Source organism: Semicossyphus pulcher, unplaced genomic scaffold, assembly GCF_022749685.1.
Source record: "Semicossyphus pulcher isolate SPU_LCO1_2020_fin unplaced genomic scaffold, fSemPul1.0.p SCAF_5, whole genome shotgun sequence".
In the NCBI taxonomy this organism is placed as follows: Eukaryota; Metazoa; Chordata; class Actinopteri; order Labriformes; family Labridae; genus Semicossyphus; species Semicossyphus pulcher.
The window spans coordinates 3,170,498-3,242,586 of record NW_027211726.1 but is presented as its reverse complement, the minus strand read 5'-3'; the positions used below and the strand labels follow the sequence as shown (position 1 = coordinate 3,242,586).

At 42.2% G+C, this 72,089-nt stretch overlaps 1 gene segment (V, D, J or C); it reads left to right on the top strand.

Annotated features, from left to right (window-relative positions):
* Positions 1 to 33,207: 33,207 nt before the first annotated feature.
* On the top strand, positions 33,208 to 60,003 carry LOC138608637 (Ig kappa-b4 chain C region-like). The segment is given in 2 exon segments: positions 33,208 to 33,217; positions 59,678 to 60,003. Coding segments are annotated over 2 exon segments (336 nt in total).
* Positions 60,004 to 72,089: the final 12,086 nt, after the last annotated feature.

The window sequence follows — 72,089 nt, the reverse complement described above, 5'->3', positions numbered from 1 at the left end:
TCACTGTGACCTGGCCTCTGGACTCTGAGGATACAGAGACAAACACATAAAGCAGCGTCATGGTTTTGTCGGCTTCATTTCAGAGGGACGGATGTTCATAGAGGAGAGGAGTTTGATTCTCTGGACTTTACCTGTGAAGCAGCAGCAGAGGAGAGTCCAGATGAGGACGGAGGTCAAAGTCATGTTTTTGATGAGGAGGATTTCTGTGGCTTCTGTTGTCATGAAGGACAGCTGTCAGTCATCCAGTGTTCAACTGTCAGGACTATAAACTCTCCCAGAGCACTGGAGCATGGTGCTGCTGATGCAAAGTGGCTCTCTATGGAAATGCTCTGACCGACTCCAGCAGGGACTTTTATTACCCTGATGACTGTGTTACTCTTGTGCTTTTAGATTTGACTGCTGCATTTAACACAGTTGACCATGCAATCTTGATATCTCGTTTGGATCGGTGGGTGGGCATCAGGGGCGTAGCTCTGCAATGGTTCAGGTCCTACTTGGCAGATCGAACTTCTGTGTCAGCCTTGGTGACTCTGTGTCCTCCTCTGCTCCTCTCTCATGTGGGGTCCCTCAGGGCTCACTTCTAGGCCCTCTTCTCTTCTCCCTCTATTTGCTCCCACTTGGTTCCATTCTTCAGAAGCATGGCATTTCATTCCACTGTTATGCGCATGACGCATACTCTGTCAGAACGCTACTCAGGTGTCTTGACAACATAAAGGCCTGGATGGCTCTTAACTTCTTAAATTTTAATAAAAAAATAAGACACAAGTGATGGTTTTTGGTGGCACCTCTGGGACCTCCCTTGGACACATGTGATTCAAGGAATAACTAGTTCATGTTGTGAAGTCAGACTTGGAATGAGTTTGAATTTATTTACATAAAGAAGATGACTCTCAACATGCTTCAAGAAAATATCACAATCTTATTTCTTAACTCTTTGAATTACTTCAATTGAATATTAATTGAATCATCATGTCCAACAAATGTTGATAGATTCAGATTAATTAGAGAAATAATTTCACAAAACTTTAGAAAACATTATTAAGTGAAAGACAGATTGAGACAAATCCAGCTTGGAGAAAGATGATTAACATTTGAACAAAGAAGTGAACTTTCTTGATCATGGAGAATAGATGTAAGACAGTAGATGCTGCTTGTTTCATTGTTCTTTCATCACAGCAGAACATCATTGAGGTGAACCTGGCTTCATCCTGAAGCAAAGTTTTCAGAAGAGAGTCTCACCCTGAACAAGGAGCCCCAGGGTGGTCACAAGTAGAATCAGTGACATCATCATTGTGCTGCCGGCGTGTCAGTGTCTCTGAAAGACCTGGACAGCCACTGATCAACAGCGGCCTCTTAACGTCTGGGAGCAGAGAGGCAGGACACATATGCAAACACACAGAGTCAGTGAACTGTAGCTGACATCAACATATCATGCTGTTTCCCCCTCAGAGCTGACAGAATGATCCTTCACATTTACATAATTACATGGGTAGCATTTTAAATAAATTAATCCATTAATTAGTGGACAGTTTGCTAACATGGTTAAATTTTCACATTAACTGTTGGACATGGCACTAGACAGGGTTGTCAGGCCTCCCTCCTTCTGTTTGCCCTCACCATAGACCCCTTGGCAGGCCCATAAGAAGTGATCCATTAGTAACAGGTATAGAGGAGGGTCTCATGCAGCATAAAATCTGTCCATACGCAGATGATGTTCTGCTATTTTCAGACAAACCTGGAGGTTCTGATAAAAGAGCAGTTAAAAGTAATTAAATACCAATTAAATGGAAAGAATTAAGTGAACGTAGATCAGAAGTGATTGAACTTATGTGAAGGCAGCAGTGAATAAAAGTGTTTCAGACCTGTTTTAAAAGAGCTAACAGATGGAGGAAGCCTCAGGTGCTCTGGTAGCTTGTTCCACAGTCGTGGAGAGTAGAAACTAAAGCTGCCTCACCCTGCTTGGTTCTGATTCTGGGGACAATGAGTAAACCTGTCCCAGAGGAGCTGAGGGGTCTGGAGGCCTCGTAGTGAACTAGCAGGTCTGATAGGTATTTGGGCCCAGACCATTTAGTGCTTTATATATGTGAGGAGTAGGATATTAAATTCTGACACACAGGAAGCCAGTGTAGGGATCTGAGGGCTGGTGTAATGTGTTCTACTTTCCTGGTGTTGGTGAGGACTCTGGCAGCAGCATTCTGGATGAGCTGCAGCTGTCTGATCGATTTCTTTAGTCAGACCTGTAAAGACACCGTTACAGTAATGTAGCCTGCTGAAAATAAAAGCATGAACAAGTTTCTCTGTGTCTTGTTTAGACGGAAATGGATCCTTGTGGGACGCCACATATTTATAGGCTCAGATTCATAATAGTATACTATATATATGACATAAAATAGTCCCTGTCATCTAAGTTATGTTGTGTGTAATGTTGTGGTCAACTGGGTCGAAATTATGATTATACCATATTAATTACTCCAAGGCAATGCCCTGGACCTCTATTTTCTCTTGGTCTCCATTAACTGTCCCAGTTTGCCTTTATTTTTGTAGTGTGTATGTGTGTGTGTGTGTGTGTGTGTGTGTGTGTGTGTGTGTGTGTGTGTGTGTGTTGGTATATGTGTATTAAAAGGACATTTGGTCAGAATACACACCACACTAGAAGGGCATTTAGAATTAGCAGGACAGGGTCGGTGTCCTGCTAATTTGGAAAAAATTCTAAAAGTGTAGAAGTGTTTCTATTGGTCCATAGACCCTAAATATTAAAAAAACTGGACATGACCTGTTAGTACACATAGACCTGACTTTGTGTATAATCTGTGTATCATCACAGTGCCCCCTACAGCCAGGTGGTGGTATAGCAGGACCTCATGAATATTCACAATTGTGTATGATTCTGAGCTTCTGATTGGCTGCCTGCCGGAAGGTCCTGATAATTTTTACAATGTCCTTATAATTCACCTTTCCGTCAATAGGTGTGTAACATAGATTTTAACACAGATCTCAGTTTTCCAAAAAGTGTCCCAGCTATATATCAGACTGATTTGCATGGTCAGATGTTTGACTGTCATTGATAAAGTGATTACATAATGCCTTGTAGTTGGAGTTGTATGACCAGGGATCATTATTTTGAGAGAAAGAAAGCTATGTGTTTCTAGTCATCAGTACACATGTATTTTTATCACCATGGGATGTCCTGTCTTGGGGCTGAAATTGACACTGTTTAGATTCATTAAAAATCTGTCGGTCAGTGGTAAAGACAGGTTCCTCAGCTGCTCCACACACTGAAAGACAGCTGACAATAAGTCAGTGTTCAAAATATAACATATTTGGTGTACCACCCCTAGTTTCTTGTCACAGAGATTTATGTATGAACTTAAAATGTCTATAGACGTGTTGATTTTTTTTTTCTAGTGTGTTCTTTTACAAAATTTGTAAACAAAATCACATGTGCACTAAGGTCATTCATTCATTGTCAGACATTCCGAGGCAGGAAAAGAAGGAAATACTAAAGGAAAGTAGGCTGAACAGTCATGGAGATCTTCCATACTTCAGTTGTTTTCATCATACTGATATTGATTTGGTGGTGTCAGCAAGAACAATTGCAGAAACTTTGACATTATTGACATTAATTTTAAAAAGATGCAGTGATTTCTGTAATTAGTTAGATTGAGGTCGGTCTATGTTCATACCTTAAATGAACCGTACCAAATGTAACAAAACTGTGTATTGTGAAAAAATGGAAAGTAAATATCTTGAGACATTGTACTGTCAGAAGGCACATGGGAACTCTAAACCACTCCAGAACTATTAAAAACCAAAAGATTGGACACTTTGGGAAACAAAGTCAAAGCATCAGATTCCATGCTAGATTACAGCTGAATGCTAACAGTTGCGCAGTTCTGAGAAATGCTTCATTGCAATCATATCCCTTTTGCAGGCATTGTCATGTCTCCTGGAACCTCATTGTCTTTTTGAGGACTTTGTAATAGTAATCCATTATGATAACTCCAAAACTGAAGGTCTTTTGTGTTATTATTAATTATTATTGTGATTATTTCCCTGACTTTTACCTTCCACACGATGAATGTTCAACAACAGACAATTTACCTAGCCATATTTATTATATTACTGGTATGATAATGTCACTGCTACTTTTTTCAATTAACTATGTCCGGTATGGTTACAGCTGCTGCACTGTTAGGCTTTCATTTAAGTGAATGCTTATGTGTGGCATATGCATGCAATTGATTGCCCCCAAAAAAGAAAACTGCCTGTAAGGGACTGGAAAGCCTTTTGAGGCTCCCTAGCTTTTGAAGCTAACCTACTCCCTGGACTATGTTAGCAGTTTATATTCAAAGATGTAACGAAAAAGAAGTTGAGCTTGTACAACCTTGCAATGTATGAGACTGAAGGGTGACATGGCTCTTCACAAATGATCTCAGTGCAGGTTCCAGTCCCTCCACTCTTTTAGGCACAAAGTACATGGTGCTATAGACTGATACAGGCAAATTATAGCACAGGAACACTGGTTTACTGCCATATTTCTTCTACAATGTCTGTATAACCTTCACGACAACGTGTATAATCCAGAAGAGACTACACTCTTGTAAAGATGACAAAGAGCTGCAGGACAAACAAGGTGACTGAGCTTGCACAAAGTCACTTCCTGGACATCACATGGTCCAAAACTGAACCCAGACGTCGAGAGACAAACAGTTTGTTTACAGATAATCAAATGAACGTGCGAAACAAAACATAATCCGAAAGAGATTCCGTTCAAACATGAACTATCAAACCAAACATTTTCAAAGTTTGAAAGCTTTAGACCAGAGGCTCTATTTACGCTTAGACTCTGTCTACTTATGCTCCGCATGAATGGTTGTATCCTGTTGTCCCATGTTGAGTATCGGTCTTTAAAAGTCAGTCAGTGTGGGCCTGTAGTTTCACTGCAGATCAACAAAACACATACATAATATTTTCTCTTTAAGTAATTATATGGCAGTATTTTGCATTCCTAATGCTTCTGGTCTGTTATTGATTTACTGTTATTTAAGTAATAAAGTATAGCCTACTTTCAATCATGGATATACTATACATATAGCCTAGAATACAATAGGTTCATATTGCATTTAGCTAATGTTGGCAGTGAGTCAGGTTGACCATTATCAGTTGACAAATTGATCAATGTCCAGTGTGGTCTAAATGCCAAAAAAACAGTAAAATCTCCCTTAATTGCATTTGAAGAAATTAAATGAAGGCTGAAAACAGTGTTTTAAAGAATATTTGGCCTCCTTACAATGAATGAGTATTGGTAAGACAATTTGAAATGCTTTGGTTTTTGAACGAGACCTTATTCAAAGCGATCTAAATGCGAGGAAAATAGTTAAATTTCCCGTAACTGTGTCAACAAAAGTAAAAAAAATGCTTAAATGGGTTTCAGACAATGTTAAAGCTTTGCTGCTTGATATCAACCTGCTTTTATAACAGAAGGAGAGCTAAAACAGATGGGTCAGTCTCCCGGTAATGTAAGTTACGTTTCCCTTACCCTTAACTGCAGAATCAGAAGCTGCATATCGGATGCTAATTTTATCGTCATATCATTCAGCAGTATAATATTCTATATCATTCTTATGCTGGTGAAACACAGTTATATATATCTGTCACTGCCAGTCATCTTAGCCCAGCTAATGACCTCATTCAGTGCGCTGCTGATATTAAATATTGGATTGCAACAAACCTTTTACAGCTGATTTAGAGCAAAACAGAGATTCTTTTAGTGGGTCCAACGGCTCTGAGGCAACAGATTCTCCCTTTTTTAACTCCTTTGTCAGTAAAGCCATGTGAGCACTTAGGTTTTACTTTAGATGTGGATCTATACCTTCATAAACATATAGCTAACATTCTAAGACTGTCTTTCATCATCTTAGAAATATCTCTGAAGTAAGATGCTTTTTGTCACAGTCTGACTCTGAAAAGCTGGTTCATACATTTATTTCAAGTAAATTAGATTACTGCTATGCACTTTTTATTGGACTGACAAAGCAGTTGTTTAAAAAAACTCAAGCTTATTCAAAATGCTGCAGCCAGAGTTTAACCAAAACCAAGAGGTATCAGCACATCAGTTTTATTTTATCTTCTCTTCACTGGCTTTCAGTTAAACAAAGAATTGAATTGGTGTTTAAATACTCACATGCACACTCAATACACACAAGACAAATCCCTTAGATAATCATAGAGGTCTTCTCATCATTCTGAGAATTAATGCTAAATCAGTTTATGGTGCTTTAAGTCACTATGGCCTGTGACTCTCTATGGAATTTTCTGCCACAAGAAAGGAGTTCTGTCACAACCATTTCTTCTTTGTAAAGCAACCTAAAACATGTCTTTTTGCACAATCTTTCGAGAGAGAGAGAGAGAGGAGCTTGGTGTGTCAGATCCCCCGGCAGTCTAAACCTATAGCAGCATAACTATGGGCTGGTCCCAGCCTGAGCCAGCTCTAACTATAAGCTTTATCAAAGAGGAAAGTTTGAACTCTTAAAAGAAGAGAGGGTGTCTGCCTCCCGGACCCTGACTGGTAGATTGTTCCAGAGGAGGGGGGCCTGGTAATTGAAGGCTCTACCTCCAACACTACTCTTAGAGACTTTAGGTACCACAAGCAGGCCTGCATCCTGGGAGCGCAATGTTCTAGAGGGGTAATATGGCACTATGAGCTCTTTAAGATATGATGGTGCCTGACCATTAAGAGCTTTGTAAGTAAGAAGAAGGATTTTAAATTCTATTCTAGATTTTACAGGAAGCCAGTGCAGAGAGGCTAATACAGGAGAGATGTGATCTCTCTTCCTAGTTCTTGTCAGCACACTCGCTGCAGCATTTTGTACCAGCTGCAGAGTTTTTAGTGACTTATTAGGGCAGCCTGATAGTAACGAGTTACAATAATCCAACCTGGACGTAACGAATGCATGGACTAGTTTTTCTGCATCGTGTTGAGACAGGATGTGTCTGATGTTTGTTGCAAAGATGAAAGAAGGCTGTCCTTGATATTTGTTTTATGTTTGAGATGAAGGACGTATCCTGATCAAATAGAACTCCCAGATTCCTAACAGTAGTGCTGGATGCCAGGCTGATGCCATCTAGGGCAGCTATATCATTAGAGAAAGAATCTCTAAGGTGTTTTGGGCCGAGCACAATAACTTCAGTTTTGTCTGAATTAAGTAGCAGAAAGTTTCTAGTCATCCAGATCTTTATGTCCTTAAGGCATGCTTCTAGTTTAGATAGCTGATTGGTTTCGTCTGGCTTCATAGATAAGTATAACTGAGTATCATCTGCATAACAATGAAAATTAATAGAGTGTTTCCTCATGATATTACCCAGAGGAAGCATATATAAGGTAAAAAGAATCGGTCCGAGCACAGAACCTTGTGGAACTCCATGACTAACTTTGGTTTGCATAGAGGACACATCATGAACATTAACAAACTGAGATTGATCTGATCAATAAGATTTAAACCAACTTAATGCAGATCCTGTAATGAACATTAAATGTTCTAGTCTCTGTAACAGGATGTGATGGTCTATCGTGTCGAAAGCGGCACTAAGATCTAACAGGACGAGTACAGAGAGAAGTCCTCTGTCTGAAGCAGGAAGTAGATCATTTGAAACTCGCACAAGTGCTGTCTCAGTGCTATGGTGGACTCTAAATCCTGACTCAAAGTCCTCAAATAAACTGTTGTTATGAAGACAGTCACATAATTGATTAGCGACTGCTTTCTCAAGGATCTTTGAGATAAAAGGAAGGTTAGATATAGGTCTATAGTTAGCTAAGGTGCCTGAATCTAGGGAAGGCTTTTTAAGAAGTGGCTTAATTACAGCTAATTTAAAAGACTGGGGTACATAGCCCGTCGATAAAGACATATTGATCATATCTAGTAAAGAAGTGCTAATTGAGGGAAAGACTTCCTTAAGCAGCTTGGTTGGAATCGGGTCTAAAAGACAGGTCGATGGTTTAGACGAAGATATCAGAGAATTTAGCTCAGGAAGGTCAATTGGAGAAAAACAGTGTAAACATCAGGTGTGTGAGCAGCTTCCAAAGATACATCTGCACCAGGTAACGGCCGGAGGTTACAGAGTCTCTAATCTTTAGGATTTTGTCATTAAAGAAGCTCATGAAATCGTCACTGCTGAGGCCTATAGGAATACTTGGCTCAGTGGAGCTGTGACTCTCTGTCAGCCTGGCTACAGTGCTGAAAAGGTACCTGGGATTGTTTTTATGTTCTTCTATGAGGGAGGAGTAGTAGACACCTCGAGCATGCCGTAGGGCCTTCCTGTATTTATTAAGACTATTTTGCCAGAGTAAACGAGACTCTTCTGTTTTGGTGGATCGCCACATCCTTTCAAATTTACGCGACATTTGCTTCAAGTTACGAGTTTCTGAGTCATACCATGGAGCTAGCCTCTGTCGTTTAATAATCTTCTTTTTTAAGGGGGCAATCGAGTCTAGAGTACTTCTCAGCAAACCTGCAGTACTATCAACAAACTGATCAAGCTGAGAGGGACTAACATTAGCACAAGAGCTTTCTGTAGTAAACAGATGTGGTAAAGAATTAAAAGCAGCTGGAATTGTTTCCTTAAATTTAGCTACAGTCCTATCAGACAAACATCTTGTGAGTACATTTTTGTTAACTGGAGAGTAGTCGGTTAATAGGACATCGAATGTTACTAAATAGTGATCTGATAAAAGAGGATTTTGTGGGAAGACAATTAAGTTTTCGGTTTCAAGGCCATAAGCTAGAACAAGGTGGAGGGTGTGGTTAAAGCGGTGAGTAGGCTGGTTTACACTTTGAGTGAAACCAATAGAGTCCAAAAGGGACATAAATGCCATGCTAAGATTATCATTATCAACATCTACATGAATATTGAAGTCCCCTACAATAATTATTTGATCTGAACTCAGGACTAAATCTGATAAAAACTCTGAGAATTCAGTTAGAAAATCAGAGTATGCGCCAGGAGGGCGGTATACTATCACAAATAAAACAGGCTGTAAAGTTTCCAAGCTGGGTGTGAAAAACTCAGAACAAGGCTTTCAAAAGAGCTGAAACTAAGTTTTGGTCGAGGGTTGATTAGAAGACTAGAACTGAAGATAGCTGCCACTCCACCACCTCGACCAGTGTCTCGAGGAATATGAGTATTAAGATGACCGGGAGGAGTGGATTCATTTAAGCTGACATATTCTTCCTGACACAGCCAAGTCTCAGTTAAAGAGAGTAAATCAATATGATCATCTGATAACAGATCGTTCACTAATAGAGCTTTAGATGACAGGGATCTGATATTTAACAGACCACATTTAATTCTCATATTTTTTGGCATAACTTTGGTTGTTGTTTTAATTTTTATTAAATTTTTTTGATTTACTCCTTTTTTATTTGAGTTTGAATTAACTGTAATAAAAGGCCTGGGTTGGGGGGCAGACACAGTCTCTATAACATTAACATTGTGGCTGGGAAACTGCTCACAGGGAAGCTCAGAGGAGTGTGTAGGACTACAGCTCTGCCTCCTGGTCTCAACTCTGGTTTGTCAGGTTTTACGACTAACAAACTTAGCCATATTACGAGACAAAAGAGCTGCACCATCCAAAGTGGGATGAATGCCGTCTCTTCCGATAAGACCAGGCTTTCCCCAGAATGTCTGCCAGTTATCTATGAAGCCCACATCGTTTGCTGGGCACCACCTCAACAGCCAGCGGTTGAATGATGACATGCGGCTATACATGTCATCACTCGTCAGATTGGGCAGGGGTCCAAAGAAAACTACGGAGTCCGACATCGTCTTTGCAAATGCACACACCGACTCAACATTAATTTTAGTGACTTCCGATTGACGTAACCGGGAGTCATTAACGCCGACATGAATTACAATCTTATCAAATTTACGATTATCCTTTGTCAGCAGTTTTAAATTTGACTCGATGTCGCCCGCTCTGGCCCCAGGAATACATTTCACTATGGCCGGTGGCTTCGCTAACTTCACGTTTCTGACTATGGAGCTGCCAATAACCAGAGCTGGTTTCTCAGCGGGTGTGTCGCTGAGTGGGGAAAACTTGTTCGAAACGTGAAGTGGTTGGTGGTGAACCGTGTGCTTCGTCTTGCGGCTATGCTTCCCTCTGAGAGTAACCCAGCCACTGCATCCCGGCTGCTCGGGAGTTGCCGGGGGAGAAGCTACGCTAGGTCGGCCCGCACCGGCTACTGGCCCTGGGGGCTTGCTGCTGATTACAGCAGCTAGCGATGCTTGGTTTTCCAAGGTGCGGAGCCGCGTCTCTAATTCCGTGATCCTCGCCTCCATAGCTCCAAAAATACTACATTTCATACAAGTACCCTTATCCGTAAAGGAGGTCGAGGTAGAGCTAAACATCTGACACACCGAACAGGGCAGATCAGGAGAGCAGGAGGGAGAAGGAGAAGACATTTCAATTGATTAAGCTAGCTGCTAAGCTAACGGCTAAGCGAGTATAAAGTTAAGGGTTTAGCAGATATGACGCTAATGCAACAACGACAGTGCTTGATGAAAACTAGTGTCTGTTTAAGTACACAGCAGCTGAATAACCACAGTGATGATAATTACAGCAGATTAATCGATTTAGCTCGAGCTCTAGCAGCAGCTACATCACAGACTTAAGTGATGATGATGTGCACCGGTGCTGTTAAAACAGAACTTTTTAGAGCTGACTGTACTCCACTCTACACAGCCCACCTGTGGTGTACCTACACTAAAGCTAAGATGAAAAAGCTTCAGGTAGCATACAATGATGCATTTCAAATCCTACTTCAGGTATCAAGGTGGACGAGTGCAAGTGATATGTTTGTATCTAATAATGTTCCAACCTTCCATGCTGTGCTCAGGAATTTAAGGTTAAGATTTATGAGTCGATTGAGTGACTGTAAAAATGTAATCATGATAGCACTATCTTAAGCCACAGTAAGTGACACAAGGTGTTTCTCTTGTTTCTGGAATCGTTGGAAAAGTTGGAAAATGTAATGATTTTAGGAGTGGTGTCCAGAAGGCCGTCGGTACCTGTCATGGTGGGAACCTGAGAACATGTTGGTGGACACCAGCAGTGAAGGAAGTCATCAGGCTGAAGAAGGAGGCCTTTTGGGCTTGGTTGCCCCAGGAGTCTACAGAGGCAGCAGACAGGTACCAGGTGGCCAGAAGGGCTGTGGCTTCAGTGGTGGGAGAACTTCAGGGAGGCTGAGGAGAAAGCCTTGAGAAAGTTCTGGCAAACCGTCAGACGACTCAGGAGGGGGATGCAGGGATTGGCTCAGGCTGTCTTCTGCAGGGATGGAGTACTGCTGAACCAGACTGGGGATATCGTCAGACGATGGAAAGAACACTTTGAGGAACGCTTGATTCCAACCATAGACTGTATAAAAAGATGGACGACATGACAGCTCCCTAAAAGCGCCCCCTGCTGACTGGCTGCAGTGTAGGTCATAAAGCCCGCCTCCTCCATGTTAACAGGTGGGACATGGGTCAAACTATAAAATCAAAATACAAGCCCGATAAATTTTTATCAAACATGGTTTCTGTCATTAAAGTTATCATGCTGATTTACGTCCAAGTGTTCATTTTTCTGACAAGTTTATTTTTAATTAGTTATTTGATGCTGTCAAAATGATGATTGACAGCTCTGTTGACAAATTGGGCTCCTGCAGCCGATCAGTTCCGGGCGAGCAGAGTGGAGGACGAAAACGTGGAAACGTAACTAAAACAATCACTACAGTCATTGAAGTTTCCATACCTGTGAACGATAACCTCAGACCAACACAGAGAAGCTGTTCTGCTGGAAACACGTCGGTGTACGGGATCCTTGCTGTTTTTTCGGTAAGTTAAGTGTGTGTTTGGGTTAGCGGAAGTGGCTACGGCCGCTTCACATGACTCCATATGGCTCCATATGACGTCACCATCGCAAGGTGGCAGCGCCTATCACAGGGGTTATTTTGGCATCAATTTCGTACAATGGGAGCAGATGGAGACGCGTTGTCCATCTGTATATACAGTCATTGATCCCAACCAAAACGTCTCTGATGAGGAGGCAGAGTCTGAAGATCCTTGGGAAGCCTGATCTATATCCTTGGCAGAGGTCGCTGAGGTGGTCAAGAAGCTCCTCAGTGGCAGGGCAACAGGTGTAGGTGAGATTCACCGTGAGATGCTAAAGGCTCTTGACATTGCTGACACGCCCCTTCAATGTCCAGTTGAGGTCTGGGACAGTGCCTGTGGAATGGCAGACCGGGGTGATGGTTCCCATTTTCAATAAGGGGGACTGGAGGGTGAGCCCCAACTATCAGGACATCTCACTTCTCAGCCTCACAAATAAAGTTTATTCCAGGGTGCTGGAAAAGAGGCTTCGGCTGATGGTCGATCCTCAGGTACAGGAGGAACAATGCAGATTTCTTCCTGGACATGGAACAGTGGACCAACTCTTTACCCCTGCAGGGCTGCTTGTGGGGGTATGGGAGTTTGCTCATCCAGTCTACATGTGTTTTGTGCACTTGGAGAAGGCCTATGATCGTGTCCCTCGGGGAGGAGGTTATAATGGAGACAGATTGATAAAAGAAGCTGTGATGATTATGGTCATTTAATGTCAACCAAATTATTCTTTTCATATTTAAGATTTTTGTAATTCATGTTCATTGGAGGTTACAGCAACAATGATGTGAAGTTGAATCTGCGATACTATATGTTTGTAGTGTGTGTGTGTGTGTGTGTGTGTGTGTGTGTGTCCCCTTTTATTACCCTGATTATGCTGTTTAATAATGGATCAATCAATGAATCTGATTATTGATTAAACATCTTTTAACACCAATCCAATCTGATTTTAGGTTCATGCTTCTGGACAAATTGATGGAGAAAAAATGTCTTTGGTTCTAACAAATTAAACACTACAGAAACAAAATAGTTCCAACATTAAAACATGATCAATAAAAACATGCTGTCTTAAACTTTGTAGCATTGTATTATTGTCAGTTTTGATTGAATGTGTAAAAATGTTGCACACAGAGACTCATTTTGGTGAGTTTGTTTGTGTCAAAGTCAGAGAGCCGTGTCTCTCTACAGTGAGAGGTTTTTGTACGGCGGCTCAATGAGTTTGTATCACTGTGGTACACGTTCGGTGGAGGAACCAGACTGGAGTTTGGAAGTAAGTCAAATATTTACACTTGAAATGATTTCAGGAGCTTCTTTTCTTTATTGTTTCTTTCTATTCAAACTGTAGGACAAAAGTTTCCTTTCACTTTTTAATTGAATGTTTTTACAGGGATATAGACACAATTCAGCCCAGCAATAGAAATACAAAAAATCATTGTAATGGAAAATATAAAGCTGGGTTAATTATAGTTTCTCACTTTCATTGTAAAATTGCATCTTGGTAGTTTGAAAGTTTAGTTCAGTGTGTCAAAGTCAGAGAGCCGTGTCTCTCTACAGTGAGAGGTTTTTGTACGGCGGCTCAATGAGTTTGTATCACTGTGGTGGACTTTTGGTGGAGGAACCAGACTGCATGTTGGAAGTAAGTTTCTGCACAAATACTAAATCTAATGTGTAAAGTAATGTTTCAATTCAGTTTGTTCATGTTTGATGCAGAAAATATTTCTTTTTTAAATGTGACACTTTAACTATGAATGTTTTTCTTTGTCCTCCTTTACCATGGAGGTTCACTCAGGACAGTTCACTAAACAGTTCTTTACAAATTAGTGTCAGACTGAAAGTTCAACTTGAAGCTTGAAGTGCAGAAAATATAAAACCTGTTTTTCAAATGTTTTGTCAATATTACATTTCATTTTACAAATCAATGATAACCGTTTGGACATGAATTAAGTGTCATTGATTGAAGTCAAATGAACGATGTAAATATAAATCATTCCATTTAAAAATGAACACTATCTCAGATATTTTCAAAAACTGTTTGACATTTTGAAAATCTATTGACCTGTTTGATTAGGATGGTCATTTGATTGTTACTTCATATTTTCACTTTGCTTTGAAACTCCTGAAAGCACAAAATCAACTCTCACACAGTAAAGGTGTCCAAGTGTCTGCTGTTTGATTGACAGCTGTGTGCTCCCTGTCCTCTAACCTGATTGGTGTCTCCTAGGTGATGTCCGTCCCACCCTGACGGTGCTGCCCCCCTCCATTGAGGAGCTGAAGCAGGGGAAGGCCACGCTCATGTGCCTGGCCAACAAGGGCTTCCCCTCAGACTGGAGTCTGGCCTGGAAGGTGGACGGCGGCAGCAGCAGCAGCGGGGAGGACAGCAGCAGCCCCGCGGTGCTGGAGAAGGACGGCCGCTACAGCTGGAGCAGCACCCTGAGGCTCACTGCAGACCAGTGGAAGAAGGTGGGCTCTGTGACCTGTGAGGCCTCCCAGGGCTCCCAGTGTCCTCTCTCAGAGACTCTGAGGAGAGACCAGTGTTCCCAGTACTGATCTGACTCACTGGGACTCTGCTCCTGGTTTTCCTCTGCTCCTGCTCTCAGTCCGACCCCCTGTCTCTTAAACTCTTTTTCTCTCTGTTTCAACATGAACGTGTTTCTGCTTGTGTTAATGGTTTCACCATTTCAAACAATAAAGATTTGATCATGTATATTCTAACAGTGAATTGTCCTGAGACTTTCTTTCTTTGATACAGACTGTATCATTAAAGATAAGATTAGATAAGATACACTTTATTGATCAGCTCAAAGTAAAGGACAGGGTAAAACAAGTGATGGATAAAAGAGGCAAGACAAAAAGACAATAAAATACAATAATATAAAAATAATCCTAAATATATACACTATGTACACCTTTCACTTATTGTGGATGGTTACGTTTTTGTGCAAAAAAACTGCACCAAAAACACACGGTGTGTATCATGGTGATATGGTTGATGATGAGTAAAGTGAAATATTGCAGAATAAATAACAATTGCACATGAGAGGTATTAGCACAGACATAATTGCACGGTATGGATGAGGTAATAAAAATGCATCAGTACATGTACCAAAGTATACTTTAATAATATGTTACAGTAGATATGCACACATTGAAAAACAGTGCAAAGCAGCTGCCATGTAGTGACTGGTGGATGAGTGACAGAGTATTGTGATCAGACAGTGATGCTGATGTTATAAAGTCTGACTGCAGATGGGCTGAAGGATCTGCGGTAGCGCTCCTTCTCGCAGGGTGGGTGTCTCAGTCTGCTGCTGAAGGAGCTGCTTAAGGTCCCCACAGTCTCATGCAGGGGTTGGGAGGGGTTGTCCATGATAGATGTCAGCTTGGCTAACATCCTCCTCTCACCCACCTCCTCTATGGAGTCCAGAGGACAGTCCAGGACAGAACCGGCCCTCCTGACCAGTCTGTTTAGTCTCTTCCTGTCCCTCTCTGTGCTCCCTCCTCCCCAGCAGACCACTGCATAGAAAAGTGCAGACGTCACCACAGTGCCGTAAAATGTCCGTAACAGAGCCCCGCATACTCCAGAGGACCTCAGTCTCCTCAGCAGGTGCAAGACGTCTGTGTTGTGTGACCAGTCCAGTTTGTTACTGAGGTGAACTCCCAGGTACTTGTAGGTCTCCACCCTCTCAATATCCAATCCCTGGATGTTCACCGGTGCAGTCCGGGGTGTCCTCCTGCAGAAGTCAATCACCACCTCCTTCGTCTTGCTGGCGTTGACCTGAAGATGGTTGAGCTCACACCACTCGACAAACTCCGTGATGACCTCCCTGTACTCCTGTTCGTTCCCCTCAGATACACACCCGATGATGGCTGTATCATCGCAGAGCTTCTGGAGGTGACAGCTCCCAGAGTCGTAACTGTAGTCCGAAGTGTACAGGGTGAAGACAAAGGGGAAGAGCACTGTACCCTGTGGAGCCCCTGTGCTGCAGACCACCATGTCCGAGTCAGTGAACTGTAGCTGACATCAACATATCATGCTGTTTCCCCCTCAGAGCTCAAAAACTTGAATAATCTTATAGAACACTGATCTGGTGATTTGTGGACATGTTAGTCACATGTTTTGGTATTTTTTCTGTGTTGGTTCTTTTTAATTTTTTTCATAAAATGTATAACTGAGATGAATTTTCAATAAACAGGTGTTTGTGAGTTATTTGTGTCCTGTAATAAAAAAGGGAACAACTCTTCATATAAAAACTGTGACTCCAGTCTGAGACCTTTATCGCCTTCATTTTTAGTCATATAAAAATCACAGCAAAGAAAAAGCATTTTAAGAAATCAAACGCTTCATGTTTTCTGAAGAGACTCTGATCAACTCATAATAACAACATTAACTGTGTGCCACAGTAGGTACGAGGGAGACGCTTCACAGAATAAGATGGTAGTAACTTTGTGTTGAGCATGGACCTAGAAATGAATGAGACTCTTTGTTCTTTCACTCATCACCTGAGTCAAAGTACCTGATCCATTAATTACACTTTCATTGGAATAATGGATCATCTTGGAACGTGTCCAGTCTCCTTGTGGAATAATAGAGTTTCAGTTTGATGTACTTTGTGCACAACAATTAGCCCTTTAGCTCCACTGTTTTATCTTGTTTGATGGTTTTACTGCAGAAACAGACGACTGACAGATGTTACCAACTGGCTGAAGTGATAACAGAGTTCTCACAGCTTCATCTTTGGACATTTAACTTCAGTGAGGAGCCAAATATATGTGAGCTAACATATAAAAACATATCATTTAAAGGGTGTAAAGCTTTGTTTGGACCTTATAAGTTCTCAGATGATCATCTGTCTTTGTGTTTTCTTTGAATTATGAGGTTGAAATGGTACTGGGTCAGTGTGCAGGAGGGGTCAAAGGTCATGAGTCTTCTCTTTAATTGTCCCATTTTGCCTTTATGTATGGTGTGTGTGTGTGTGTGTGTGTGTGCGTGCGTGCGTGCGTGCGTGTGTGTGCTGTGTGTGTGTGTGTGTGTGTGTGTGTGTGTGTGTGTGTGTGTGTGTGTGTGTGTGTGTGTGTGTGTGTGTGCGTGTGTGTGTGTCCTCAGTGAAGTGTATCAGTCTCTGCAGTAGCTTCCAGCTGCAGCAGTCAGTTCAGTTTCTGTTCAGTCTGACTGAGGGAGGTTTTTGTACGATGCTTTTTCACTGTGTGAACACATTCTGACTGTTGATGACGTGAAAACTCTGACAGTAGTAAACTGCTGCATCTTCAGCCTGGACTCCACTGATGGTCAGAGTGAAGTCAGAGTTTGATCCACTGCCTGTAAAACGACCTGGAATCCCTGATTGTCGACTGCTAGTATAGTAAATGAGCAGTTTAGGAGTTCCTCCATCTTTCTGTTGGTACCAGTTTAAATAGTGGCTGCTGCCCGATCTATAAACATTCTGACTGGTCCTACATGTGATCCTGACGGAGCCTCCCAGAGCAGAGCTCACTGCTGCAGGCTGAGTCACTGTGACCTGGCCTCTGGACTCTGAGGATACAGAGACAAACACATAAAGCAGCGTCATGGTTTTGTCGGCTTCATTTCAGAGGGACGGATGTTCATAGAGGAGAGGATTTTGATTCTCTGGACTTTACCTGTGAAGCAGCAGCAGAGGAGAGTCCAGATGAGGACGGAGGTCAAAGTCATGTTTTTGATGAGGAGGATTTCTGTGGCTTCTGTTGTCATGAAGGACAGCTGTCAGTCATCCAGTGTTCAACTGTCAGGACTATAAACTCTCCCAGAGCACTGGAGCATGGTGCTGCTGATGCAAAGTGGCTCTCTATGGAAATGCTCTGACCGACTCCAACAGGGACTCTGCTTCTGTCTTCACCCTGCTGTTGCTCTCAGTCTGCACTGTGTTGAGCTGTCTCTCTCTGTTTTGCATGTTTGTCTGTTACCATTAAAATTGGTCATATTTGGTATATAATTTACTCATAATGATAAAAGCATAGCAACAGAAAACCAACGAGTCACATCACTGAAGTCTGCTTTTGATGCTTCAGATGTTGTCAGTTCTTAACTTGTGAGAAGAAATAATGAATTCTTTGAATAAATTTAAACAGGTCAGAAAATTGATTAGAAATATAAAGCAGGATATCATCAGCATGGACTCAGACTTCTTTGAAGGCTTCAACCAAGTCCAGTTACCTTCACAGACAATAACTAGTTAATATTGTGAAGTCAGACTTGGAATGGGTTTGAATTTATTTACATAAAGAAGAAGACTCTCAACATGCTTCAAGAAAATATCACAATCTTATTTCTTAACTTTTTACTGAAGTCACAATAATTGCATCTAAATTTAGTCTTTAGGTTCAACCAATGTTGATAGAAAATAATCTCCCAAAACTTTAGAAAACGTGTAAGTCAAATAAAAATTATAAATGTTTATCTGAGATTCATTGGAAATTCCACATCATCTGTCCCATTTCAGCCAAGGCGTTCCTCAAGGGTCAATATTATGTCCGTAACTGTTCTCAATTCATATGCTTCCCCTGGGTCGAATCACCAGTAACCATAATGTACAATACCTCAGTTATGCAGATGACACCCAGCTATATGTACCTTTGCATTCCACTAATCACAACAGTCTAAATCAACTTACCACCTGCCTTTCTGACATCAATTGCTGGACATCCCAAAACTTCCTTAAACTAAATGACGACAAAGCAGAAATGATCGTGTTGGCCACACCCAATTCTTCAAGCATCATAATTGGCAATCTCTGACCAATGTCACAAAACGTTACGCCAACTGCAAGGAATTTAGGTGTTGTTGTTGATTCTGAAGTGTTTTGGTGTTCAGGTAGAGAAGGTCGTTAAGGCATGTTTTTTCATCTCTGAAATTAAATTCTTTTTATCCTTTAATGACATACACAGGGTTGTTCAGGCTTTTGTTTTGTCCCATTTGGACTTCTGTAATGCTCTTTATACTGGATTATCTCAGACCTCCGTTCACCGCCTTCAATTGGTACAAAATCCTGCAGCTAGATTGATCACTGGTTCAAGAAAACATGATCATAAAACTCTGATCCTGGCCTCCCTGCATTGGCTTCCTGTCCATTTCCATATTGATCTTAAAATGTTACTACTGACTTTGAAAGCTGCACATGACCAGGCCTCTAAGTATATCATTGACTTACTAAATATCAAGAAGGGCTACAGGGCTAGACCACTGCCACACCTGGGCCAGTCTAACCACTTGTCACTGCTTTTAATCCCGGCATATGCCCCCCTCAGGAAAACTGTTCTCACCACCATAAAGACAGTTAAAACTTGGCCTGATGGTGCCTCCCAGCAGCTGCAGGACTGTTTCAGTAGGACCAACTGGGACATTTTTGAACATCCAGATCTCGAGGTGTTCACTGACAGTGTGTTATGTTACATCAAGCAATGCATAGACACTGTTACTGTGGACGGACACATCCGGAAGCCCTGGATGAATCGGGAGGTTTGGCAGCTGCTGAAGAAGAGGAACACCGCCTTTAGGTCTGGGCATAGAGCTCTCTACAGCACGGCCCGAGCCAACCTGAAGAGAGGCATCAGAAAGGCCAAGTTGGAATATAAGAGGAGCATCGAGGACCACCTGGATAGTAACAACGGCAGGCAGGTGTGGCAGGGGGTCCAGCACCTCACCAACTACAGGACCAACCTCAGTGCTGCAGATGGTGACGCCTCACTGGCAGAGGAGTTGAACATCTTCTTTGCCCGTTTTGAAGCAGAGTCACCAGATGCAACCATACACCACCCGACAGCCCACAGCAGCACCACTCTCACAGTGGAGGTGAGTGAGGTGAGGCGCACCCTGCGGACCGTCAATCCAAGGAAGGCAGCTGGACCCGACGGCGTGTCAGGACAAGTACTGAAGAACTGCGCGGATCAGCTGACTGGAGTCTTCACCAGGATCTTCAACCAGTCACTGTCCCAGTCCATGGATCCACCCTGCCTGAAATCCTCTACCATAGTCCCACTGCCAAAGAAACCCCACATCACCAGTCTCAATGACTACCGGCCAGTTGCACTCACTCCAGTGGTGGCGAAGTGCTTTGAGAAACTGGTACGGGGTCACATCACCTCATTCCTTCCACCAACCTGGGACCCACACCAGTTTGCCTACAGGGCGAACAGATCCACGGAGGACACCGTAGCCACAGCCCTTCATGCTGCACTATCCCACCTGGAGCAACAGAGGAGCTACATGCGGCTGCTTTTCGTGGATTACAGCTCGGCGTTTAATACGATTCTACGGCACAGACTGGTGGACAAACTGGTGGACCTGGGTCTCCCGCATGCTACCTGGATGTGGATCACGAGCTTCCTGTCTGACTGCAGTCAGAGGGTGAGAGTGGTCCCTCATACATCCACGGCCCACTGAACCTCAGCACCGGCTTGCCACAGGTCTGTGTGCTGAGCCCCCTGCTCTATACCCTCTACACGCATGACTGCACCCCCACTCACCACAGTAACACGGTGGTCAAATTTGCCGACAACACCACGGTGGTGGGACTCATCTCTGGGGGGGATGAGACCGCCTACCGGAAAGAAGTGGAGCGACTGACTGTGTGGGGTGGGGAGAACAACCTGCTGCTCAATACCTCCAAAACCAAGGAGGTCATAATTGACTTCAAGAAAAAAAGTACGGACATGTTACCACTTCACATCGGATGGGACTGTGTGGAGAGGGTGAAGGACTTCCGCTTCCTGGGAGTCCACATCTAGGAGAACCTGACCTGGAGCATGAACACCTCTGAGCTGCTGAAAAAGGCCCAGCAGAGACTGCACGTCCTGAGGGTGCTGAGGAAGAATAACATCTTTCAGAGACTACTGGTGTCCTTCTATTGGTGCTGCATCGAGAGCAGACTGACCTACTGTATATGTGTGTGGTACAGCAGCTGCACAGTAGCTTAGAGGAAAGAACTTCAGAGGGTGATCCAAACAGCTCAAAAGATCGTTGGCTGCCCTCTCCAATCACTGGAAGAACTGCACAACTCCCGCTGCCTCAAAAAGGCACACAACATTATGAAGGACAATTCACACCCTGGACACACTCTGTTTGAACTGCGGCCGTCAAGCAGACGATACAGAGCATTGAAAACAAGGACAACTCCGTTTGCCAAATCTGTCTCTGCTTTCAAATCTCTTCTTAAAATATTCTGTTTTTTAAATGGCTTTTATCTCTTTGTGGATTTCCCCATGACAGCTTTATCTATTTAAATATGTCACTTCATAATATAAAGGAGAGAGAATAGGTTTTAATTCCTGGTGACATTATGGACTTGAAGAATAGATCAGGGGTTTTGGGATCTATAACTGCATATCATCAGCATACAAGAGAATCTTCCCTTTGTGTTACTCTGAGAAGAAATGCTGAAACTTTTCTGTCTCATAAAAGTTTAAATATGAAAGTTTTGAGATGTTTCTATTTCATCATGTCTTAATTATGTGTGCAAAAATGTTTGTGTGACTTCTGACCAGGCATTGACTCTTGAGCAGAAGGGGACATGTTTGATTCACTTCTGTTTTGTCCTGTTGAGATTCGATTTTAAACTTAGGCCCATTTACCTCAAGCTGAGGTGAAGCTCATCATACACACACTTGTTGTAACTTTCTTCAGCCTCACCATAATACTAACAAGTGGTCCAGAGGGCTGTTGTATGACTCATGATTTCAGTTCATTAAACAACCTCATCACACCTGTCTAGATTTCTTGTTCCCACTGGCTCCCCTTGAATTGAGAATCACATCTAAGTTACATGAGGCGACTCAGAAGTGAAGGTAACAGTACCTTTGACATGAGGACCTTTAACCTTTAGGAGTCACTCCAGTGAGACACTGAGGACACTGAGGAACTTTTCAAAGGCAGGTACCAGTTAAGAGTTGTTTATTTTAATACTTTTAGAATATTATATTGTGTCTATATTGTGTATGTGTTGTTTTTATGGTGTATAAAAGAGCATCTTTTTTTACATTGGTCAATTTCTGTGTGTGTGTGTGTGTGTGTGTGTGCTGTGTGTGTGTGTGTGTGCCTGTGCGTGTGCGTGTGCGTGTGTGTGTGTGTGTGTGTCCTCAGTGAAGTGTATCAGTCTCTGCAGTAGCTTCCAGCTGCAGCAGTCAGTTCAGTTTCTGTTCAGTCTGACTGAGGGAGGTTTTTGTACGATGCTTTTTCACTGTGTGAACACATCCTTACTGTTGATCCAGTGATAACTCTGACAGTAGTAAACTGCTGCATCTTCAGCCTGGACTCCACTGATGGTCAGAGTGAAGTCAGAGTTTGATCCACTGCCTGTAAAACGACCTGGAATCCCTGATGCTCGAGTGCTAGCATCATAAATGAGCAGTTTAGGAGTTCCTCCATCTTTCTGTTGGTACCAGGATAAGGCATGGTTTGAATTATAAGTATAAACATTCTGACTGGTCCGACATGTGATGGTGACGGAGCCTCCCACAGCAGAGCTCACTGCTGCAGGCTGAGTCACTGTGACCTGGCCTCTGGACTCTGAGGATACAGAGACAAACACATAAAGCAGCGTCATGGTTTTGTCGGCTTCATTTCAGAGGGACGGATGTTCATAGAGGAGAGGAGTTTGATTCTCTGGACTTTACCTGTGAAGCAGCAGCAGAGGAGAGTCCAGATGAGGACGGAGGTCAAAGTCATGTTTTTGATGAGGAGGATTTCTGTGGCTTCTGTTGTCGTGAAGGACAGCTGTCAGTCATCCAGTGTTCAACTGTCAGGACTATAAAGTCTCCCAGAGCACTGGAGCATGGTGCTGCTGATGCAAAGTGGCTCTCTATGGAAATGCTCTGACTGAGAATGGATTAAAACATGTCAGTGTACAAATGTATGCATGATGGTTAAGAAACACAAGAAATATAAACATTTATTTTCTGTACTGATTTTCAGCCACCAAAAATAACTTGTCTTACCCACATTCACCCTAAACAGATTAAACTTATGTGTCTGTAGAGACACCAAAGAGGGGCTGTGATAAAACATCGCTAATGAACACCAGGCGAGAAAATGTTAGACATTAGTAAAATTACACACCAAAACAATGTTCATACACTTTCATAAGATTTAATATGAATAATTGTGAGTACATCCATTTGGATTAGATGCTTATACTGTATACCAAAGGTCTTGACCATAGAAACCTTGTGCTAATATATCTGTTGCCATATGTTTGACTTCCATTATTATTATCAAAGCCATTTGATTGATCTGATTGTGTTTTCACTTACAATCAAAAAAACTAAAGAAATGAACCTTCATGTGCAATACAGACATAAACAATACACTACTAACCTTACACAATCTACAGTGCAAAAGGTCATCAGAGTTCATTATCTAAGTTCGTATATCGTATAACGTCTATAAAGTCTGCAGATATATATTTCACTCTTTGCCACTGTGTTACATTTCTTAATTCATGATCTGCCAGGCAGAGACGATGATGTCTCCACACTGATCAGCTACAATCAGTATAAACTATGGAGTCCCCCAAGGCTCCGTCCTGGGTCCTCTGTTGTTCACATTGTTTATCAAAACCATGCAGGTTTTAAGAGCCATAAAAAGAAAAACAAGTTATGAAATGTATGTTAATGAAGAATAATACTAGAATTTCATCTTTTTTCACAATTATGTAATATTATTACAGTTTTTGAGTTTAAAATTTCTGGCTTCACATTCCTCCTTCTTTGCTCTTCATAAGGACTGTTTTCCTTCATGCAACAAAAGTCTGATGTAATTTCATTGGACCAAGTACTCTATCAGGAGGATCCGTCATGGCAAGGCAGTGGAAATAATGGAAGGGACACCATCCGTAAGAGCCAGAGGGCTTCAGGCTTCAACTGAGAAACCACAGACGTTCCCAGAATCCAGTGTGTATGAGAACAACATGAGACTTCCTAAACGCTGGGTAGCACACAGGTGATGGTCACAAAGCACAGCACAAAGACACCCTCTGTTTTCTTTGTGGGCAGACTGTTGGATCTGCCTTGTTCATCCCCATTCTTAAGGTCCTTAAGGAGAACAGCAGTATCATTTATAACCACTTTGTTACCACTTACTGACTTTGTTCCCACCTGTCTTGATCATTGCTCGTGTTGTATTAACTCTCAGATGTACGTCGCTTCGGACAAAAGCGAAATGAAATTGTAACATTCTACTCAGAATAGAAGAAGAAAACCTAGTCCCTCCCCCACACTTTCTGGATGTATGTCTCTGTTTACAGAGATATTCCATAAAGTGATCAAAATATAAGTTTGTTCTCTACTTGCTTTGCTCATTCAGCAGTGGTTTGTGGATTAAATTCAGTGGATCTGAATCTGTTGGATGTTTTTGTGCTTTGAACATGTCTGAGCTGCTTCAGTGAAGTGTATCAGTCTCTGCAGTAGCTTCCAGCTGCAGCAGTCAGTTCAGTTTCTGTTCAGTCTGACTGAGGGAGGTTTTTGTACGACGCTTTTTCACTGTGTGAACACAGGTCCACTGTGTCCACTCTGACAGTAGTAAACTGCTGCATCTTCAGCCTGGACTCCACTTATGGTCAGAGTGAAGTCAGAGTTTGATCCACTGCCTGTAAAACGACCTGGAATCCCTGATTGTCGAGTGCTGGCACTATGAATGAGCCGTTTAGGAGTTCCTCCATCTTTCTGTTGGAACCAGGCTAAGGCATGGTTAGTAGGGTTGCTGCCCCAACTATAAACATTCTGACTGGTCCTACATGTGATGGTGACGGAGCCTCCCACAGCAGAGCTCACTGCTGCAGGCTGAGTCACTGTGACCTGGCCTCTGGACTCTGAGGATACAGAGACAAACACATAAAGCAGCGTCATGGTTTTGTCGGCTTCATTTCAGAGGGACGGATGTTCATAGAGGAGAGGAGTTTGATTCTCTGGACTTTACCTGTAAAGCAGCAGCAGAGGAGAGTCCAGATGAGGACGGAGGTCAGAGTCATGTTTTTGATGAGGAGGATTTCTGTGGCTTCTGTTGTCATGAAGGACAGCTGTCAGTCATCCAGTGTTCAACTGTCAGGACTATAAACTCTCTCAGAGCACTGGAGCATGGTGCTGCTGATGCAAAGTGGCTCTCTATGGAAATGCTCTGACCGACTCCAACAGGGACTCTGCTTCTGGTTTCACCCTGCTGCTGCTCTCAGTCTGCACTGTTGTCACGGCCTCTCTAGTTGGTACACTCTTCTGTTGTGTTGCTCTCTGTCTCCAGGGCTGCAGACCTAGTGGCAGGCTAATAAGGAGAATGGGACACACCTGGGCCCGGTGTGCCTCATGTATTTAAGCCAGAGCAGCAGCCAGTCTTGTGCAGACCTCCTGTCACCACACAGCTTTGTGGTGCTGTCTCTATCTGTTTTGCATGTTTGTCTGTTGCTATTAAAATTGGTAATATTTATGTGTAATTTAGCCATAATGATAAAATCATAGCAATGTAACATGTTGCTTTAACATGACTACAGGCTACAAAGTGAAGGTTAAAGGACCTTTGAGGACATGGATATGAAAAATCAGGATGAACTCTAAAGACACGTTCACAGTGACTCTTCTTTTGTCCTTTAATCCTTCTCTGTTATTCATATTGAAGAACACAACTTATAATAAGAAAATGTTTATTACACACAGAGATGATTAAAAATGCTAATCTAAGCCAAGAATTACGCGTATCTTTGATTGTCAGGGGTCAAAGGTCTTCACCAAGACTTTAGATTTTTGAAATTGTCTAGTTTGCCTTGTCTTGATATTTGATGAATGAAAAAGAATAATTGGTGGTGAGTTGGATCAGATAGCGGAGGAGGGGCTGCCACACAGACTTAGTAAACCTAAACATGTAGTGAGGATGAACAGGGAACATTTGACGGAGGACCCTCTGCACGAGGTCTTCAACTGTCTCCTCCAGAAGAATATCTGGTGCATCATGGGGGATGTTGAGGACATGAAATGTTCGTGGGTTATGTTCAAAGCTTCCATGTGGAAGCGGCTGTTGCAGGAGATGTGGCCACAAGGCCTGTCGGGGCCTGTCGTGGCGGAAACCTAAGAACCCACTGGTGGACAGCAGATGTGAAGGAAGACATCAGGCTTAAGGAGGAGGCCTTTCAGGCTTGGTTAGCCCAGGGGTCTACAGAAGCAGCAGACATGTACCGGGTGGCCAGAAGGGCTGTGGCTTCAGTGGTTGCAGAAGCAAAAACCCGGCTGTGGGAGACGTTCGGAGCGGCTATAGAGAAGGACTTACGGTTGGCCTCAAGGAAGTACTGGCAAACTATCAGATGACTCAGGAGGGGGAAAAAGGGATTGGCTCAGGCTGTCTTCAGCAGACGTGGAGTACTGCTGAACCAGACTGGGGATATCGTCAGGCGGTGGAAAGAACACTTTGAGGAACTCTTGATCCCATCCAAAATGTCCTGATGAGGAGGCAGAGTCTGAAGATCATTGGGAAGCCTGATCTAGATCCTTGTCTGAGGTTGCTAAGTTAGCCAAGAAGCTCATCAGTGGCAGGGCACCAGGTGTAGGTGAGATTAACCGTGAGATGCTAAAGGCTCTTGACATGGCTGACACGCCTCTTCAATGTCCAGTTGAGGTCTGGGACAGTGCCTGTGGAAAGGCAGACCAGGGAGGTGGTTCCCATTTTCAATAAGGGGGACTGGAGGGTGAGCCCCAACTATCAGGACATCTCACTTCTCAGCCTCACAAATAAAGTTTATTCAAGGATGCTGGAAAGGAGACCTCCACCCATCGTCGATCCTCAGGTACAGGAGGAACAATGCAGATTTCTTCCTGGACATGGAACAGTGGACCAACTCTTTACCCCTCGCAGGGCTGCTTGGGGGTTTATGGGAGTTTGCTCAACCAGTCTACATGTGTTTTGTAGACTTGGAGAAGGCTTATGATCGTGTCCCTCGGGGAGGATGCTTCAGATGTTGTAAGTCCTTAACTTGTAAGAAGAAATAATGAATTCTTTGAATAAATTTAAACAGGTCAGAAAATGGATTAGAAATATAAAGCAGGATATCATCAGCATCAAGTGATACAAAATGACTGAGATCTGACATTTAAGTGTGATGAATATTTGAATGAAAGCAAATCGAGTCACAGAAAGATGCTCTATTTATTGTGTTCAGTACGACATCGAGTTTAAAAAAAAAAAGAATGTCATCATGATTGTTAAAACCAAAGAGGATTAGAAGCAAAATGTTCCTTCATTCTTTATTTCTGATCAAGCGCTTTATTTCTGATCAAGCGCTTATGAAGTAATATACTGAGGTCACATAATCAGGAATGACTTAAGTGATGATGATGTGCACCGGAGCTGTTAAAACAGAACTTTTTAGAGCTTACTGTACTCCACTCGACACAGCCCACCTGTGGTGTACCTACAGTAAAGCTAAGATGAAAAAGATTCAGGTAGCATACAATGATGCATTTCAAATCCTACTTCAGGTATCAAGGTGGACGAGTGCAAGTGTTATGTTTGTATCTAATAATGTTCCAACCTTCCATGCTGTGCTCAGGAATTTAAGGTTAAGATTTATGAGTCGATTGAGTGACTGTAAAAATGTAATCATGATAGCACTATCTTAAGCCACAGTAAGTGACACAAGGTGTTTCTCTTGTTTCTGGAATCGTTGGAAAAGTTGGAAAATGTAATGATTTTAGGAGTGGTGTCCAGAAGGCCGTTGGTACCTGTCATGGTGGGAACCTGAGAACATGTTGGTGGACACCAGCAGTGAAGGAAGTCATCAGGCTGAAGAAGGAGGCCTTTTGGGCTTGGTTGCCCCAGGAGTCTACAGAGGCAGCAGACAGGTACCAGGTGGCCAGAAGGGCTGTGGCTTCAGTGGTTGCTGAAGCAAAAACCCGGGTGTGGGAGAACTTCAGGGAGGCTGAGGAGAAAGCCTTGAGAAAGTTCTGGCAAACCGTCAGACGACTCAGGAGGGGGATGCAGGGATTGGCTCAGGCTGTCTCCTGCAGGGATGGAGTACTGCTGAACCAGAGTGGGGATATCGTCAGACGATGGAAAGAACACTTTGAGGAACGCTTGATTCCAACCATAGACTGTATAAAAAGATGGACGACATGACAGCTCCCTAAAAGCGCCCCCTGCTGACTGGCTGCAGTGTAGGTCATAAAGCCCGCCTCCTCCATGTTAACAGGTGGGACATGGGTCAAACTATAAAATCAAAATACACGCCCGATAAATTTTTATCAAACATGTTTCTGTCATTAAAGTTATCATGCTGATTTACGTCCAAGTGTTCATTTTTCTGACAAGGTTATTTTTAATTAGTTATTTGATGCTGTCAAAATGATGATTGACACCTCTGTTGACAAATTGGGCTCCTGCAGCCGATCAGTTCCGGGCGAGCAGAGTGGAGGACGAAAACGTGGAAACGTAACTAAAACAATCACTACAGTCATTGAAGTTTCCATACCTGTGAACGATATCCTCAGACCAACACAGAGAAGCTGTTCTGCTGTAAACACGTCGGTGTACGGGATCCTTGCTGTTTTTTCGGTAAGTGAAGTGTGTGTTTGGGTTAGCGGAAGTGGCTACGGCCGCTTCACTCGCCGATCTCTACTGCGCAGTCTCTGGCTCCATATGACGTCACCATCGCAAGGTGGCAGCGCCTATCACAGGGGTTATTTTGCCATCAATTTCGTACAATGGGAGCAGATGGAGACGCGTTGTCCATCTGTATATACAGTCATTGATCCCAACCAAAACGTCTCTGATGAGGAGGCAGAGTCTGAAGATCCTTGGGAAGCCTGATCTATATCCTTGGCAGAGGTCGCTGAGGTGGTCAAGAAGCTCCTCAGTGGCAGGGCAACAGGTGTAGGTGAGATTCACCGTGAGATGCTAAAGGCTCTTGACATTGCTGACACGCCCCTTCAATGTCCAGTTGAGGTCTGGGACAGTGCCTGTGGAATGGCAGACCGGGGTGATGGTTCCCATTTTCAATAAGGGGGACTGGAGGGTGAGCCCCAACTATCAGGACATCTCACTTCTCAGCCTCACAAATAAAGTTTATTCCAGGGTGCTGGAAAAGAGGCTTCGGCTGATGGTCGATCCTCAGGTACAGGAGGAACAATGCAGATTTCTTCCTGGACATGGAACAGTGGACCAACTCTTTACCCCTGCAGGGCTGCTTGTGGGGGTATGGGAGTTTGCTCATCCAGTCTACATGTGTTTTGTGCACTTGGAGAAGGCCTATGATCGTGTCCCTCGGGGAGGAGGTTATAATGGAGACAGATTGATGAAAGAAGCTGTGATGATTATGGTCATTTAATGTCAACCAAATTATTCTTTTCATATTTAAGATTTTTGTAATTCATGTTCATTGGAGGTTACAGCAACAATGATGTGAAGTTGAATCTGGGATACTATATGTTTGTAGTGTGTGTGTGTGTGTGTGTGTGTGTGTGTGTGTGTCCCCTTTTATTACCCTGATTATGCTGTTTAATAATGGATCAATCAATGAATCTGACTATTGATTAAACATCTTTTAACACCAATCCAATCTGATTTTAGGTTCATGTTTCTGGACAAATTGATGGAGAAAAAATGTCTTTGGTTCTAACAAATTAAACACTACAGAAACAAAATAGTTCCAACATTAAAACATGATCAATAAAAACATGCTGTCTTAAACTTTGTAGCATTGTATTATTGTCAGTTTTGATTGAATGTGTAAAAATGTTGCACACAGAGACTCATTTTGGTGAGTTTGTTTGTGTCAAAGTCAGAGAGCCGTGTCTCTCTACAGTGAGAGGTTTTTGTACGGCGGCTCAATGAGTTTGTATCACTGTGGTACACGTTCGGTGGAGGAACCAGACTGCATGTTGGAAGTAAGTCAAATATTTACACTTGAAATGATTTCAGGAGCTTCTTTTCTTTATTGTTTCTTTCTATTCAAACTGGAGGACAAAAGTTTCCTTTCACTTTTTAATTGAATGTTTTTACAGGGATATAGACAAAATTCAGCCCAGCAATAGAAATACAAAAAATCATTGTAATGGAAAATATAAAGCTGGGTTAATTATAGTTTCTCACTTTCATTGTAAAATTGCATCTTGGTAGTTTGAAAGTTTAGTTCAGTGTGTCAAAGTCAGAGAGCCGTGTCTCTCTACAGTGAGAGGTTTTTGTACGGCGGCTCAATGAGTTTGTATCACTGTGGTGGACTTTTGGTGGAGGAACCAGACTGGAGTTTGGAAGTAAGTTTCTGCACAAATACTAAATCTAATGTGTAAAGTAATGTTTCAATTCAGTTTGTTCATGTTTGATGCAGAAAATATTTCTTTTTTAAATGTGACACTTTAACTATGAATGTTTTTATTTGTCCTCCTTTACCATGGAGGTTCACTCAGGACACTTCACTAAACAGTTCTTTACAAATTAGTGTCAGACTGAAAGTTCAACTTGAAGCTTGAAGTGCAGAAAATATAAAACCTGTTTTTCAAATGTTTTGTCAATATTACATTTCATTTTACAAATCAATGATAACCGTTTGGACATGAATTAAGTGTCATTGATTGAAGTCAAATGAACGATGTAAAGATAAATCATTCCATTTAAAAATGAACACTATCTCAGATATTTTCAAAAACTGTTTGACATTTTGAAAATCTATTGACCTGTTTGATTAGGATGGTCATTTGATTGTTACTTCATATTTTCACTTTGCTTCTGTTTTGACTCAAAAGTTTATAATACTGTTTGTTAACGCTTGTTATAATTATGCAGAAGAAGTTTTAAAATCAGGCCAAATTTCATATTTCAATTCAAGCTTAGTTCTGTGTATTTCAGGTCATTCTGTGTGATGATTGTCTCTGTGCTGATGTGCATGAGAGGCTTCTTAAAGGGAAGTGAAACAATGTGTGAGTGAGCGACTGATGGAGCAGAAAAAACATCTGACAGAAACTCCTTAAAGCACAAAATCAACTCTCACACAGTAAAGGTGTCCAAGTGTCTGCTGTTTGATTGACAGCTGTGTGCTCCCTGTCCTCTAACCTGATTGGTGTCTCCTAGGTGATGTCCGTCCCACCCTGACGGTGCTGCCCCCCTCCAGTGAGGAGCTGCAGCAGGGGAAGGCCACGCTCATGTGCCTGGCCAACAAGGGCTTCCCCTCAGACTGGAGTCTGGCCTGGAAGGTGGACGGCGGCAGCAGCAGCAGCGGGGCGCAGAGCAGGAGCCCCGGGGTGCTGGAGAAGGACGGCCGCTACAGCTGGAGCAGCACCCTGAGGCTCACTGCAGACCAGTGGAGGAAGGTGGGCTCTGTGACCTGTGAGGCCTCCCAGGGCTCCCAGACTCCTCTCTCAGAGACTCTGAGGAGAGACCAGTGTTCCCAGTACTGATCTGACTCACTGGGACTCTGCTCCTGGTTTTCCTCTGCTCCTGCTCTCAGTCCGACCCCCTGTCTCTTAAACTCTTTTTCTCTCTGTTTCAACATGAACGTGTTTCTGCTTGTGTTAATGGTTTCACCATTTCAAACAATAAAGATTTGATCATGTATATTCTAACAGTGAATTGTCCTGAGACTTTCTTTCTTTGATACAGACTGTATCATTAAAGATAAGATTAGATAAGATACACTTTATTGATCGGCTCAAAGTAAAGGACAGGGTAAAACAAGTGATGGATAAAAGAGGCAAGACAAAAAGACAATAAAATACAACAATATAAAAATAATCATAAATATATACACTATGTACACCTTTCACTTATTGTGGATGGTTACGTTTTTGTGCAAAAAAACTGCACCAAAAACACACACGGTGTGTATCATGGTGATATGGTTGATGATGAGTAAAGTGAAATATTGCAGAATAAATAACAATTGCACATGAGAGGTATTAGCACAGACATAATTGCACGGTATGGATGAGGTAATAAAAATGCATCAGTACATGTACCAAAGTATACTTTAATAATATGTTACAGTAGATATGCATACATAGAAAAACAGTGCAAAGCAGCTGCCATGTAGTGACTGGTGGATGAGTGACAGAGTATTGTGATCAGACAGTGATGCTGATGTTATAAAGTCTGACTGCAGATGGGCTGAAGGATCTGCGGTAGCGCTCTTTTTCGCAGGGTGGGTGTCTCAGTCTGCTGCTGAAGGAGCTGCTTAAGGTCCCCACAGTCTCATGCAGGGGGTGGGAGGGGTTGTCCATGATAGATGTCAGCTTTGCTAACATCCTCCTCTCACCCACCTCCTCTATGGAGTCCAGAGGACAGTCCAGGACAGAACCGGCCCTCCTGACCAGTCTGTTTAGTCTCTTCCTGTCCCTCTCTGTGCTCCATTCTCCCCAGCAGACCACTGCATAGAAAAGTGCAGACGTCACCACAGTGCCGTAAAATGTCCGTAACAGAGCCCCGCATACTCCAGAGGACCTCAGTCTCCTCAGCAGGTGCAAGACGTCTGTGTTGTGTGACCAGTCCAGTTTGTTACTGAGGTGAACTCCCAGGTACTTGTAGGTCTCCACCCTCTCAATATCCAATCCCTGGATGTTCACCGGTGCAGTCCGGGGTGTCCTCCTGCGGAAGTCAATCACCACCTCCTTCGTCTTGCTGGCGTTGAGCTGAAGATGGTTGAGCTCACACCACTCGACAAACTCCGTGATGACCTCCCTGTACTCCTGTTCGTTCCCCTCAGATACACATCCGATGATGGCTGTATCATCGCAGAGCTTCTGGAGGTGACAGCTCCCAGAGTCGTTACTGTAGTCTGAAGTGTACAGGGTGAAGACAAAGGGGGAGAGCACTGTACCCTGTGGAGCCCCTGTGCTGCAGACCACCATGTCAGACACACAGTCCTGAAGCCTCACATACTGTGGTCTGTTGGTGAGGTCATCGATTGTCCATCCATTAATTGTCCATTGTCCATCCACATATCAGAAACATTAGTCACATAAATGCACAAAACTAACAACAGTTACGAGACCATTTTTTCCACATTACTAATTTTAATGGTTTTAAGACTGTAGATATTCTTCTCTGTCTTTCCACTTCTATCTGTATGAATGAACAGAAGTCACAGTACACAAGAGAAGACCATTTCACCTGTAAGTCACAAAGGTCTCATGTCATCCCTCATGCCTCGTGTTTAGAAGATCCATCTTTTAGCTTTGTGTTTCTAATTACTACATGAAACTGTTCAGAAGTTTGGAAGCATTTTCAGGATTAGAAATAAAAAGCAGAGTATCATCTGCATAAAGTGAGACAAACATATTGTTACTGCTCATTTCTTTAACACGATGGAGGCAGGTGAGGCCGTAATAATAACAACCATTCTTAATATCAGATTTCTACAGACCCTTGTTTTGAAATGGGATAAAACATCTTTATGTGGAGCATTCTTTTGCAGTGTCACGCACACTTTGTCATGATGATGCAAATTTCTATTACAAAGCATCAAACACTGAACTTTATTGTTTTTATGTTTTTGTGTGTAAAGATTTGATTAAAGACGTGTTTAAGTGAGCAAGTTGTTAAGAGATGAAATCGTTTCATTGATTATGTTTCACTTGGACAAAATTAAAGTGTTGGAGTCATGAATTTGAGCAATCTTTTTTATTTACTGAAAACTGAACCAAAAATGATCCTTAAAGTATATTTACTCAAAATTCAAACCTAATACATGATAATAGTGTTACTGTGATATACCATAAACTGTACTTTAATTTAACCTCTACAGTTTCAGTCTCTGTGCAGCTGTTGACTCAGATCAGTTCCTCTACGCTGAGGGAGGTTTTTGTACGACGCTTTTTCACTGTGTGAGCGGCCAGCTCTGACGCTGCTGACAGTAATAATCTCCTGCATCTTCAGTCTGGACTCCTCTGATGGTTAAAGTGAAGTCAGTTCCAGATCCACTCCCACTGAAACGATCTGAAACTCCAGGCTGACAAGTTGTCGCATCATAAATGAAGAATTTGGGAGATTCTCCAGGTTTCTGAAGATACCACTGAACGTAGTTACTGATGCCTGTACTGGCTTTACATCTGATAGAAACAGTCTGTCCTGGAACAACAGACTGAGTTACAGGAGACTGAGTCAGGATGATATCACCTGAAGAACCTGGAAAACATTAAGAACAGGAGAAGAGTTATTGAGACAAATCCAGCTTGGAGAGAGATGATTAACATTTGAACAAAGAAGTGAACTTTCTTTAACATGGAGAATAGATGTAAGACAGTAGATGCTGCTCGTTCCATTGTTCTTTCATCACAGCAGAACATCATTGAGGTGAACCTGGCTTCATCCTGAAGCAAAGTTTTCAGAAGAGAGTCTCACCCTGAACAAGGAGCCCCAGGGTGGTCACAAGTAGAATCAGGGACATCATCATTGTGCTGCTGGCGTGTCAGTGTCTCTGAAAGACCTGGACAGCCACTGATCAACAGCGGCCTCTTAACGTCTGGGAGCAGAGAGGCAGGACACATATGCAAACACACAGAGTCAGTGAACTGTAAGCAAATAAGAAGACGACATCACATAACAGCAAGTCTGTAAAAGTGAGTTTGAAGAAGCGGTTTAAAAGATGTCACTGATTCTGTCTTATCTCCGCTTGTCGTCCGTTCCAAAGTCAAGGCGCTGTGATGGCAGAAGCACGATCACTTTTGTTTTAAGCCACGACTTTGGAGCGACCTGAAGGCCCCCACCTGAGGATCTAAGGCTGTGGGCTGGCTCATGGGGTGTCAAAAATTGTAGCTTGGAGCCAGACCCATATGTGCTATAACAGTGATCAGTAAATTCTTAAATCAATTCTAAAAGTAACAGGAAGCCAATGTAGTGAAGCCAGGACTGGGATCATGTGATGCCGTCTGTTAAAACCAGTAAGAAGCCGAGCTGCTGCATTCTGGACTAGTTGGAGGCGAGAGAGTGATTTGTGGTTGATTCTTGAGAGGAGGGAGTTACAGTCGTCCAATCTGGAGAAGATGAGTGACTGAATTACTTCTTAGAGGTCCGGTTGAGAAAGTATTAGTTTGGTTCTGGAGATGGTACGTAATTGGTGGAAGCAGGATGGTACGACTTTCTTTATGTGGGTTTCAAATGTCAGGTCAAGGTCAAATATTACACCAAGATTTCTGGCAGTCGGCTTCACGTTGGCAGATAAGGCACCAAGGCCACTCTCGATATGATGGGTGGAGTTATGTGGATTGATCAGTCTTATTTCTGTTCTTGAGTTATTAAGTTGAAGAAAGTTTTCAACCATCCAACAGTTGATGTCACTGAGACAGTCTTTGACAGCAGCTCGGCTTCTAGAGTCCCCAGGTCTCAGTGGAAGGTATATCTGTGTGTCGCTGGATTATTTGGCCGAGTGGAAGCAAGTAAATCGAGAATAAAATCGGACCTAACACTGAACCTTGCGGTACGCCACAGGTAATGTTAGTGGTAGAGGAGGGATAATTACCTGTGGTGACCGCAAAGGTTCGTTCTAAAAGGTAAGAAAGAAACCAACAAAGTGCAGCGTCCCTGATGATATGATTATAATTATAAGATATATAGAAAGTTTTATTACGAAACTTTGAATACATGTTGGTGAGTAGGTAAAGCAACTGTTGTAAGGTTCATTCTGCTTAATGAAAGTGTGTGTGTGTGTGTGTGTGTGTGTGTGTGTGTGTTTGTGTGTGTGTGTCCTCAGTGAAGTGTATCAGTCTCTGCAGTAGCTTCCAGCTGCAGCAGTCAGTTCAGTTTCTGTTCAGTCTGACTGAGGGAGGTTTTTGTACGACGCTTTTTCACTGTGTGAACACAGGTCCACTGTGAAGACTCTGACAGTAGTAAACTGCTGCATCTTCAGCCTGGACTCCACTGATGGTCAGAGTGAAGTCAGAGTTTGATCCACTGCCTGTAAAACGACCTGGAATCCCTGATGCTCGACTGCTAGTCTCGTAAATGAGCAGTTTAGGAGTTCCTCCATCTTTCTGTTGGTACCAGTGAAAAAAACTAGTACTAGCAACATCCTGACTGGTCCTACATGTGATCCTGACGGAGCCTCCCACAGCAGAGCTCACTGCTGCAGGCTGAGTCACTGTGACCTGGCCTCTGGACTCTGAGGATACAGAGACAAACACATAAAGCAGCGTCATGGTTTTGTCGGCTTCATTTCAGAGGGACGGATGTTCATAGAGGAGAGGAGTTTGATTCTCTGGACTTTACCTGTGAAGCAGCAGCAGAGGAGAGTCCAGATGAGGACGGAGGTCAAAGTCATGTTTTTGATGAGGAGGATTTCTGTGGCTTCTGTTGTCATGAAGGACAGCTGTCAGTCATCCAGTGTTCAACTGTCAGGACTATAAACTCTCCCAGAGCACTGGAGCATGGTGCTGCTGATGCAAAGTGGCTCTCTATGGAAATGCTCTGACTGAGAATGGATTAAAACATGTCAGTGTTCAAATGTATGCATGATGGCTAAGAAACACAAGAAATAAACCTTCATGTAGATGACACAGTTTTCTATTTGAAGCTACTATTTAGGCTAATGAACAGATATATCATCATAAAATTTAAATTGCCGTATGTACCCACATTTATTTTATGTACTGATTTTCAGCCACCAAAAATAACTTGTGTTACCCACATTCACCCTAAACAGATTAAACTTGTGTGTCTGTAGAGACACCAAAGAGCAGCTGTGATAAAGCATCGCTAATGAACACCAGGCAAGAAAATGTTGGACATTAGTAAAATTACACACCAAAACAATGTTCATACACTTTCATAAGATTTAAAGCCCCTGGAAACCCAAATCCACAAAATCCTTCTCTCTATGCAATTTAAAGTCTTATGTACATACTTGTAAGCATGTTAAATGTTTTAGAAATGACTTTTAATCCAAACTGGAGTTATTGCCATTCTTACTTTGTTAACTTCCCTGATGCTGGGGTAAAATTGGGCGTGGTCAGTGAAGATATTTATGTCATCATACATTTTCTCGAACCAATCCTGAAAACTAATCAACAGCAGTTGCCCCGCCCTCACAGGTGCAATAACACTTCTGGGCTCGCGATCAATCTTCCTCTCTGAGTCTGAGCTAACTCGTGTCCATATACCTTGAACATCTCTGCACATACCTGTTGCAGTTACCTACCTAACGATCGCCTTTTTTCCCCACCATGCCTGTGTGTGCCGTCCCCGGGTGCACATCCACCATCTGAGATGATAACGTGTCATTCTTTTATTTTCTAAATGCGGCGGACTCGGAGAAGCAGCAGTGTTTCCGCCACATACATTTAATGAATTGTTGCAGCTGCTGCTTCAGAAGTTGTAATTGAACGACTCTTTGGAGATTTCCGCTGCAAATCAACGATCATCCATCCTCTCCTCATTGAGGAAGAGCACTGAAACAGTGAACTCGTGAAGTCTTGGCAACCACATAAACAACCGCGGAACCAGTTTACTTCTAACGGGAAAAGAGGGTCCGCTCCGCATCGCTGACATCGGCATACATACGCAGTTCTAATACGCAGTGTAAACAATCCACGTGCCCATATCAGCTGTGCGCTCAGTATCAAACTTTCAGCTCCCTGGCGATCTCCCTCCAGCAAGCTGCACAATATTGTACTGAAATGAGGAGATATTGTCTGTCTACTCCGTACGTCCCTACTGTAAACTCATTGATTGTTGCGCTTTATAAAGCTTACAAAAGGAGATGTCATTTGGTAACGATAGATCGTTTAGATCGCTACGTCATTAATAACGTCCCTGGTGCACACGTGACTCAAGTTTTGTGAGAACTGAATTGCGAAAGAGAAAATATGTAACTTTTGTGACTTAATTAAACAGACTGCTGATGTAGACAGTCAACACAGCAGACAGAGAGACAGACAGAAGCGAGGGTGGGGGGGTTGAGCAGGGCCAGTAGCGGTGCAGAGAGCACAGGTGCAGGTGTGTTGGGGGACTGAAGCAAAGTGATCAGATTAAAGTCATTTGTGAGTTAAAACTTAATGAGGTGAAGAAGAGAGAACAATGAAAGTGTGGAAGTAAGAAATAACCATGTAGAAAGAGGCTAAGTCTACATGTGATGTGCTTCTCACAGAAATCATTGATATATGAGATTAATTGAAATCAATTGATTACAAAGCCTTTTTTTAATCACCTGACAGAAATAGTTTTGATATGATGTGCACATGAGCGCATACCTGGGTGGTACAACACCCTCTACCCTGCTGCTGAAAAAAATCCTAGAGGAAACACTGCTTTCCCATGCGCCATTGTTGTGTTGACAGTTGCCATGAGAACTCGTACAGGCGGACCCCGGCAGGTGTCAATCAACACGGGAGCTGCCACGCCTACGCAGTCCTGAGAAATTGTCTGCACAGCCAAACGAGCTGTTTTTCAAGAAGATTTTCTAGTGGTTCTGAATGTTTATTTTCACTCAGATCTTTGTGGATGCTTTATGACACACTCACAACTGATATCATATATGCATTTTTGCTATTTCAAGCTGAGTTTCCAGGGGCTTTAATATGAATAATTGTGTGAGTATATCCATTTGGATTAGATGCTTATACTGTATATCAAATTTCTTGACCATAGAAACCTTGTGCTAATATATCTGTTGCCATATGTTTGACTTCCATTATTATTATCAAAGCCATTTGATCGATCTGATTGTGTTTTCACTTACAATCAAAAAAACTAAAGAAATTAACCTTCATGTGCAATACAGACATAAACAATACACTACTAACCTTACACAATCTACAGTGCAAAAGGTCATCAGAGTTCATCATCTAAGTTATCATATAACGTCTATAAAGTCTGCAGATATATGTTTCACCCTTTGCCACTGTGTTACATTTCTTAATTCATGATCTGCCAGGCAGAGACGATGATGTCTCCACACTGATCAGCTACAATCAGTATAAACTATGGAGTGCCCCAAGGCTCCGTCCTGGGTCCTCTGTTGTTCACATTGTTTATCCAAACCATGCAGGTTTTAAGAGCCATAAAAAGAAAAACAAGTTATACATATGTATGTTAATGAAGAAAAATACTAGAATTTCATCTTTTTTCACAATTATGTAATATTATTACAGTTTCTGAGTTTAAAGGTTTTGGGTTCACATTCCTCCTTCTTTGCTCTTCATAAGGACTGTTTTCCTTCATGCAACAAAAGTCTGATGTAGTTTCATTGGACCAAGTACTCTATCAGGAGGATCCGACATGGCAAGGCAGTGGAAACAATGGAAGGGACACCATCCCAAAGAGCCAGAGGACTTCAGGCTTCAACTGAGAAACCACAGGCGTTCCCAGAATCCAGTGTGTATGAGAACAACATGAGACTTCCTAAACGCTGGGTAGCACACAGGTGATGGTCACAAAGCACAGCACAAAGACACCCTCTGTTTTCTTTGAACCATTGTGGGTAGACTGTTGGATCTGCCTCGTTCATCCCCGTTCTTAAGGACCTTAAGGAGAACAGCAGTATCATTTATAACCACTTTGTTACCACTTACTGACTTTGTTCCCACCTGTCTTGATCGTTGCTCGTGTTGTTTTAACTCTCAGATGTACGTCGCTTCTGACAAAAGCGTCTGCTAAATGAAATTGTAACATTTTACTCAGAATAAAAGAAGAAAATCTAGTACCTCCCCCACACTTTCTGGATGTATATCTCTGTTTACAGAGATATTCCATAAAGTGATCAAAATATAAGATTGTTCTCTACTCGCTTTGCTCATTCAGCAGTGGTTTGTGGATTAAATTCAGTGGATCGGAATCTGTTGGATGTTTTTGTGCTTTGAACATGTCTGAGCTGCTTCAGTGAAGTGTACCAGTCTCTGCAGTAGCTTCCAGCTGCAGCAGTCAGTTCAGTTTCTGTTCAGTCTGACTGAGGGAGGTTTTTGTATGGCCTTTTTTTACTGTGTGAACACATGCTGACTGTTGATATAGTGTTGACTCTGACAGTAGTAAACTGCTGCATCTTCAGTCTGGACTCCACTGATGGTCAGAGTGAAGTCAGAGTTTGATCCGCTGCCTGTAAAACGATCTGGAATCCCTGATACTCGAGTGTTGGCACGATGTATGAGCAGTTTAGGAGTTCCTCCATCTTTCTGTTGGAACCAGGATAAATGGTGGTGTACGTTATTATAATAAACATCCTGACTGGTCCTACATGTGATGGTGACGGAGCCTCCCAGAGCAGAGCTCACTGCTGCAGGCTGAGTCACTGTGACCTGGCCTCTGGACTCTGAGGATACAGAGACAAACACATAAGGCAGCGTCATGGTTTTGTCGGCTTCATTTCAGAGGGACGGATGTTCATAGAGGAGAGGAGTTTGATTCTCTGGACTTTACCTGTGAAGCAGCAGCAGAGGAGAGTCCAGATGAGGACGGAGGACAAAGTCATGTTTTTGATGAGGAGGATTTCTGTGGCTTCTGTTGTCATGAAGGACAGCTGTCAGTCATCCAGTGTTCAACTGTCAGGACTATAAACTCTCCCAGAGCACTGGAGCATGGTGCTGCTGATGCAAAGTGGCTCTCTATGGAAATGCCGTGTGTAAATGTCTGTTACCATTACAATTGGTCATATTTGGTATATAATCTACTCATAATGATAAAAGCATAGCAACAGAAAACCAACGAGTCACATCACTGAAGTCTGCTGTTGATGCTTCAGATGTTGTAAGTCCTTCACTTGTAAGAAGAAATAATGAATTCTTTGAATAAATTCAAACAGGTCAGAAAATGTATTAGAAAAATAAAGCAGGATATCATCAGCATGGACTCGGACTTGTTTGAAGGCTTCAACCAAGTCCAGTTGCCTTTTGCATTAAGCTTATAATTAACATGACCTGGATGACTGAGAACCTTCACAGACAATAACTAGTTAATGTTGTGAAGTCAGACTTGGAATGAGTTTGAATTTATTTATACATAAAGAAGAAGACTCTCAACAAGCTTCAAGAAAATATCAGAATCTCATTTCTTAACTTTTTACTGAAGTTACAATAATTGCATCTAAATTTAGTCTTTAGGTTCAACCAATGTTGATAGAAAATAATCTCACAAAACTTTAGAAAGCATGTGTAAGTCAAATATAAATTATATATGTTTATATGCTTCCTCTGGGTCAAATCACCAGTAACCATAATGTACAATACCTCAGTTATGCAGATGACACCCAGCTATATGTACCTTTGCATTCCACTTATCACAACAGTCTAAATCAACTTACCACCTGCCTTTCTTACATCAATTACTGGACATCCCAAAACTTCCTTAAACTAAATGACGACAAAGCAGAAATGATCGTGTTTGCCACACCCAATTCTTCAAACATCATAATTGGCAATCTCTGACCAATGTCACAAAACGTTACGCCAACTGCAAGGAATTTAGGTGTTGTTATTGATTCTGAACTGTTTTGGTATTCAGGTAGAGATGGTTGTTAAGGCATGTTTTTTTTCCAGCTCAAGCTCATCTCTGAAATTAAATCCTTTTTCTCCTTTAATGACATACACAGGGTTAGTCAGGCTTTTGTTTTGTCCCATTTGGACTTCTGTAATGCTCTTTATACTGGATTATCTCAGACCTCCGTTCACCGCCTTCAATTGGTCCAAAATCCTGCAGCTAGACTGATCATTGGTTAAAAAAAACATGATCATAAAACTCTGATCCTGGCCTCCCTGCATTGGCTTCCTGTCCATTTCCATATTGATTTTACTACTGACTTTGAAAGCTGCACATGACCAGGCCCCTAAGTACATCATTGAGTTACTAACCTCCTATGAGCCTGGACGCCCCCTCAGATCAGCTCATATGTGTTTCATGGTTCTACCCAGAGCACGATCAAAGACTAAGGGCAATCGGGCTTCTGCAGTCCGAGCTCCCAAACTCTGGAATGACCTACCTGCTGAAATACGGTTTGCCAAATCTGTCTCTGCTTTCAAATCTCTTCTTAAAATATTCTTTTTTTAAAAGGCTTTTATCTCTATGTGAATTTCCCCATGACAGCTTTATTTATTTAAAAATGTCACTTCATAATATAAAGGAGAGAGAATAGGTTTTAATTCCTGGTGACATTATGGACTTGAACAATAGATCAGGGGTTTTGGGATGTATAAGTGGATATCATCAGCGTACAAGAGAATCTTCACTTTGTGTTACTCTGAGAAGAAATGCTGAAACTTTTCTGTTTTATAAAAGTTTAAATATGAAAGTTTTCAGATGTTTCTGTTTCATCATGTCTTAATTATGTGTACAAAAATGTTTGTGTGACTTCTGACCAGGCATTGACTCTTGAGCAGAAGGGGACATGTTTGATTCACTTCTGTTTTGTCCTGTTGAGATTCATTTTTAAACTTAGGCCCATTTACCTCAAGCTGAGGTGAAGCTCATCATACACACACTTGTTGTAACTTTCTTTAGCCTCACCATAATACTAACCAGTGGTCCAGAGGGCTGTTGTATGACTCATGATTTCAGTTCATTAAACGACCTCATCACACCTGTCTAGATTTCTTGTTCCCACTGGCTCCCCTTGAATTGAGAATCACATCAAAGTTACATGTGGCGACTCAGAAGTGAAGGTAACAGTGCCTTTGACATGAGGACCTTTAACCTTTAGGAGTCACTCCAGTGAGACACAGAGGACCCTGAGGAACTTTTCAAAGGCAGGTACCAGTTAAGAGTTGTTTAGTTTAATACTTTTAGAATATTATATTGTGTCTATATTGTGTATGTGTTGCTTTTATGGTTTATAAAAGAGCATATTTTCATTGGTTAATTTGTGTGTGTGTGTGTGTGTGTGTGTGTGTGTGTGTGTGTGTGTGACACCGAGGGAGGTTTTTGTACGACGCTTTTTCACTGTGTGAACACAACCTGACTGTTGATGTAGTGATAACTCTGACAGTAGTAAACTGCTGCATCTTCAGCCTGGACTCCACTGATGGTCAGAGTGAAGTCAGAGTTTGATCCACTGCCTGTAAAACGACCTGGAATCCTTGATCCTCGCTGGTTAGCATACTTAATAAGGAGTTTAGGAATTCCTCCATCTTTCTGTTGGTACCAGTTTAAATAGTGGCTGCTGCCCGAACTATAAACATTCTGACTGGTCTTACATGTGATGGTGACGGAGCCTCCCACAGCAGAGCTCACTGCTGCAGGCTGAGTCACTGTGACCTGGCCTCTGGACTCTGAGGATACAGAGACAAACACATAAAGCAGCGTCATGGTTTTGTCGGCTTCATTTCAGAGGGACGGATGTTCATAGAGGAGAGGAGTTTGATTCTCTGGACTTTACCTGTGAAGCAGCAGCAGAGGAGAGTCCAGATGAGGACGGAGGTCAAAGTCATGTTTTTGATGAGGAGGATTTCTGTGGCTTCTGTTGACATGAAGGACAGCTGTCAGTCATCCAGTGTTCAACTGTCAGGACTATAAACTCTCCCAGAGCACTGGAGCATGGTGCTGCTGATGCAAAGTGGCTCTCTATGGAAATGCTCTGACCGACTCCAACAGGGACCCCTGATTGGGTTATGTATGTTTTGGTTATGTAACTTATATTATATATACTGAGTAAACTGACACAAACACATTCTCAAAGTCACAGAGCCGTGTCTCTGCAGTGAGAGTTTTTTGTACGGCGGCTCAATGAGTCTGGAGGAACCAGACGGCATGTTGGACATAAGTTTCTGCACAAACACTAAATTTAATGTGTAAAGGTATTTTTAAGTTCATCACTCTGTTTGAAGTTGTCTTTTTTTAAAGTCATAATATCTTGGCTCAGAGCCATTTCATTAAACACGTCTTCACACATTTCTGCATACTGATATTCAAACCGCTTCAAGCTTGTTATGCCTTCACACCGTCGACAGCTGTGGCCGGAGGCATTATGTTTTCGTGTTGTCCGTACATACGTCTGTCCCATTTTTGTGAACAGGATTTCTCAGAAACACCTTGAGGGAATTTCTTCAAATTTGGCACAAACGTCGTCTTAGACGGAAGAGTTATCTGATTAGATGTTGGTGGTCAAAGGTTAAAGGTCAATGTCACTGTGACCTCAGGTCCATTCTATTCTTGTCAATGCTATATCTTAGGAACGCCTTGAGGGAAAATTGTGCACAACTGTTCACTTGCAGTCAAGGATAAACCGATGAGATTTTGGTGGTCAAAGATCAAAGGTCAAGGTCACTGTAATCTCACAAACCACGTCTCTGGTTATAACTCAAGAATTCCTACACTAATTATGTATTAGTTACAACGTTACAATGTTATAATTTAATTTAACAGATGTTTTTTCCCAAAGCGACGTACATCTGAAAGTTAATCCAACACAACCAACGATCAAGACAGGAGGGAACGAAGTCAGTAAGAGCCAACAAACAGCTTCAAGTGCGATCGGACACTGGTGTCAACAGGCAGTGTATAGGACGTTTTTTTTTCTTTTATTAATAATCTTCATCAGCAACATCAACAAGACGAGTATAGTCATCATCATCATGAAAATCCTAGTCGGCATAAACTTTAGAAAACATTATTAAGTGAAATTATATATGATCATCTGTATTAACCTGCTTGTTGAAAGAGTTTACATAAAACTGACGATGATACAAATGTTCTAATAAAGTTAGTGTTATTAGTGTAAATTGTTTGAATGACATGTTTATAATGAGGTTTGTTTAGTTCTGTTGTTGTCTTTCAGTCTCTGTGCAGCTGTTGACTCAGATCAGTTCCTCTAAGCTGAGGGAGGTTTTTGTACGACGTTGTATCACTGTGTGAGCGGCCAGCTGTTACCCTGCTGACAGTAATAATCTCCTGCGTCTTCAGTCTGGACTCCTCTTATGGTTAAAGTGAAGTCAGTTCCAGATCCACTCCCACTGAAACGATCTGAAACTCCAGACTGACGAGTTGTAGCACTATGAATCAAGAGTTTGGGAGATTCTCCAGGTTTCTGAAGATACCAGTGGAGCCAGCTACTGACGCTTGAACTGGCTTTACACCTGATAGAAACAGTCTGTCCTGGAACAACAGGATGAGCTCCAGGAGACTGAGTCAGGATGATATCACCTGAAGAACCTGGAAAACATGAAAAACAGGAGAAGAGTTATTGAGACAAATCCAGCTTGGAGAAAGATGATCATCAACCACACAGAAGAAGAAGAATCATTCCTTTAACATGGAACAGTTTGAACAAGATCTCAGAACAGTTTTCAGAAGAGAGTCTCACCCTGAACAAGGAGCCCCAGGGTGGTCACAAGTAGAATCAGTGACATCATCATTGTGCTGCCGGCGTGTCAGTGTCTCTGAAAGACCTGGACAGCCACTGATCAACAGCAGCCTCTTAACGTCTGGGAGCAGAGAGGCAGGACACATATGCAAACACACAGAGTCAGTGAACTGTAAGCAAATAAGAAAACGACATCACATAACAGCAAGTCCGTAAAAGTGAGTTTGAAAAAGCGGTTTAAAAGATGTCACTGATTCTGTCTTATCTCCGCTTGTCGTCCGTTCCAAAGTCATTGTGCTGTGATGGCAGAAGCACGATCACTTTGGTTTTAAGCCGCGACTTTGGAACGACCTGAAGGCCCCCACCTGAGGATCTAAGGCTGTGGGCTGGCTCATGGGGTTTCAAAAATTGTAGCTTGGAGCCAGACCCATATGTGCTATAAAAGGTTTCAGTAAATTCTTAAATCAAGTCTAAAACTAACAGGAAGCCAATGTCGTGAAGCCAGGACTGGGATCATGTGATGCCGTCTGTTAAAACCAGTAAGAAGCCGAGCTGCTGCATTCTGGACTAGTTGGAGGCGAGAGAGTGATTTGTGGTTGATTCTGGAGAGGAGGGAGTTACAGTCGTCCAATCTGGAGAAGAAGAGTGACTGAATTACTTTTTGGAGGGAAGTATTAGTTTGGTTCTGGAGATGGTACGTAATTGGTGGAAGTAGGATGGTACGACTTTCTTTATGTAGGTTTTAAATGTCAGGTCAAGGTCAAATATTACACCAAGATTTCTGGCAGTCGGCTTCACGTTGGCAGATAAGGCACCAAGGCCACTCTCAATATGATGGGTGGAGTTATGTGTATTGATCAGTCTTATTTCTGTTCTTGAGTTATGAAGTTGAAGAAAGTTTTCAGCCATCCAACAGTTGATGTCACTGAGACAGTCTTTGACAGCAGCTCGGCTTCTAGAGTCCCCAGGTCTCAGTGGAAGGTATTTCTGTGTGTCGCTGGATTATTTGGCCGAGTGGAAGCAAGAAAATCGAGAATAAAAAATGGACCTAACACTGAACCTTGCGGTACGCCACAGGTAATGTTAGTGGTAGAGGAGGGATAATTACCTGTGGTGACCGCAAAGGTTCGTTCTAAAAGGTAAGAAAGAAACCAACAAAGTGCAGCGTCCCTGATGATATGATTATAATTATAAGACAAGAAAATTTTATTACGAAACTTTGAATACATGTTGGTGAGTAGGTAAAGCAACTGTTGGAGGGTTCATTCTGCTTAATGAAAGTGTGTGTGTGTGTGTGTGTGTGTGTGTGTGTGTGTGTGTGTGTTTGTGTGTGTGTGTGTGTGTGTCCTCAGTGAAGTGTATCAGTCTCTGCAGTAGCTTCCAGCTGCAGCAGTCAGTTCAGTTTCTGTTCAGTCTGACTGTGGGAGGTTTTTGTACGACGCTTTTTCACTGCGTGAACACAAGCTGACTGTTGATGAGGTGAAGACTCTGACAGTAGTAAACTGCTGCATCTTCAGCCTGGACTCCACTGATGGTCAGAGTGAAGTCAGAGTTTGATCCACTGCCTGTAAAACGATCTGGAATCCCTGATTCTCGAGTGCTGGCAACATATATGAGCAGTTTCGGAGATTCTCCATCTTTCTGTTGGTACCAGGATAAAAGGTGGCTGCTGCCCGAACTATAAACATTCTGACTGGTCCTACATGTGATGGTGACGGAGCCTCCCACAGCAGAGCTCACTGCTGCAGGCTGAGTCACTGTGACCTGGCCTCTGGACTCTGAGGATACAGAGACAAACACATAAAGCAGCGTCATGGTTTTGTCGGCTTCATTTCAGAGGGACGGATGTTCATAGAGGAGAGGAGTTTGATTCTCTGGACTTTACCTGTGAAGCAGCAGCAGAGGAGAGTCCAGATGAGGACGGAGGTCAAAGTCATGTTTTTGATGAGGAGGATTTCTGTGGCTTCTGTTGTCATGAAGGACAGCTGTCAGTCATCCAGTGTTCAACTGTCAGGACTATAAACTCTCCCAGAGCACTGGAGCATGGTGCTGCTGATGCAAAGTGGCTCTCTATGGAAATGCTCTGACTGACTCCAACAGGGACCCCTGATTGGGTTATGTATGTTTTGGTTATGTAACTAATATTATATATACTGAGCAAACTGATACAAACACATTCCCAAAGTCAGAGAGCCGTGTTTCTGCAGTGAGAGTTTTTTGTACGGCGGCTCGATGAGTTTGTGTCACTGTGGTGGACTTTTGGTGGAAGAACCAGACGGCATGTTGGACATAAGTAAACTGTAAACTTAGTATAACTAATGAGATTTTGGAGGTCAAAGGTCAAAGGTCCAGGTCAATGTGACCTCACAAACCACCTCTCCGGTTATAACTCAAGAATTCATACACTAATTATGTTTCAATTACAACGTTACAATGTTACAATTTCATTTAACAGATGCTTTTGTCCAAAGCGACGTACATCTGAGAGTTAATCCAACACAAGCAACGATCAAGACAGGAGGGAACAAAGTCAGTAAGAGCCAACAAACAGCTTCAAGTGCGATCGGACACTGGTGCCAACAGGCAGTGTAGAGGACGTTTTTTTTTCCTTTATTAATAATCTTCATCAGCAACATCAACAAGTTGAGTATAGTCATCATCATCATGAAAATCCTAGTCAGCATAAACTTTAGAAAACATTATTAAGTGAAATTATATATGATCATCTGTATTAACCTGCTTGTTGAAAGAGTTTACATAAAACTGATGATGATAAAAATGTTTTAATAAAGTTAGTGTTATTAGTGTAAATTGTTTGAATGACATGTTTATAATGAGGTTTGTTTAGTTCTGTTGTTGTCTTTCAGTCTCTGTGCAGCTGTTGACTCAGATCAGTTCCTCTAAGCTGAGGGAGGTTTTTGTACGACGTTGTATCACTGTGTGCACGGCCAGCTGTAACCACATTGATGACAGTAATAATCTCCTGCATCTTCAGTCTGGACTCCTCTGATGGTTAAAGTGAAGTCAGTCCCAGATCCACTCCCACTGAAACGATCTGAAACTCCAGACTGACGAGATGTAGCATAATAAATCAAGAGTTTGGGAGATTCTCCAGGTTTCTGAAGATACCAGTGAAGGTAGTTACTGACACTTGAACTGACTTTACACCTGATAGAAACAGTCTGTCCTGGAACAGACTGAGCTCCAGGAGACTGAGTCAGGATGATATCACCTGAAGAACCTGGAAAACATGAAAAACAGGAGAAGAGTTATTGAGACAAATCCAGCTTGGAGAAAGATGATCATCAACCAAACAGAAGAAGAAGAATCATTCCTTTAACATAAACAGTTTGTAGATGTCAGAACAGTTTTCAGAAGAGAGTCTCACCCTGAACAAGGAGCCCCAGGGTGGTCACAAGTAGAATCAGTGACATCATCATTGTGCTGCCGGCGTGTCAGTGTCTCTGAAAGACCTGGACAGCCACTGATCAACAGCGGCCTCTTAACGTCTGGGAGCAGAGAGGCAGGACACATATGCAAACACACAGAGTCAGTGAACTGTAGCTGACATCAACATATCATGCTGTTTCCCCCTCAGAGCTGACAGAATGATCCTACACATTTACATATTTACATGTAGAGAATTTGAAATAAATGAATTGATTAATTAGTGGACAGTTTGGCAACATGGTTAAGTTTTCACGTTCAATGTGGAGCGTGGCACTAGACAGGGTTGTCAGGCCTCCTTCCTTCTTTTTGCCCTCACCATAGACCCCTTGGCAGGCCCATAAGAAGTGATCCATTAGTAACAGGTATAGAGGAGGGTCTCATGCAGCATAAAATCTGTCCATACGCAGATGATGTTCTGCTATTTTCAGACAAATCTGAAGGTTCTGATAAAAGAGCAGTTAAAAGTAATTAAATATCAATTAAATTAAAAGAATTAAGCGAACGTAGATCAGAAGTGATTGAACTTATGTGAAGGCAGCAGTGAATAAAAGTGTTTCAGACCTGTTTTAAAAGAGCTAACAGATGGAGGAAGCCTCAGGTGCTCTGGTAGCTTGTTCCACAGTCGAGGAGAGTAGAAACTAAAGCTGCCTCACCCTGCTTGGTTCTGATTCTGGGGACAATGAGTAAACCTGTCCCAGAGGACCTGAGGGGTCTGGAGGCCTCGTAGTGAACTAGCAGGTCTAATAGATATTTGGGCCCGGACCATTTAGTGCTTTATATATGTGAGGAGTAGGATATTAAATTCTGACACACAGGAAGCCAGTGTAGGGATCTGAGGGCTGGTGTAATGTGTTCTACTTTCCTGGTGTTGGTGAGGACTCTGGCAGCAGCATTCTGGATGAGCTGCAGCTGTCTGATCGATTTCTTTAGTCAGACCTGTAAAGACACCGTTACAGTAATGTAGCCTGCTGAAAATAAAAGCATGAACAAGTTTCTCTGTGTCTTGTTTAGACGGAAATGGATCCTTGTGGGACGCCACATATTTATAGGCTCAGATTCATAATAGTATACTATATATATGATATAAAATAGTCCCTGTCATCTAAGTTGTGTTGTGTGTAATGTTGTGGTCAACTGGGTCGAAATTATGATCATACCATATTAATTACTCCAAGGCAATGCCCTGGACCTCTATTTTCTCTTGGTCTCCATTAACATTTTAGGTGCGTGTCAGCTTTTATGGACTTGGGTTTACGTATCCCCCACTCCCTCTCTAACTGTGTGCCCCTTTTTCACAGGATCAGAGGAGACCTGGCTCTCCGGACAGCCTTTCCACTGTCTATTCTAGGTTCTGATTAATTTGTTGAATTTTATTTATTTATGTTCATATTTTCTTTCAGCCAAATGTAGTTGAAATATCTTTAAACAGGTGTAAGGTCAAAGGTCATGACCAACATTTTCTCGTCCGACACTGATTTTCTGACAGAACAGGATAAGATAATGTGATTATAATTGTATCAAATAGATAAAAGCTGTTCTTTCTACTTGACAAACTTCTGTGTGTGTGTGTGTGTGTGTGTGTGTGTGTGTGTGTGTGTCCTCAATGAAGTGTATCAGTCTCTGCAGTAGCTTCCAGCTGCAGCAGTCAGTTCAGTTTCTGTTCAGTCTGACTGAGGGAGGTTTTTGTACGACGCTTTTTCACTGTGTGAACACCCACTGACTGTTGATGACGTGAATACTCTGACAGTAGTAAACTGCTGCATCTTCAGCCTGGACTCCACTGATGGTCAGAGTGAAGTCAGAGTTTGATCCACTGCCTGTAAAACGATCTGGAATCCCTGATGCTCGAGTGCTAGCAAAGTAAATGAGCCGTTTAGGAGTTCCTCCATTTTTCTGTTGGTACCAGGCTAAATAGTGGGTGCTGCCCGAACTATAAACATTCTGACTGGTCCTACATGTGATGGTGACGGAGCCTCCCACAGCAGAGCTCACTGCTGCAGGCTGAGTCACTGTGACCTTGCCTCTGGACTCTGAGGATACAGAGACAAACACATAAAGCAGCGTCATGGTTTTGTCGGCTTCATTTCAGAGGGACGGATGTTCATAGAGGAGAGGAGTTTGATTCTCTGGACTTTACCTGTGAAGCAGCAGCAGAGGAGAGTCCAGATGAGGACGGAGGTCAAAGTCATGTTTTTGATGAGGAGGATTTCTGTGGCTTCTGTTGTCATGAAGGACAGCTGTCAGTCATCCAGTGTTCAACTGTCAGGACTATAAACTCTCCCAGAGCACTGGAGCATGGTGCTGCTGATGCAAAGTGGCTCTCTATGGAAATGCTCTGACCGACTCCAACAGGGACTCTGCTTCTGGTTTCACCCTGCTGCTGCTCTCAGTCTGCACTGTGTTGAGCTGTCTCTCTCTGTTTTGCATGTTTGTTTGTTACCATTAAAATTGGTCATATTTGGTATATAATCTAGTCCAGGGGTGTCCAATCCTGCTCCTGGAGAGCTACTTTCCTGCTCTTTTCAGGTTTCTCTCTATACTCTAACACACCTGATTCAAAGGTTCTGCTCAGAAAATTGATGAGACCAAAATTGATTTTGGGATGTATAACTGGATATCATTAGCGTACAAGATAATCTTCACTTTGTGTTACTCAGAAAAGTTGCAGCATTTCTGTCTTATAAAAGTTTGAATATGAAAGTTTTCAGATATTTCTATTTCATCATGTCTTAATTATGTGTGCTAAAATGTTAGGCCCATTTACCTCAAGCTGAGGTGAAGCTCATCATACACACACTTGTTGTAACTTTATTATAATTATATTATTATAAGTGGTCCAGAGGGCTGTTGTATGACTCATGATTTCAGTTCATTAAACGACCTCATCACACCTGTCTATATTTCTTGTTCCCACTGGCTCCCCTTATAGTCTATCCCTAAGTAACCTGAGGCCGGGGAGACAGCATTCTTCTCAAGTACAATAACTCCAATGTCAAGATTAGACTAAAGGGTGACAGTGAGATCCTCCAATCTCACAAACTTGATTCACATTCCCTGTAAGCAAAATATCCTCGCCCCTGCTTCTGCAGGTCTTTTGCAATTCGTTCTGGATCCTATTTTCAATGGGCTGTCTTCTCCTACACTGAGAGACAATGAAGTCGATCCTCAGTTTCCTTTGGACGTCTCTCCATTTTTTACTGAAAGCACGTCCCTCCTCAAATCCTACCTCTTTTGTCAGTTCCTGTGTGGGTATTCCGCCATGCAGAGATATTAGGAACTCTTCCAAGAACTCCCCCCAGTCTTTTGAGGCCCGACGTTTTCCTGATGCACCCGCACTGTCCTCCTCTTCCTCTCAACCTCCAGTCAGTGGTAGGCACTTGTTGAGTAGACCGTCGATGGCTGTAGCAGGATTTTTCAGCGGCGCTCCTTTGTCTCCCAAGAAAAAGTTTCCTTTGTTAGATGCTGACTGTTCCTGACCTGTAACGTAGACGGATCTGACGTAGACAAAGCATCAATCAAACCAGGCTTCTTGTTCCTTTGTCAGCGTAAAGCTGTACGGTACTCCAGTTTAGGATCGTTGAACAAGAACGCCTCTGCCAAATGATTTTCGATTAACCCATTCCTCCACCTTACCACAGTCCGTGCTTTTCATCAGCAAAGCTACGCAGTAGTTCCTGACGTCTGTCAGTCTCCCCTTCTCCACAGGCTGACCCTGCCATAGCCTGTCACATGTGTCATCCATTATTGGCGTCGAGGTGCTTGCCTGAGGTTGTTCACTCGAGCCCTGTGCTCCTCCTGTTTGTGCAGCCATGTTTGTAATGAGGAAGCCCCATTCAAGAAGCTTTTGCGCCAGAGTCTTGCAAGAGGTGTCATCCTCTGATTGGGTTATGTATGTTTTGGTTATGTAACTAATATTATATATACTGAGCAAACTGACACAAACACATTCCCAAAGTCAGAGAGCCGTGTCTCTGCAGTGAGAGGTTTTTGTACGGCGGCTCGATGAGTTTGTGTCACAGTGGTGGACTTTTGGTGGAGGAACCAGACGGCATGTTGGACATAAGTTTCTGCACAAATACTAAATTTAATGTGTAAAAACATTTTTAAGTTCAGCACTCTGTTTGAAGTTGTCTTTTTTTAAAGTCATAATATCTTGGTTCAGAGCCATTTCATTAAACACGTCTTTACACATTTCTGCATACTGATATTCAAACCGCTTCAAGCTTGTTATGCCTTCACACCGTCGACAGCCGTGGCTGGAGGCATTATGTTTTCAGGTAGTCCGTACGTCTGTACATACGTCTGTCCCATTTTTGTGAACACGATTTTCTCAGAAACGCCTTGAGGGAATTTCTTCAAATATGGCACAACTGTTCACTTGGAGTCAAGGATAAACTAATGAAATTTTGGAGGTCAAAGGTCAAAGGTCAAGGTCACTGTGACCTCACAAACCACCTCTCTGGTTATAACTCAAGAATTCCTACACTAATTATGTTTCAATTACAACGTTACAATGTTACAATTTAATTTAACAGATGCTTTTGTCCAAAGCGACGTACATCTGAGAGTTAATCCAACACAACCAACGATCAAGACAGGAGGGAACAAAGTCAGTAAGAGCCAACAAACAGCTTCAAGTGCGATCGGACACTGGTGCCAACAGGCAGTGTAGAGGACGTTTTTTTTATTTTAATAATAATCTTCATCAGCAACATCAACAAGATGAGTATAATCATCATCATCATGAAAATCCTAGTCAGCATAAACTTTAGAAAACATTATTAAGTGAAATTATATGTGATCATCTGTATTAACCTGCTTGTTGAAAGAGTTTACATGAAACTGATAATGATAAAAATGTTTTAATAAAGTTAGTGTTATTAGTGTAAATTGTTTGAATAACATGTTTATAATGAGGTTTGTTTAGTTCTGTTGTTGTCTTTCAGTCTCTGTGCAGCTGTTGACTCAGATCAGTTCCTCTAAGCTGAGGGAGGTTTTTGTACGACGTTGTGTCACTGTGTGAGCGGGAAGCTGTTGTGCTGCTGACAGTAATAAAAAAAGAACGAATCTTTTCAGTGAACGGAATGATCCGTTCACTTTCATGCATCAAATTCGTTCCTTTCGTTCACTTGGCTCCGCTCGCGGCTCCCCAGTGCCTCACTTCTTCTTTTAGAAAACCAGACTGATTGATGTTAGCACGAGCCAATTGCCTTTTAGAGGAGGGCTGTTTGTATCAAATCTAATGTATCAAATGATCATCATTGGTTAGGAGAACGACTGAACGTATCGCTTGACCGAATGTCTCTCTCTCTCTCTCTGTCTCTCTCTCTCTCTCGTTCACTGAACAAAGCGACCCGATTAGGTGCATCTGTGCATACAAGTCAATTCACAGATGTGTAAACCACTGACAGATGAACACAAACTAAACTATGTTTATTCATTTATTTAGAAATTATAATGTAAGAAGGTTTTGTAATGGGCAAGTTGGGCCAAGTAGACCAGTGAATGCAACAGGAGCCGTCATCGTTCATGAACGAGTGACAGTGACTGAACGTATCGCTTGACCAAATGTCTCTCTCTCTCTCTCTCTCTCGCTCTCGTTCACTGAACGAAGCGACCCGATTAGGTGCATCTGTGCATACAAGTCAATTCACAGATTCAGACTCTGATTAAATATATTACATCCTAAGGCCCTGTGAATATATAAGGAGCCTCATTCACCTCCGTTAAACTTTAAAAACAACATATAATAAAAACGGTGATGCAGACTCGCAGCGCTGAGAGGGAGAGAGCATCTGCACAGAGGGAGGGAGGGAGCGGGTCATCACGGACTGAAGTGATGACGAGATATAAAAGTTTGATCATGAAGCCCGATCATCTACAGCTCTGTGTAAAATATATGTAGTACACAGCAGACCGCAGTCTCTGTTGACAGACAGACAGATCTGAAGACAGGTCCACGTTATTAAACGTCTGTGTTCTCCCCACGCTGCGTTATAAACTATGATGAACTGATCACAGGTTACAGCTCCTGCTCGTGTCATTCCAGCATGTAGAGAGACGTACTTTATTTTTTATAGTAATTGTGTGCGGAAAATAAAGACAGAACGCGACCTTATTGTGGCAACAAATCAAGATCAGTCATTGTTATTGATTGTTAAATTTTAAAGAGCTATTATGGTCCAACCTTATCTGGCCCATTTCAGCTGATGGCCCGTTTTAGCTGACTCCACCACTCCCCTTGGTGTTGATGGGTCATTAGGCTCACATGATCCTGAGTGTGAGTGCGATCTCACCTGTTTAGGCAGATGATTTAATACTGCATTGTAATTGGGAGATCGGTGGTGTCTAGGCCATTGCCTCTGTTAAGGATGATTTTCTCATATTAGAAGCATATTAAAATTACAATGACCTGGATTACTGAGAGCCTTCACACTAGCAAATACAGTCTGAGCGCCGAGGAGGGGCGAATGACCGGGTCATTTCGTTCGTGAACGAACGTGAACAAACGAAATGTCCTAACAGGTCAGACATTCTGATCCTCGACCACGACAAACTTATAGGCTGCGGGGGTATATCTTGCACACAGCAGTTCACATATGTTTACAGCACTGATGAACACAAACAAAATTACGCATATTAAAATTACAATGACCTGGATTACTGAGAACCTTCACACTAGCAAATACAGTCTGAGCGCCGAGGAGGGAAGAATGACCGGGTCATTTCGTTCGTGAACGAACGTGAACGAACGTGAACGAACGAAATGTCCGAACAGGTCAGACATTCTGATCCTCGACCACGACTTTGTGTAAAGCACAATGAAGTTGTAGTCTTCGTCTTTTACTTTATGTATTCTGTTTTGTACAGATATGGACTTATGTGTCTGAAATAAAGAAATAAAGTAAAGTACAATACTAGAAACAGTATTACAACAGCTCAAAAATAAACTGACACAACAGCAAGATGAGATGACACATGAATGTTTATTTTTATATAAATATTATGATATTTTCTTTTTAATATAGTTGGGCCAAGTAACTGTTATATTGTGATGATTGAACAAGAAGACCAGTAATGCAATGGAAGCCGTGTGGTTCATGAACGAGTCAGTGAGTTACGGGTAAACCGGAAATGTCCATGAACGACCTGGTGAACGAATGTTATGAACGAATCGTTTAGCTGAACGAGATCGGAAGATCTGGGTCACTGAAGTGAACGAGAGTTGACATCTCTAGAAGATACCAGTGAAGGTTGTTACTGATGCTTGAACTGGCTTTACATCTGATAGAAACAGTCTGTCCTGGAACAACAGACTGAGTTCCAGGAGACTGAGTCATGATGATATCACCTGAAGAACCTGGAAAACATTAAGAACAGGAGAAGAGTTATTGAGACAAATCCAGCTTGGAGAAAGATGATCATCAACTAAACAGAAGAAGAAGAATCATTCCTTTTACATGGAACAGTTTGTAGATGTCAGAACAGTTTTCAGAAGAGAGTCTCACCCTGAACAAGGAGCCCCAGGGTGGTCACAAGTAGAATCAGTGACATCATCATTGTGCTGCCGGCGTGTCAGTGTCTCTGAAAGACCTGGACAGCCACTGATCAACAGCGGCCTCTTAACGTCTGGGAGCAGAGAGGCAGGACACATATGCAAACACACAGAGTCAGTGAACTGTAGCTGACATCAACATATCATGCTGTTTCCCCCTCAGAGCTGACAGAATGATCCTACACATTTACATATTTACATGTAGAGAATTTTAAATAAATTAATCCATTAATTAGTGGCAGTTTGGTAACATGGTTAAGTTTTCACATTAACTTTTCGGCATGGCACTAGAAAGGGTTGTCAGGCCTCCCTCCTTCTGTTTGCCCTCACCATAGACCCCTTGGCAGGCCCATGAGAAGTGATTGAACTTATGTGAAGGCAGCAGTGAATAAAAGTGTTTCAGAACTGTTTTAAAAGAGCTAACAGATGGAGGAAGCCTCAGGTGCTCTGGTAGCTTGTTCCACAGTCGAGGAGAGTAGAAACTAAAGCTGCCTCACCCTGCTTGGTTCTGATTCTGGGGACAATGAGTAAACCTGTCCCAGAGGACCTGAGGGGTCTGGAGGCCTCGTAGTGAACTAGCAGGTCTGATAGGTATTTGGGCCTGAGACCATTTAGTGCTTTATATATGTGAGGAGTAGGATTTTAAATTTTGACACACAGGAAGCCAGTGTAGGGATCTGAGGGCTGGTGTAATGTGTTCTACTTTCCTGGTGTTGGTGAGGACTCTGGCAGCAGCATTCTGGATGAGCTGCAGCTGTCTGATCGATTTCTTTAGTCAGACCTGTAAAGACACCGTTACAGTAATGTAGCCTGCTGAAAATAAAAGCATGAACAAGTTTCTCTGTGTCTTGTTTAGACGGAAATGGATCCTTGTGGGACGCCACATATTTATAGGCTCAGATTCATAATAGTATACTATATATATGATATAAAATAGTCCCTGTCATCTAAGTTGTGTTGTGTGTAATGTTGTGGTCAACTGGGTCGAAATTATGATCATACCATATTAATTACTCCAAGGCAATGCCCTGGACCTCTATTTTCTCTTGGTCTCCATTAACATTTTAGGTGCGTGTCAGCTTTTATGGACTTGGGTTTACGTATCCCCCACTCCCTCTCTAACTGTGTGCCCCTTTTTCACAGGATCAGAGGAGACCTGGCTCTCCGGACAGCCTTTCCACTGTCTATTCTAGGTTCTGATTAATTTGTTGAATTTTATTTATTTATGTTCATATTTTCTTTCAGCCAAATGTATTTGAAATATCTTTAAACAGGTGTAAGGTTAAAGGTCATGACCAAAATTGTCTCGTCCTACACTGATTTTCTGACAGAACAGGATAAGATAATATGATTATAATTGTATCAAACAGATAAAAGCTGTTCTTTCTACTTGACAGACGTCTGTGTGTGTGTGTGTGTGTGTGTGTGTGTGTGTGTGTGTGTATGTGTGTGTGTGTGTGTGTGTGTGTGTGTGTGTGTGTGTGTGTAGGTGTGTGTGTGTGTGTGTGTGTGTGTGTGTGTCCTCAATGAAGTGTATCAGTCTCTGCAGTAGCTTCCAGCTGCAGCAGTCAGTTCAGTTTCTGTTCAGTCTGACTGAGGGAGGTTTTTGTACGACGCTTTTTCACTGTGTGAACACAGCTTGACTGTTGATGATGTGATAACTCTGACAGTAGTAAACTGCTGCATCTTCAGCCTGGACTCCACTGATGGTCAGAGTGAAGTCAGAGTTTGATCCACTGCCTGTAAAACGATCTGGAATCCCTGATTCTCGATAGCTAGCAACATATATGAGCAGTTTAGGAGTTCCTTCATCTTTCTGTTGGTACCAGTTTAAATAGTGGCTGCTGCCCGAACTAGCAACATCCTGACTGGTCCTACATGTGATGGTGACGGAGCCTCCCAGAGCAGAGCTCACTGCTGCAGGCTGAGTCACTGTGACCTGGCCTCTGGACTCTGAGGATACAGAGACAAACACATAAAGCAGCGTCATGGTTTTGTCGGCTTCATTTCAGAGGGACGGATGTTCATAGAGGAGAGGAGTTTGATTCTCTGGACTTTACCTGTGAAGCAGCAGCAGAGGAGAGTCCAGATGAGGACGGAGGTCAAAGTCATGTTTTTGATGAGGAGGATTTCTGTGGCTTCTGTTGTCATGAAGGACAGCTGTCAGTCATCCAGTGTTCAACTGTCAGGACTATAAACTCTCCCAGAGCACTGGAGCATGGTGCTGCTGATGCAAAGTGGCTCTCTATGGAAATGCTCTGACCCACTCCAACAGGGACTTTTATTACCCTGATGATGCTGTTTAATAATGGATCAATCAATGAATCTGATTATTGATTAAACATCTTTTAACACCAATCCAATCTGATTTTAGGTTCATGCTTCTGGACAAATTGATGGAGAAAAAATGTCTTTGGTTCTAACAAATTAAACACTACAGAAACAAAATAGTTCCAACATTAAAACATGATCAATAAAAACATGCTGTCTTAAACTTTGTAGCATTGTATTATTGTCAGTTTTGATTGAATGTGTAAAAATGTTGCACACAGAGACTCATTTTGGTGAGTTTGTTTGTGTCAAAGTCAGAGAGCCGTGTCTCTCTACAGTGAGAGGTTTTTGTACGGCGGCTCAATGAGTTTGTATCACTGTGGTACACGTTCGGTGGAGGAACCAGACTGGAAGTTAACTGTAAGTAACTTTGACTTCTACATGAACTCAAACTCAGTCATTTTTCTTGTTTATTGAATAAAAACAAAACATTTTGTCTTTGAAACTAAATCTTAATATAATTGATGTCAGCATTACTCCAGTGTTGTACAGATAACATTGTGTCTGATGAAAGAAGTCTTTAGCTTCACTCAAATGTTCATAATGACAGTTAGTATACGATCATCATTTTATTGTTCTTCAAAAGTTAGATAACAAACTTTTCCCTCATTAAAAGATCTTTTTGAAACTCAGACTGAAATAAATGTTACATTGTTTATATGTGATAATTATTATATTTCAGATCAAGAAATCTACAAAGTATTTATTTAGTGAGAGTATTATCAGTAACAATTGCATGTGTCTTACTTGCTCTTCCCACAGTCGGATCATTTCACATACTCAGTACAATCAATGGATATTATAATGTCACTGCAGCTACTACACACTGTATTTTAGCAGTGACACAGTTTCTCAGCAGTAAAGTGTCTCTTTTGTCCTGTTTAAATAGTGATGTTTGTGGAAATGGTGAGAATTAAAACACTCTGATGAGTTTGGAACGAGCTGAAGGTGAAGGCTCGTTGTATTTTTCAGAACGTGTAATGATTGAACACTGAAGACTTTACCACTTGAGACGTTATCTTTAGCACTGAAACCTGTCTGTTTCATGGTTCAGCAGTGATGCCTGTCTGTTGTCATGGTTACTCAGCTCAGAGAGGGAAGTGAAACACAGAAGACCACGTTGATCCAATCTGAGGAGGAGACCCAGCAGACTTAGGCTGCATCTAACAGGGTGGAGTTTTCTTCTTCTACTTTCTTCATGTTGTCTCTCTGTTGCCTCCTCCAGTGGGACGACTCGTCCCCACCCTGACGGTGCTGCCTCCCTCCGATGAGGAGCTGCAGCAGGGGAAGGCCACGCTCATGTGCCTGGCCAACAAGGGCTTCCCCTCAGACTGGAGTCTGGCCTGGAAGGTGGACGGCAGCAGCAGCAGCAGCGGGGCGCAGAGCAGGAGCCCCGGGGTGCTGGAGGACGGCCGCTACAGCTGGAGCAGCACCCTGAGGCTCACTGCAGACCAGTGGAGGAAGGTGGGCTCTGTGACCTGTGAGGCCTCCCAGGGCTCCCAGACTCCTCTCTCAGAGACTCTGAGGAGAGACCAGTGTTCCCAGTACTGATCTGACTTGATAGCTCTCTGCTATGGTTTTACCCTTCTCCTGCTTCCTGTCTGCACTGTGATACACCGTCTCTTTCTCTCTGTGTCTCTAGTTAAACATTTGTTCTTGCTTGCTGTATTGGTGATATTTTTAATTGTTCAACATAATAAAAATAATCACAATATGTTGATTTCTGTCTGGTTTTCTTTGCCATTTATTTCACATTAGAACCATAAGTTAGGCATGAATCCAAAAGTAACACGAGTTGTTTCCAGACCTTAATGATTGGAGAAAGTAGTTCATAGTTGTTGTAGGTTTGTCTCTTATAATGAATCAAAGAGTCAATATATGGTATATAATCTCCACATAATGATCAGCTGCTCTCTGCTGCTGTTCTCTGTCCACACACTCTGTTTCTGGTTCTTTCTTTCTCTCATGACACTTTTCAACATTTACATGTTCCTGCTTCTGCTGATGGATTCAATCCTTTAAAACTCAAGTTTTTATTGTGTACATTATAAAAGTGTCATGTATTTTCACTTGATCTCATATCCACAGTCAGAGCATTGGTTGAATTCAGACTCTTTCATAGCTAAATCAAATGTTTCTTATCTCACAGCTAACTGAAAAGAAGATCATTGTTTATGTTTCAGTGTTGCACAAAAATACATTATTTCTTAAGATGTGAATAAACAGGTTATTTTCAGGATTATGAATGTGAATCAGGGTATCATCTGCATAATTTCGTATAGAATTGGTCTGATTCAAGTTTTAATACAGATTAATATTTAAAGGAGACAATAACAGTTCACAGAAACACTCAACATAAACTAGAGGATAATACACTCTTTCTCTCTCTTGCTTTCTGTCAGCACAATAAATAAATTGTTTTTTTATGTCAATAAACAATAAATATTGATTCATCAAATCATCAACAATTGCGTCCTGCCTATAAGAGCTACTTCCTTTAATGAGACAAGAGATCCATGTAATCCTACAACAATGATTTGTTTATGAATGATTAACAGAGTTTTATCATTTGATGTGCATTTTTTACCAAGAGAAATTCTCAGTATGAACTCTGAGCTGAATGTTAATACATGATGTGCTCTGTTGACATATTTTAATTTATATAACACACTTAAAGTCATGGAAGGAATAAATAGTGGAATAAAATAAATGTACAAATAAAAACATTCTAAAATAATGAATGTATCAATAAAATGCATATTATAACAGTATTTAATCAAAGTAAACTTTGTTATTAGTTGAAATTCTTTCTTATTGTGCTGCTCTGAATCTGAAAATATGAAGTTCTGACATTTTCAAAACAAACCATAAAAGTCAGAATTAAATGTGACATTTATCAAATATTTAAACTTCAACACCTCAAAGTAAATAATTTTAGTGACTGTGATACTTTAACAACACAATCTGAAATGATGCAGCTTCTGTTCTGAATTTAAACAACTTTCCTTTTTCACTTTTTCTATTTACCAACAAACTGCAGCAAAAATGCCTCCAAAAGTGTATTTCAGAGGAGGATGTTCTTTGATGTGATTGACCTTTAAATCTATTTTAATCAAACATCGAGTGTTTCAGTCTCTGTGCAGCTGTTGACTCAGATCAGTTCCTCTAAGCTGAGGGAGGTTTTTGTACGACACTTTTTCACTGTGTGAGCGGCCAGCTCTGACACTGCTGACAGTAATAATCTCCTGCATCTTCAGTCTGGACTCCTCTGATGGTTAAAGTGAAGTCAGAGTTTGATCCACTCCCACTGAAACGATCTGAAACTCCAGACTGATGAGATGTAGCATGATAAATCAAGAGTTTAGGAGATTCTCCAGGTTTCTGAAGGTACCAGTTAAGGCAAGTACCTGCACTTGAACTGGCTTTACATCTGATAGAAACAGTCTGTCCTGGAACAGACTGAGCTCCAGGAGACTGAGTCAGGATGATATCACCTGAAGAATCTGGAAAACATGAAAAACAGGAGAAGAGTTATTGAGACAAATCCAGCCTGGAGAAAGATGATCATCAACCAAACAGAAGAAGAAGAATCATTCCTTTAACATGGAACAGTTTGAACAAGATCTCAGAACAGTTTTCAGAAGAGAGTCTCACCCTGAACAAGGAGCCCCAGGGTGGTCACAAGTAGAATCAGTGACATCATCATTGTGCTGCCGGCGTGTCAGTGTCTCTGAAAGACCTGGACAGTCACTGATCAACAGCGGCCTCTTAACGTCTGGGAGCAGAGAGGCAGGACACATATGCAAACACACAGAGTCAGTGAACTGTAAGCAAATAAGAAGACGGCATCACATAACAGCAAGTCTGTAAAAGTGAGTTTTAACAAGCGGTTTAAAAGATGTCACTGATTCTGTCTTATCTCCTCTGGTAAGGCAAGGCAAGGCAAGTTTATTTATATAGCACATTTCAGCAACAAGACAATTCAAAGTGCTTTACATGGAACAACAAAGGCCAAGAGTACACAACATTAAAAAGCAAAGTGAAGAAAACCAGCTAAAATAGAAGCTAAAATATAAAAATAAACATAAAAAATAAGGGTAAAAGCTACAGTGCAGATATAAATAATTTAGAATAGTTATTAAAATAAAAGTATTAAAATAGTTTAATAAAAGGCAGCTGTGAACAGGTGAGTCTTCAGGTTGATTTAAAAGAAGAAAGTGTTTCAGCAGACCTGCATGTTTCTGGGAGTTTGTTCCAGATATACGGAGCATAAAAACTGAACGCTGCTTCTCCATGTTTGGTTCTGACTCTTGACCGTTCAGCGCTTTGTAAACCAGCAGTAGAACTTTGAAGTCTATTCTCTGACAGACAGGGAGCCAGTGTAAAGACCTCAGAGCTGGAGTGATGTGATCTACTTTCTTGGTCTTAGTGAGGACTTGAGCAGCAGCGTTCTGAATCAGCTGCAGTTGTCTGATTGATTTTTTAGGGAGACCTGTAAAGACACTGTTACAGTAATCCAGTCGACTGAAGATAAATGCATGGACCAGTTTTTCTAGATCCTGCTGAGACATAAGTCCTTTAATCCTGGATATTTTCTTGAGATGATAGTAGGCCGACTTTGTAATTGTTTTAATGTGGCTTTGAAAGTTCAGGTCCGAGTCCATGACTACACCCAGATTTCTGGCTTGGTCAGTGGTTTTCAACACTAATGACTGAAGCTGTGCGCTGACTTTTAATCGCTCCTTTTTAGCTCCAAAAATAACTACCTCAGTTTTGTCACTGTTTAATTGAAGAAAATTATGGCACATCCACTCATTGATTTGTTCAATACATTTAACTAGTGCTTGTATGGGGCCATGGTCCCCTGGTGACATTGTGATGTAGATCTGTGTGTTGTCTGCGTAGTTATGGTAACTAACTGAGCCAATGGAAGCATGTCGATGTTAAACAGAAGAGGCCCAAGAATGGAGCCTTGGGGAACTCCACATGTAATCTTTGTCTGCTCAGATGTAAAGTTACCTATAGACACAAAGTAGTCCCTGTCCTTTAAATAAGAACCAAACCAGTTTAGTACTGTGCCAGAAAGTCCAACCCAGTTTTCCAGACGGTCGAGTAATATCTTACGGTCAACTGTGTCGAATGCAGCACTAAGATCGAGTAGTGCTAAGACTGAAACTCTACCATTGTCTGTGTTTAAGCGGATGTCATTAATCACCTTGGCGAGAGCCGTCTCAGTGCTGTGGTGTGGTCGAAAGCCTGACTGAAAGACATCAAAGTAGTTGTTCACTGTCAAAAAGTGGTTCAACTGTTGAAAGACAGCCTTTTCGATTATCTTACTTAAAAATGGTAGATTTGATATGGGCCTTAGTTCTTCATCTGTGACTTGTCTAGGTTGTTCTTTTTTAACAGTGGCTTGATGACTGCTGTTTTCAGGGCCTGTGGGAAGACACCTGAGAGAAGAGACAAGTTCACAATCTGTATCAGATCTGATGCCATGACTTTTGAGACCTTTTGGAAAAAATCTGTAGGCATAATATCCATGCAGCAGTGGGAGGATTTTAGGTGTTGTATAATGTCCATCAGGTCTTTATTGTTGATCAGATAAAATTGTGTCATAGTGTTTAAATTGGTTTTAGTTGAAAACAGCACATAACCTGAACCTAAAACTGAGTTACTGACTGCTTGTCTGATTTTCAGTATTTTTTCTGTAAAGAAGGAGGCAAATTCATTGCAGGCCCTGGCTGAGTGAAGTTCAGGTGCTACTTACACAGGGGGGTTTGTTAGCCTGTCAACAGTAGCAAACAAGGCACGTGTGTTATTACTGTTCTTGTTGATGATGTCAGAGAAGAACGATTGCCTTGCATTCCTCAGTTGTGAATTATAAATGCGAAGTTTCTCTTTATAGATGTCATAATGAATCTGAAGATTCGTTTTTCGCCACCTGCGTTCAGCTTTCCGACACTCTCTTTTTTCAGCTCTTACCAGTGTGGCATTTCTCCAAGGAGATCTTTTCCTACCAGAGACAACCTTCGTCTTAGTGGGAGCGATAGTATCCATTACATTTGCAATTTTAGAATTGAAATTATCTACTAAGTCATTGACTGAGACCCAGGATGGAGCAGGTGTGGAAGAGAAAACCTGGTTAAAATGTCGCTGGTGTTTTCTGTGATACAACGTTTTGTAATTACTTTTGTTTGAGTAATTGTCTGCACTAAGATAACACTCTCAAAGAAAACACAGGAGTGATCAGAGAGGGCAACATCTGTCACCACAATCTTGGACATGTTTAGACCCTTGGAGATAATTAAGTCCAGAGTGTGCCCCTTATTGTGTGTGGGCTCTGTCACATGCTGAGTCAGCCCATAGTTGTCAAGAGTGCAACACAGTTCTTTAGTCCCTCTGTCCTGAGAGTTGTCAACATGGATGTTAAAATCACCAACAATTACAACACAGTCAAAGTCAATGCAGATCAAAGACAGCAGGTCATTAAAATCATCAGAAAAGTTTGCACAGTATTTAGGCGGCCTGTAAATATTCAGGAGCATGGCCCGAGGGGAGGACTTCAGCTGCAGAGCCACATATTCAAAAGAAGCAATATTTCCAAAGAATAACTGCTTGCATTGGAAGGACTCCTTAAACAAAATTACAACTCCACCTCCTCTCTTATGCACTCTAGCCTCGCTAATAAAACTAAAGTTGGGAGGGGTTGACTCAATAAGAACAGCTGCACTGTTATTTTGGTCTAACCAAGTTTCCGTTAAAAACATAAAATCAAGTTTGTGCTCAGTAATAAAATCATTGATTAAAAATGTTTTCCCTGCCAAAGATCTGATGTTTAATAAAGCCAGCTTTATTGTCTGAGGAGCCTTATCCGCCCACATGATTGGGACAGATTGTGGCTCACAAGGAATGGATGATAAATTTGCTAAATTTGCAGAATCACATAAGTGCTTCCTGTTTCGCGGTAGATTCGCCTTTCTTTTTCTATTACCAATCAGGACAGAAATTGTGGAACCTACTGGCATACAGGGCCCGGGCTTATCCTGGAAAGAGTCATGACTGCCATTATCCTTACAGCCTGGACCCTCCACATATCCGTTTGAGCTTGGTACATTTTGAACACAAGCAACCATATCAACCTTATCAGGCTCGGCAGACAGGCTGTTCCAAAGTCATTGTGCTGTGATGGCAGAAGCACGATCACTTTTGTTTTAAGCCGCGACTTTGGAACGACCTGAAGGCCCCCACCTGAGGATCTAAGGCTGTGGGCTGGCTCATGGGGTGTCAAAAATTGTAGCTTGGACCAGACCCATATGTGCTATAACAGTGATCAGTAAATTCTTAAATCTATTCTAAAAGTAACAGGAAGCCAATGTAGTGAAGCCAGGACTGGGATCATGTGATGCCGTCTGTTAAAACCAGTAAGAAGCCGAGCTGCTGCATTCTGGACTAGTTTGAGGCGAGAGAGTGATTTGTGGTTGATTCTGGAGAGGAGGGAGTTACAGTCGTCCAATCTGGAGAAGATGAGTGACTGAATTACTTTTTAACCAACAAACCAACAAAGTGCAGCGTCCCTGATGATACGATTATAATGACATGACAAGACATTTTTATTATGAAACTTTAACTACATGTTGGTGAGTAGGTAAAGCAACTGTTGTAAGGTTAATTCTGCTTAATGAAAATGTCTGTGTGTGTGTGTGTGTCCTCAGTGATGTGTATCAGTCTCTGCAGTAGCTTCCAGCTGCAGCAGTCAGTTCAGTTTCTGTTCAGTCTGACTGAGGGAGGTTTTTGTACGACGCTTTTTCACTGTGTGAACACATCCTGACTGTTGATGTAGTGAACACTCTGACAGTAGTAAACTGCTGCATCTTCAGCCTGGACTCCACTGATGGTCAGAGTGAAGTCAGAGTTTGATCCACTGCCTGTAAAACGACCTGGAATCCCTGATTCTCGAGTGCTAGCAGTATAAATGAGCAGTTTAGGAGTTCCTCCATCTTTCTGTTGGTACCAGGCTAAACGATTAGAGCCATGAACATCCTGACTGGTCCTACATGTGATGGTGACGGAGCCTCCCACAGCAGAGCTCACTGCTGCAGGCTGAGTCACTGTGACCTGGCCTCTGGACTCCGAGGATACAGAGACAAACACATAAAGCAGCGTCATGGTTTCGTCGGCTTCATTTCAGAGGGACGGATGTTCATAGAGGAGAGGAGTTTGATTCTCTGGACTTTACCTGTGAAGCAGCAGCAGAGGAGAGTCCAGATGAGGACGGAGGTCAAAGTCATGTTTTTGATGAGGAGGATTTCTGTGGCTTCTGTTGTCATGAAGGACAGCTGTCAGTCATCCAGTGTTCAACTGTCAGGACTATAAACTCTCCCAGAGCACTGGAGCATGGTGCTGCTGATGCAAAGTGGCTCTCTATGGAAATGCTCTGACCGACTGATAACGAGCAGATCATTCAAATCAGGTGTGTTAGAGTACACAGAGAAACCTAAACATACTGGAAGGTAGCTCTCCAGGAGCAGGATTTAGTACCCCTGATATAGTCATAATGATACCCATAGAAACACATAGCAAAGCAATAAACATAAGCATAAACCATTTGGATATAATAATGCAGCGTGGGGAGGACAAAGACATTTAATAATGTGGATCTGTGTTGATCTCTCTGTCTGTCTGTCACTGTTAACAGAGACTCCAGTCTGCTGTGTATCTCATGTACTGTGTTTCACACAGAGCTGTGGAGGAGCATCAGGCTTCACCATCAAACTAAGTTGTATATCACCTCATCGCTTTAGTCCGTGATCACCTGCTCCCTCCCTCTGTGCCGTTGCTCTCCCCTCTCAGTGCTGCGAGTCTGCAGCACAGTTTGTGTTTTATAATGTTTTTTAAGGTCTAATGAGGTGAATGAGGCTCCTTGTATGTTCACAGGGCATGAGGCTATAATATATTTAATCTGTGTGTGCCTGTCATCACTAAATCGGTGCCGATGATGACGAGATAACTGTTCGACCTCATCAAGTGTTTCTCCACTGACTAGTACACATGGTTGATGGCCTTCTGCTGGCTGGCGGGAGAAGAACATGCATACAGTTTATTTTTGTATTGAGATGTAAGCATGAGTTTTGAAGCCAATGAGACACCGGCACCATAGCAGCAGATAGTATGACAGCAGCTTCTTGTTCTGTTCTCGCATGTGCAGATACTACTGTGTCATCAGCATATCATTGCACTTTTACAATTGCAGGTTCAACAAATGTTTATAGATTCTCATTAATTAGAGAAATAATCTCACAAAACTTTAGAAAACATTATTAAGTGAAATTATATAGGATCATCTGTATTAACCTGCTTGATGAAAGAGTTTACATGAAACTGATGATGATAGATTTATCAGAGAGAGAATTGATCAAACAGTATAAACATGTTTTAATAAAGTTAGTGTTATTAGTGTAAATTGTTTGAATGACATGTTTATAATGAGGTTTGTTTAGTTCTGTTGTCTTTCAGTCTCTGTGCAGCTGTTGACTCAGATCAGTTCCTCTAAGCTGAGGGAGGTTTTTGTACGACGTTGTATCACTGTGTGAGCGGGAAGCTGTTACTCTGCTGACAGTAATAATCTCCTGCATCTTCAGTCTGGACTCCTCTGATGGTTAAAGTGAAGTCAGTTCCAGATCCACTCCCACTGAAACGATCTGAAACTCCAGACTGACGGTTTGTAGCATCATGAATCAGGAGTTTGTGTTTCGGCTGACTAGTGAACCAGAGACAGAGGCCGGAGGCAGAGAGTAGGGCAGCGATGTTAGTTTATTCAAGTCATCTTGAGTCTGAGCTGCAGGGATCCAGTGCAGAGGGAGCCAGGGGAAGGAGCAGAAGACGAAGGCAGCAGGAGGTCGGGAGACAGATGCAAGAGTCGGCTGGAGAAACTGCAGAAACAGGAAACAGGAGTTAGGGTTCGGAGTATACTGGCAAAAGAGTAATACTTTCTATTGGCTTAAAGGTGACTAACTGCATAAACAGAGGCTGCTTCTCAGGTCTCTTATTTGATATATCATCGCTCCTCGCTCCTCGCTCGAAACGGAAATAGTTCCGGAGCCGCCATATTGAGGACCGTCTCAAATGCCTTATCACTGCTCGGAGGAGAGAGGAGGGAGTTCAGAGGAGCGACAAGCGAGGATACACGAGAACAGCCTCCACGGAGGTCTTTCACCGGCCGACACGCCCCCTTATTACAGATCAGTTAGTGATTGGACGCTGCAGCAGATCGGACTTATGTGAAACTTCACAACATCGCTGGAGTTTCATATCGCAGAGAGGAAGAAGCAGACCTTAAAACAGACTTTACAGGGCGCCTTGAAACCGACTATAAACAACGTCGGTATAAAGAGTCGGTATTATAAATTAAAATTAGCGAAAACAAATTAATTTCTATTAAATTTAAATAAAAACGAAATACCTGTCGTCATGATCAGTTATTTACCTGTTAACTTTTATTACAGATGAATGAATGAGTTCAGAGGGAGCAGGAGAGTCCCTGATCATCAGTGAGGTCGGGTTTGATCAGCGTCACGTGATTTCTATTTACCCTGAAACTTTTAGCCTGATCAATAATGTTCATAGTTCATGAACAGACAGTATTTGGGCTGATTAAATAATGAATTCAGATCAGGTTATCAGTGATCAAAATATAAATAATCAATAAATGATATAAAGACATAGTGCCGGTAGGTGTCCTTATGGCACTAAGCAGCAGGAACACAGACTGCAGCCTGTTCTTCATGTGCAGGTGTTTGTTACACAGGTAACAGGTTACAGAGAGGAAACACTGTTACTGTGTGTTTCATTAGAATACAGAGCACATGTGTGTAGACACAAACAGCTGTTAGAGCAGACTGACAGCTGACGCGATCATCACAAACGGACGTCGCAGCACGTGACGCTTCAGAGGAAAGGACGTCTCTCAAAAAACATTCCCTCGTTTCCTCTCTCCTCTCCTGGTTTCCTCGCGTCTCTCCATGCATCTCTGATGGGAGGGACTTAGACACAAGTGAAGGAAGCATGGATGCAATTTAAGAGACTCCGATCTGGCAGGTTGGAGGAGTCAGGACTGGATCTTTATAGCAGGCTGAGTTTGATGCTTTGCAGCTGACAGCCTGGCTCCAGCACAACTACTTCCACTCCTGCAATTACCCACACACACACACACACACACACACACACACACACACACACAGACAGGAGGGGGGGGGGGGGGGGGAGCTATGTAGGAGACCATTACAGTTTAGGAGCTTCACCTGGATTCTGAAGGTACCAGTGCAATTCACTACCTACAGATACCTACAGATCTGTGGACTTGAGACTTGCTCTACTAACATTGATGACTTGGACTTGACTTGAGACAGATGACTCGTAAGGACTTGACGTTTTATGACCTCTTCTGACCTTTTTTCAATTAAATATTTCCTTTGTTACGTTACGTTTTGATTCATGATTGGGTGATTTTTAGTGCAGTGTGCGCAAACCTGGCACTCTACAGGACGCAGCAGGGACAATGCCAGAGACAGCAAACAAAAAATCATTACATTAGGCTTTAAGGAGTCTGTAATGGATGACTATAAAAAGAAAAGAACGACGGTTTGCAAAGTATACGCTTTGAAAATAAGTGACACGATGACCACCACATCAAACTTAGGTACCAAATTGTGTCTGTTTCGCTTATTTATCAGCTGGTCAAGCGTGAACTAGAAACTAACATTAAGTTTAAGCTGTGTTAGACTCGTATCAATAATGTGTTTTATTGAGAAGACGTCGGGGGACTGATTCGGGGCCATATAACCAGGTAAACTAACGTTGTGCGGGCATGTTGCTATGGCTACAGAGCTACATGCTCATGACTAAATGGTTCCAGGTGACATGTTAACCTGAGTCCTCTCGTGACGCCATCGACCCCTTCCTCTGTCCTTTAAGCCGCTCTTTAATACACATTTAACGTTCATTTTGTCCCCGCTCTGTTACGATCACTTTGCTGCCAGTGTTGTTAATGTTAGCGTAACTCAAGAGCTGTCATGAACGTTATAATGCATTATGGTCACTGCATGGGTCCATGCATGTTGTGCACACAAATGGTTAAAAAGCAAAGCAATGACAGATGAGAAGAACCTCAGATGTTTTGTTTTCAATTGTTTAGATCGGAGTTGTGTTGGAAATAGACTCAACTTTTCACCACAACTGTTGTTTAAATCATTATGTTTGAAGTATGTGTGTCAGTGTGTGTGTGTGTGTGTGTGTGTGTCCTCAGTGAAGTGTATCAGTCTCTGCAGTAGCTTCCAGCTGCAGCAGTCAGTTCAGTTTCTGTTCAGTCTGACTGAGGGAGGTTTTTGTACGACGCTTTTTCACTGTGTGAACACATACTGACTGTTGATGTAGTGAAAACTCTGACAGTAGTAAACTGCTGCATCTTCAGCCTGGACTCCACTGATGGTCAGAGTGAAGTCAGAGTTTGATCCACTGCCTGTAAAACGACCTGGAATCCCTGATGCTCAACTGCTAGCACCATATATGAGCAATTTAGGAGTTCCTCCATCTTTCTGTTGGTACCAGGCTACAGAGCCAGTACTCTGACTGGTCCTACAGCTGATGGTGACGGAGCCTCCCACAGCAGAGCTCACTGCTGCAGGCTGAGTCACTGTGACCTGGCCTCTGGACTCTGAGGATACAGAGACAAACACATAAAGCAGCGTCATGGTTTTGTCGGCTTCATTTCAGAGGGACGGATGTTCATAGAGGAGAGGAGTTTGATTCTCTGGACTTTACCTGTGAAGCAGCAGCAGAGGAGAGTCCAGATGAGGACGGAGGTCAAAGTCATGTTTTTGATGAGGAGGATTTCTGTGGCTTCTGTTGTCATGAAGGACAGCTGTCAGTCATCCAGTGTTCAACTGTCAGGACTATAAACTCTCCCAGAGCACTGGAGCATGGTGCTGCTGATGCAAAGTGGCTCTCTATGGAAATGCTCTGACCGACTCCAACAGGGACTTTTATTACCCTGATGATGCTGTTTAATAATGGATCAATCAATGAATCTGACTATTGATTAAACATCTTTTAACACCAATCCAATCTGATTTTAGGTTCATGCTTCGGGACAAGTTGATGTAGAAAAAACGTCTTTGGTTCTAACAAATTAAACACTACAGAAACAAAATAGTTCCAACATTAAAACATGATCAATAAAAACATGCTGTCTTAAACTTTGTAGCATTGTATTATTGTCAGTTTTGATTGAATGTGTAAAAATCTTGCACACAGAGACTCATTTTGGTGAGTTTGTTTGTGTCAAAGTCAGAGAGCCGTGTCTCTCTACAGTGAGAGGTTTTTGTACGGCGGCTCAATGAGTTTGTATCACTGTGGTACACGTTCGGTGGAGGAACCAGACTGGAGTTTGGAAGTAAGTCAAATATTTACACTTGAAATGATTTCAGGAGCTTCTTTTCTTTATTGTTTCTTTCTATTCAAACTGGAGGACAAAAGTTTCCTTTCACTTTTTAATTGAATGTTTTTACAGGGATATAGACAAAATTCAGCCCAGCAATAGAAATACAAAAAATCATTGTAATGGAAAATATAAAGCTGGGTTA